The sequence below is a fragment of the Lissotriton vulgaris genome, chromosome 6 (assembly GCF_964263255.1).
Source record: "Lissotriton vulgaris chromosome 6, aLisVul1.2, whole genome shotgun sequence".
Classification (NCBI taxonomy): Eukaryota; Metazoa; Chordata; class Amphibia; order Caudata; family Salamandridae; genus Lissotriton; species Lissotriton vulgaris.
The window spans coordinates 575,848,492-575,920,580 of NC_141694.1; positions in this window are offsets into that span (position 1 = coordinate 575,848,492).

Consider the following 72,089-nt stretch of genomic DNA (forward strand, 5'->3'; position numbering starts at 1 on the left):
TTTTTTAATCTTCTATTATATGTGGGTATACCGTGATACTTGAAAATGTATAATATTACTAGTACAGCATCTTTCCCAAACCATTAGAGCTTTGTGCAGAGGTCTGTGTAAACAGGAAAACACGTTCTGAAATAAAATGTAATTCTGCACAGCCTTGGATTTTCTGGAAGCAAACATGCAGATGTATTTCCTCTCCTCTGTCCTCCACCTGCATGTGCAATGAGAAGGCTCTTTTCCAGTGACTAGACCATTAGAATGCAGCCCTGTCTCTTAACTCTCATTGACTGTTGTCAACAAATCGGTGTGAAAGGGTACATTGAAAGTGTGTCGGTATGACTTAGGGATGAGGAATGAGAAGTAAGGATGATAAATGAGAAGTAGAGATGATAAGTAGGGATGGTGGATGAGAAGTAAGGATGATGGATGGGAAGTAGGGATGATAGATCAGAAGTAGGGATAATGAATGAGGGATCAAAAGTAGGGTAATGGATGAGAAATATATGAATGAAGTATGAGAGGTAAGGAGGATGGAGGTCATCAACGGATGTGTTTACACAAGTCCATCGTTACACCCTTAAGGAAACTGCTGCACTGAAAAAGGGGGCTTTCAGTGAGAAGGGAACAATATTCAAATAGTTCAAGATCTCTCTGAAAGAACTTTACAGCAAAGATGAGACTTTAAAACATTGACAGATCATCTATGAAAGTGAAAGTAAATATATCTTGGGCCACCTCTTGCGTCTTATTTTAATGTAAGAAGGCAAGATAAAATTGATCTACTCCAGGTCTGAAGCCAAATAATTATATCGACTGTATCCCCAACCAGAAGAACCATCACACTTAAAGAGCTGCCCAAACAACCCATCAAATAACCCACCAAAAAAATACTGGCAAACGGCGGGCGTAGATTGAGAAAACTAGAACCCTCCCAAGCAGATACTGAACATGAAAGGAAAGACCTTATCACAAGCTATAGATCATGCAACAGAAGATTCAGAAGACTGAGCAGTGGTTGGAGAAAGGAAGTCTAGCTCGGGGTAGCACTAGAGACTGAAGTCAGAGCAGACACTGTGGGACAGAAATAGCATTTTTCACTTAGCCTGGATACTATTTATTTTTATTTTACAGAGTTTTATATAGCGTGAACTTGACTAGGTATCGGGTATCAGAGTGCTTTACATAGCACCAGTTGCATTACACGAGGACACATTCATTTTTGTTAGGCATGGTCAGATTAAGTGATTTGCCCAGAATCACAGGATGTTCAGCGTCACTGCAAAGACTCAAACCCAGTTCCCCAAATTTGAGATCGACCGCCCTAGCCGCTCTCCCCAAGGCCTGGACAGAAGATCTCTTCAAGGGCACACAACATGGAATTTCTCTAAGAGGTTGCATTATCTCATGACACTGTCGAGCCTGAAGGATGTGTGGTGCACATTTCTCCCAGACAATAGGGACTTTTCCTTCTATTCTCCCATACATAGTTCCAATTCCAGGATCAATTATGTCCTTATGTCCCACTCTCTGTGGCACAGGTTACTAGATACAGTTATCTCCAATATTTTAATATTGGACCACTGGGAGGTACAAAAGATAGAGAGTCAGGCCCTTTATTCTCAATATCTGGGGGCACTGTAGTAAGATTAAAATAATGTCTTCAGATTTGCGACATGACGCCCCTGGATACCACTGAGGGAAGAATTAAAGCAGCCTATCTGCATCACAGAAATCAGGAAAGCACTTGCGGAGATGTATCCCACCAAATCTTGAGGACCAGATGCCCGTTTACTGCTTGCTTTCGCCACGGGGGGGGGGGGCAGACATTAAGCCCCAGCAGCCAACACTGCAGCCAACGCCACTTTCGCAGCGCCAGGAGGTGCATAAAGGCCACTTAGGGCTCCTGCAGTGCGGGAGCATGTTTACTCCTTGCTTTCGCCGTGGGGGCCGGACTTCAAGCCCCAGCCGCCAATGCCACTTTCTCAGCACCAGGAGGAGCATAAAGGCCACTTAGGGCTCCAACAGTGCAGGAGCCGTTTACTGCTTGCTTTCACTGTGGGGGGCCAGACTGCAAGCCCAGCCGCCAATGCTGCCCCCAATGCCACTTCCGCAGTGCCAGGAGGTGCATAAGTGACACTTAGGGCTCCCACTGTGCAGGTGTGCCCAGGCAAAGCTTCCTTCAGAGCCCAGAGGAGGCTGAGCTGGGCCACCCCACTGTCTTCTTGAGCCAGCGTATGGGGACGTTCGTCTGCCGTGTTGCCTGTTGCCGTGGGGGCTGAAATTGCATGTGCCAGCCTGAAGTGGCACACTAAACTCAGCAAAAAGAGGGAGACGATAAAACCAGCTCTGTCCATAAAACTTTTCTTAAATCTCGTTTTTTGACTCAGGGGTTAGAGGCGGCAGACCTGGAGCTTGAGTTCGGCCCGGGACCAGGGTTCAATTCCCCGCCTCGGCGGGTCTTGGGCTCAAAAATTCCACGGACTCGTTAATTCTCGCTCCGGTGCCTTCTCGACTCACGGGTTCACACTCTGCGACTCTGGGCAATAGCTTGCTTAATCTCCACAACGGCCCCTCGCGGTGGGATGCCTGGCTTTCACCTTGTGGATACCCTGCCAGGGTATCTCACAGGGGAATACCAGGACGGGTTCCCTAAGCAAGCGCTGAGATGCCCCAGGGTAAGTCGTGCGCTATATAAGTCTCATTCATTTCATTTTTTTCAACTGCCTCAAACCTACTGTGCAACCCTTTCATCTAGTAAACACTAGCCAATATTAAAGACACTGTAAATGGGCAAACGTAAACTATCACAGCTCCTGGGAAAAAGGATCTCAAAAGTGCCAGTCTCCACTAACTCAATAGCAAACTATCTGACAAATGCCATGGGTATACTGAACAGTCAAATTGCCAATGTGGAAGTATGACTGGCCGCTACAAAGTCTGCCCTGCATAATGCCATGGGTAAGGTGACAGAAATATAGCTTGATGGAGATAGAGAACCCGCTAGCCATAGTAAAATCTGTGACAACATGCATGTTTAATACCTCCCTGACGATTAGTGAGGACCCCGCGCCCGGGGATTTGCTCTCCCCCGGCAAAGAACATTTGGCTGCCGGCAGACACATAACCGAAAGATCTACAAAAGTGGAAGACAACTACAGGAGGTAAAGGAAATAACCCCAAAATTAAGATATCCAGAACTAACACTAAAGATAAATTGACGAAGCCTGCCAAAACAGGAGATTTCTCTCTAAACAAATGTGCATAATAGGCTTACAATCCTTGAGAAATGCGTCAAGAACGAGTTGGATGCCATAACATCTGGGATCTGTTTGCTTGAGGTCACTCTCAAGGAAATATTGGCCCAGCGGCAATCACACACTGGAAAGTTCACTATAAGAGAAGCCGCACAAGGAAACACTATGGTACCCATATCGACACCTTCAGCTCCAGAAAAGACCTCTACGCAAAATCCGGTTGCCCTGTCCACAAAGGATAAATATCAACAACTCCAAAACACCAACCCATTGATAACTTTACAACTTCCGCTCTAATCAACACCATTTGTAATTATTCTAAGAAATGTACCTACTTTAAGGCCCAAGGTAATGGAAAGTTGGCATGAGCTCAAGAATAAGGTGATGTACTGGTTGACATAAAAACTGCCTGGCTAATGAAATCATAATAGTAGGAAGAGTTGGATGGATAGGACCCTCAAGGAAAACTGGTAAAGACTATTGCATTGTGGTGAACTTCCGTACCCCCTTTGTGGTAAGAACTCTTCTCTCTGATCTTGCAAGCAAATCTGATGATAGCAACAATACTAGGAATATTGGAGTCGCACCGCTGGGATATTTTTATAGGCTTAAAATGTTTATCGATAAAACCAACAATTTCACACAAATTGTATCTAAAAAAGCACCTAAAAAACTATTTCAAGATGGACAGAATGATTGTCGATATGACCCGATATTTACATACAAACCCCAAGCTGTAATACCAACAACGAACCGGTTCCTCCCCCTCTCGTACTATGATGACCAGGATTGACAACAAGAGAGGGCTGGAGAAAAGGGCCACAATCATATTGATGTACACGTTGCATCCACGGCAATAGTTATCCCAGAGTTGGGCTCTTAACAAATAACCTCAGAGGTCCATCAGCAAGAATAAGACCATAGGAACTCAGAACTGGGTCTCTCGCCCTGCCCAACGACCGAATTTCCAAACTTGCCTGTTGTTGTACAGGATAAAGTAAGAAACCTACACAGGAAGGACCCAAGTTCTTCAAATTGCCAAAACACGAAAACCATTAAAACCATATTGAAGACCTAGAAAGTTGCTGGAATAAAAAATAAACTATTGAATCCAGAGTGGCTAGAAATGATCAACCAAGCTAACTAGCTTGTCTTAAAGAGACATGGTCACTAGATGAATTCTTTGTGGAGGGCTTCATGTCATTTTGAACCCCAGCAACTCCTTCAGAGGGGGGGTGGGTTAAGGGGTGCCTGGCTGTTTTAATATCAATAACCTCCTCAATTAAAGTTTTGAGGACCTATTTGTCCTCCCCATATTTCCTGTTTATCCTTTTAATCACAGAAGAAAGGGTTAACTTGGTTATAATTAACTTCTAAAATAACGTTTTTGATGCAACTAAAGTGACAAATAATGGATTTAAGCAAAGAAGTTGATTTATTTTTAGACAAAATTAAGGATGATTATGTTTTTTTATGGAAAGGAGATTTTAACATTAGTAAATTTTATAGATAAGGACCTGAAAGTTGTGGATATGTTAAAACAAATGGTGACGGTATGTCACATTTTCTGCATTACCCCTATGGAGACATTTTAAATTAAATGATTTATAAGTATAGTTTGATCCTTAGGGCACAATGCATTGGTGAAGGTGAAATGGTAAATAATAAATGAGCGATTCCTGATAGAGAAAGAAGACCTAAAAGATTGAGACATGTGTACAACAGGGGGACTGGATAGAACATTGTAACACAATTATTAACCTGAGGGTAGCATTTTTAATTTTTCTTTTACACATTTTTATCAAATGGAACCAGAGAACATTCCCAATGTATCTTTAGAAGAGGTCATTAACACCCTAAACAAAGCAGCTATTGGAAAAGCCTCTGGCCCCGATGGGGGTCCCAATAGATATTTTTAAGCACATGTCACTTTATGGGCACCGATGCTGACCCAACTATGTAATTCTACAGTAAAGGGTTTTCTCTCAACCTCGTGGACTGAAAGCACAATAGTCCCTATTTAAAAAAAAGGAAATTGAGGCGACCCTAAATGTTATCGTCCAATACCTCTCCTGGACTCCAGTGCGAAACTAATGGGTAGAATCCTTTTGGGCAGGTTGGAGCAATGGGTGGAGGAAAAACATATACTTCACTGATACACAATATGGATTCATACCGGATTTCGGAACAATAGAATAATGTGTCGAGTTGCACTTATGTTTTGGCGATCTGAGCAGTGCGTTAGATCTGGTAAATCATAACAAACTCTGGGAAACACTTGCAGATCTAAAAGCTCCACGGGGTATCATTAATTACCTATCCCAATGGTGTTCCCAACTTACAGGACAGGTACGATACGACCCAAACGGGGAGTGTACAGACAGCTTTAAGGTTACCTGTGGTATTAGACAGGGTTGTGTCCCCGCCCCACCTGCGCTTCTTACTTTATATAAATGGGGAGGGTGCATGCCTATAAGAAACTAAAGCTGATGTCCCCATGGTTGGCACTCGCCCTTTCCCCATCCTACTATATGCAGACGATGCAATCCTTTTTTCAAGAAGAGCTAATGGTCTGCAGCTGCTGGTAGATACATTCATAAAATTTATGGACAATAAAGATATGAAAGTTAATTTAAAGAAAACTGTCACCATGGTAGCTGGAAAAGGTAGAGCAAAAAAGGGGATACATTACATCAAGGGCGAGAGACTGGGAATTCAGTTCACTGCCTCGAGCTCTTGGAAAAGTCAATTAGAAATATTAAAAATGAAATTTTTAAGGGTGGTCGAATCGATTTTTAGGTTCTCTAGTAAAATAGGCCAAAAACTGATTAGAGAAATGTTGCTGCTGTACAAAAGCAAATCGTTATCAAGTTTGATTATGATGCTCCCTTATTGGGTTATACAAATTGCGCGAAACTGCAGACACTAGAAAATCTTTTCTTAGCATGTCTACTGGCAATACCAAAAGCTAGCTCATTGTACATATCACATAAGCAAATGGCTGCCCCTTTTTAGAAGATGACCTGCATATCAGGCTCCTATGAACCACTTAAAATGCCAGAGGTCTGGCATGGCCTGACATCACCTCTTATTATAGGTCATCACACCTAAAAGTTACAGCTGATTGGACGGACGTGGGAACTAAAAAGAAATGGACATTTATGGACAGGGCAGTGGTAGCTTGATTCCTAAGGGATCTCCCATGGCTACCCAAATGCCATAAACTAAGTCAAGCGTAGAGCCACAAAATGGATTGGCTGGATGGGGAGGGCTACACTCCAGACACCCCTGTGGAAAGGTACTTTGCTCCATCAAGTAGCTTGCTTGGAGGGGTTTGGCTCAATTATGCTTTAGTGCCTGATATTATTGCCATGCTACCCACAGAGTACTGTATAGTTAGATAGGATCACAAGAACAGGCAAGGGGGTGGGATTAAGATTATTTTTAAAGCATAGTATCAGTGAAAAATAAACATTCTCCTTAATCCTGAAGATGAGTCTATCCTGTGCTCCCTGGCTCTAACAATTAAACTCACCCTGTCTGGTGCACTGATATATCACCCTCCAGGGCTGGCTGGTAACTGCTGTGCCCATATCCTAGAAGCTCTCTTCCCTTTTTACGTTGAAGTATGCAATTTCATTGTGTTAGGCGATTTTAACATAAATTACAATAATGCATCTTGTAAAATATTCTCCTCTCTGTTGGAGGATTTTTTGAATATAGACATTCATCTTATAAAAAGTCTCCCTACACATGTCACAGGACATTTGCTTGACCCACTCTTCTCCAATCTGAAGGCCCAATTCCTTTAGTGTGTTCAGACCATCTGGCCGTTCCTTCGCTATCTCAACTCCCACTAAGCCTAGAGCTCAGTCGCAAAGGCCAGACTTCCTCTGTAGGAACTGGTCAAAACGTAATATTTCTACTCTGAACTCTATGCTTATAACAAATCCTCTGGCTTCGAGCTATTCAGTAGAGGATGATTCCATGTTACTCACTATTGATTTCTTCCTCCAGCTCCATGGTTTAATGATGCCCTGCACAAACATAAAAGCAACTGTAAGCATCTAGAAAGAGTTTGGCACAAATCTAATCATGTAAATGATAAAAAAAGATGGTTGCCACCACTTCCTGGGTTGGAGTGCTGGCAGCCAATTAGAATGAAGCTTGTGATCGGGAGGGTTCGCAAACCCTCCTCGACCACAGATATCAAAACTTTCTTTTTCTAATTTCTCAGGAGCTACTGAACGGATCTACACCATTTAAAATAAGGCTATCTTTTTGACAAATTTGGAAACATATTAACAAGAAACAGCGTTAAAAAATACGCTGCTTTAGCAGCAGGAAAATGCTGCTAAAGCGGTAATAATGGCCTTGATAATATGCCCTTGAGAATTCCCACAGTAGCCCATGTTTTGGTATGAACATGGGCTTCTATTGGAATTCTCTACGACATATTATCAAGCCCATTATCGCTGCTTTAGCGGTAGTTTCCTGCCGCTAAAGCGGCGATAATCGTAACTCCATTCTTGATAATTTTCCCCTTGGTGTAATTCCGTTCAGCAGTTCGGGCTGTAGCTTTGTCGAAATTTTCCTATGGAGGACAGATATTTAACCCATTCTTTTTCTAATTTCTCAGGAGCTACTAAATCGATTTACAACATTTAAGAAAAAGGTTGCTCTCTGGACCAAGACTTACCTTTTTGCCAAATTTGGTGTAAATCCGTTCAGCAGTTCAGGCTGTAGCTTTGTCTAAAGTTTCCAATGGAAATTAACATGAGGAAAACACATTTTGGGACCCCCTTTTTCATCGGCCCTCCGCTTCAGAAATCACCCCGAAACTTTCAAGACAGGAGCTGACCGAAGCACCCCACTACTTTTTAAAAATTTCGCAACAATTCGTCAAACTGTGCCAAAGTTCTTTTTTATTTATTTATTTTTGTAAAAGAAAATTCTCATCATCTCACCATATAGCATCTGCAAATATAGGCAAGAAACCAACCTTCGATCTTGGGAGCCCAGGGTCTCTGCTTTTGGCGGTAGGCCTAACCAGGCCAGTTTCTTCGTCCGAAACTTGGTGTAATCATAGGATTTAAAGACCATTAAATCAGTCTCATTTCTTTGCCCCAATCTAGGAGCTGAACCCAGGTGTTACGCCCATCATCATTCAAATGCCCTAAGTCCAAGTGGGCCATAGCCAAAGCGGCCCTTAGCCAGTTCTCGTAAAGCGGGGGTGATGAGTCCTTCCATAGCCTACAGATCTACCTCCAGGCAATAAGGATCAAATACATTATCAATCTTTTTTTTAATTTTTATTTTTTTTAATTATTTTTATTAAGTCAGTAGACATTTACAAAAATAAAAAATAGAATATGGCAAAAATCACAAGCAAATAATAAAAACATATCACATGTACAAACTAACCGAAAAATGAAAAGCACATAAATACCATAACGAAAGAGGCAAAGAATAAAGGGAATGCAAACAAAATATACATACACCTCTATATACCATCCTACACCGATCTACTCCTGCATATGCTATTATAATATACTGTTTTAATCCTCATATATATCAGTCTATTTGACAACCCTTCTGGGGGTAGATGCCCAGCTACACATTATTTACATAATATTTACATCCTAATTTCTTTTTCTACCGGTGACAGATGATCTGTTAAAGCCCCCCAGAGCTTATCGCCCAGTTTGCATTTCCGTGGGCTTATGATAGCATATAAACTAGTCTCGAGCTTGCAAATAGCAAAGAGCCTACCTCTCCACATCTCAAATGTAGGGGCCTCTTTCTGACGTCACACTGAAGCAATACACAATCTTGCTACTGTAACCAAAATATATATTACATTTCTATATACATACATTCCTTGTGTGGGTGTTTCATCCTTTCTAACCTCAACAACATAACTAAAGGAGTTATCTCAACCCGTAGACCTGTCAACTCTGTAAGAAGTCTCTGCATCTTATCAATCAGTGTTTTCAAATGTGAACATGTAGCAAACAGGTGAACTATGTCTGCCTGTTCTCCCCCACAACGAGTGCATTTATCCTTATTTGCACCACCCCATCGTAAAATCTTAGCAGGTGTATAGTATAAATTAAACATAGTTTTATATTGTTGCGTTCTCAAATTTGAGGAAATTAAAGGTTTTTCAGCTAGAAAGATGGACTCTTGTAGGATATTCCCTTCTGCCAATACTCTTGTATTCCATTTAATATACAGTACCTCGACATCATCTTTTTGTAAATCAATAAGTACCTGATATATATAATACCAATTTTTTCCCGAGCCATCACAGTTTTTATAAGCTTACTTTTTTCAGCTAAGCATACGATATCCCTCCTCTTACATAGATTATCCCGTATCTGTAGGTATTTTAAAAAATCCGATTTATGCAGACCATATTTACTCATCAAAGAAGCATAAGGTTTAATACTATTGCTGTCTACCAGCAAGCCCAGAGTTGTAATACCTTTGCTTCTCCATCTATTCATAAAACTATCTAAAAAATAGGGGGGATCAGTGCTGCTGCATCAGTAGGTGTATAATAGTTTATTTTGCCAATATTAAGCTGCCTCTTAATTTGACGCCAGACCTTATGAGCAGACTGTAGCACCTTGAAACGTGTCTTCTTATAATAACTTGGCTCTAGAATTAAAAAAAAGTTCTTTCTGTCCTTGCACCTAATAATAATTGATATATGTGAGCTACCTCACCCGAGGTTTCACAGTTAGTTCCCACCAATAATATTCCTATATGCTGTAATAGGCAAGCCCAATAATAAAATTGGAAGTTTGGTGCTGCCCAACCCCCTTTATCGCGTGGTAGAGTCATACATTTCAGTGCACGCCGAGGCTTCCCCTGTGCCCATAGAAAACTATTGCAGATCGATTGTAGTCTCTGCATTTGTTTTCTAGTAATTTCCAATGGCACTGCCCTAAAAAAATAGAGGACCTTTGGGAGCATATTCATTTTCAAGACATTACATCTTCCCAGCAGTGACAGATGTAAGTTTTCCATCCTATCCAAATCTTTTTAGATCTTTCTAAGCAGAGGTTCCCAATGAATTTTAACCATTTTATCTAGGCATGGATTCAGACGTACTCCCAAATATAGGGCCTCCTTTAACACTCACTGATCTCTAAATTGAGTTTCTTCTGTACATATTACCTGTGTCTTAGCTAATTTCAATTTGTATCCTGCACTCCTCCCAAATAATGCTGCCAGCTGTTCCGTTTGGTCCAACGTAATCGCGGGATCCGGTGATACTAATGCGATATCATCTGCATAAGCAAATATATCAACCCGCTCCAACCTGGGGCCTAATAGTTGTTCATTTAATCTTTGCTCTGAAAGATTTAGGAACGGGTTGATATATATCGCAAATAGCAGGGGAGAGCATGGGCAACCTTGCCTGGTACCTCTTGTTATCCTTAGTGATTTTGATTCCAGCCCTACTGTGCATATTCTTGCCATTGGAGCTCTGTACATTGCCCTGATTACTTGGACAAACCCTGCACCAACACCATGCCCCCTAAGTGTAGTCCATAAAAATTCCCATTAGACACGGTCAAACGCCTTTTCAGCGTCTAATAATATCACCCTACATGGCATCTTACATGTGTTGGCAATATCTAGCAATGTTGTTACTCTGCTTATATGGTTGACCGTGTCTCTACCTTGGATGAACCTGTGCTGGTGAACTGAGACTAGGGCCTTAATAACCTGCGATAAGTGTGTCGCTAACATTTTTGCATACAGTTTATTAACCCCTTCGACGCTCATGACGGAGCGGTTCCGTCATGAGCGTCGGTTGGGCTGTGCTCATGATGGAACCATTCCGTCATGACCACGCCCGCTCTTAAGAACGTTCAGCACAGCGCGAAAATTCGCGCTGCGCTGATGTGGTTAATGATATTGGTCTGAATGATCCTGGGAGAGTAGGGGATTTTTCTTTTTTTTAAAAGACAATAATGCTTGCCTCATCCCAAGATAACGGAGCAGCCCCTTTTTGTGCCTCTCGGCAGACCGCAAGCATGTCTCCCTGAATTTCAGGCAGCAATAGTTTGTATATCTCTAATGGGAGTCTATTGGGCCCTGCAGCTTTTCCCATGGCTAATACACCTACCGCATCTATCAACTCCTGCATTGATGTTGGCTCCTCTAAAGCCCTCCTATCTTCTTCCTCCAAAATTATTCTATAGGGGTCTTTATATAGTTCTTCCTTATCGACTATACTCTGAGCATCCTCCGAATACAACTTTTCATAAAAAACTCTAAACACCTCTAAAATGCCCTCTGGTGTTTCTATTGTGTTTCCTGCCGAGTCTTCCATTGCCACTATAGTGTTCTTTACCTCCTTACATCTAATCTTCTTTGCTAGGCACCTACCGGTTGTTTCCCCAAACTCATAACATTCTTTTCTAAAAAGGTGGTATTTTTTGGCGATATCTTTAGCCCATTCCTCATTGATCTTAGATTGACCCCAGACCACCTCTGTTTGTGCCTGTGCAATGACGGCTTTGTCGGCTTTGTCCCGTACTACCGCCATTAGTCTACGTTCTAAACGGCGTAGCTCCTCATATAATTGCATTTGCTGTTGTCTCAGCTGTTTCTGTATACGTAAAGAGAAGCTGAGTATCTCCCCCCTGAGTCCTGCTTTCATAGCATCCCAAACCATCCCCAACCCTGTGGAGCCATGGTTTACACCTAAAAATTCTACCACCCATTTACGAATATGCACGACAAACTCTTCATTTAGTAGCAGTTTTTTGTCAAAAGAAAATGTACTTCTAGGGCGTATTAAACCAGATATCGCTAATTTCATTATAATTGGATTATGATCCGAAGTTATACGGGGATAAATCAACATTTGTGCGTCCTTTAGAAGTGCTTTGGCTGTGAAAAAATAATCAAATCTGGTGAGCTTTTGATGGGGGCATGAATAGTGAGTGTATCCTCGTTCAGGATGATTTAACCTGGGCCATACATCAATTAAATGTTCAGAGAGGAGTTGTTGTAGGGCTTTATAAACTTTGTTTTTTTTCCAACATATTTATCACCTCTGGGCCCTTTAATGACATCTTCCAGCTGTATATTAAAATCCCAGTCAAAATCAATGGAGTTGCCCAGTTAGCTAATTCCATATTGAGATATGTAATAACTTGTTCCTCATCATGATTAGAGCTGTATACAGAACATATTGTACAAATCTTGTTAGCCGCCATACATTCAATCATGGCCCATCGTCCATATTTATCTGCAGCTGTTTTAATCACTTTTAAAAGACCCTTTTTAGCTAATATAGCGACCCTTCGAGTGGTGGTTGCCTGTGTAGTAGACACCACCAGCTCCAATACCCGGCTCTCTCAGATAGTTGTTTGTTCCACAGGACATGCATCTCTTGGATGCAAACTATATCGGGTGAAATATTCTTTATTTCATAGGCTACTCTTTGACATTTCCCCCTTTCATTGAGCCCCCGCACATTAAATGTACAAACTGTTAGCCCTGCCATCACTTCTTAAATGCCTCTTTCTCTTTTCTTCTCTTTCCATCCCTCCTTCATACCCGCACATGTGTCTACTGACTTTTTCCCCCCAGTTTCCCCCCAAATCCACCCCCTCTGGCATCCTCCCTCCTCCCTGAAACCTGCACACCTCCCCCCTCCCCTGTCCTGTCCCCTCTGCCAGTAGAAGGCCCCCCTTCCCAAATGTGTAGGCAAATAGACCCCGCAGTCTAGGGTGATGGAGAGCCTCGGTGCCACCCCTACCCCCGTGTCCACTTGATACATTCTCCTTTGACTCATCCCTATGAAAATCAAAAAACAACACCCTTTAAGCAGTGAAATAAAAATTACATTTAGACATACAGAATAACCTATTTCATACTTGATACTCTTAGAGAGGCAACACCATCGCCTTTTATCTTATGGTATCTGCATATAATCATCAACACATTGCACATATTCTTGCCCTAATGCTTAATCTCTTTCGCTTTTACTTCATAGGAAAAAAATCTTGTTTTATCTTTATAGATAAATTTTAATTTGGCAGGAGCTAATACAAATGCCTGTGCCCCCTTCTCTTGAAACGGTGCAATTAGCTGTCTAAATTGCCATCGTTTTTCCACAGTAGTGGGACAAAAACCGGGGTGAACAAAAAATTCTACCCCGGCCACTTTCCTCTGCCTGTCAGGCCTAGCTAAATCAAATAGTGTCTGTCTTGCCAAATAATTAGAAAGGCATATCAATATAGCCCTGGGTATTGCATTAGCCTGATTGTGTTTTACTTGAAACGGTAATCTATGGACCCATTGTATCTCAGTATCCGACCATCGAGATAACTCGGGGAAAGCCTCAGTAAAAAGTTTAACAACAAAACTACAGGGATCTGCCCCCGCAACCCCTTCAGGCACACCAAGAATGATTAAATTGTTTCGTCAAAGACGATTTTCCATGTCCTCGATCTTCCAAGATAGGTAATCTCTATGCACTGTTAATGCCTCAGTAGTTGTCCGCTGAGCTACCATCTCGTCTTCTAAAGTAAATATACGGGTCTCTGCCTCCGTTATTCTTTCTCCAATTTCTGAACATGTTTTTGTCATCCGACGAACAGAATTCTGTATTTTCCTACAGGCGCCTTGCGTTTTGAAGCTTTCCGCCCGGCTTTCTTCCCTATGGGCCATTTTTGTCTCATATATAAGAGTTAGAGATATACTTTCTGACTGTTCTACAGCCCTCCCCACAGAGTGCTGACCTGGGATTATTTGGCTGCTGCTTTGACTTGAAGTGTGTGGCATTATTTTCTTACGTATAGTCCCAGTGGCATGTACTCTATCCACTCCACTCTGGGTATCTTCTTCCAAACATATACTACTAGTCTCACTCCTGCTTCTATTTGACAGATTAATAAGCTCTTCAGATACCTGAAGAGACTCATCTCCTGAGGTGCTTGAATGATCTGACAATGAAAAAAGGGCCTACTGCATCTAGGTCTTGTACATTAGTTACCAATAGCGTCTCAGACACTGGCCCGACATTATAATCTCCTCTCGGCTCCTGGGGCAGCCCAACCTCAACTGCTGTCACCACTCCATTTTCTGGAGGGATCCATATTTCCCGGGTCTCCCATTACTGCCAAACCCCCATTATTATGATTGTTCATTTCATCATCGGAGAGACCCACAGATCCCTCCCTCACGGCTATCATTGCTCCTTCTTCCATTATACCAGTCTCAGTAGCAGTCACATTTGGCATTGTACCCCCGCTCACCTCAACTGAGCTCTGATTTTGGGCTCCTCCTCGTTTTGCCGCCCAAAAATATCGCAGGCGTGACTTTCTTTTGGGTTTCTACATTGCCTGTCAAGCTTTCTTTTGTAACCGATCCACCTCGTTGTTTGTTTGGATCATTTTGGTCAGTTTCCTTTCCTTTGCTTCGTGCGGGTGTATTCCCCCCCTGCAGCAGCGGCAGCTCGTGTTTTTTCTGCCCTAGAGTTCTTGGGCGGCATCCTCTCAGATAATCCGGTTGCTGTGCGCCTCCGCAACACCAGAAAGCGCTGTAGGGCACACCAGACACGTCAAGACCGGTACCGCAGCGATCGCGGAAAGCCGGCCACTTCAGGACACTGTAAGGTAAGAAGCACCCAGAGCATTTACCAAGTGTTGGGAAGCCTCGCTCTTCTGTGCAGCCTGGTAACAAACTCCTTCAATGTCTTCTCTGAATAACAGCGGGTCTGCAGTGTGTCTGTATGTCGGTCCGTTTACTGCAAGGATCGGACACGGGCGGCAGGCATCGAGAACTCACACCGCCTAGTGACCAGCCGCCATCTTGCCTAAACAGCACCTTCCACTCTTAATCACCGATTAGCAAACTTTTTTTTGTGTTACTGACAGTACGGTTGGGGAGTTGTTGTCAACACCAAAAATTACCATAGATGAATTCTGGTTAAAATTGACCTTAAAAATAGCACCAAGCGCGCGTTCCACATTTTGCCAAAACTTTTTTAGAGCACCGCATTCAAGTAATATATGTAAATCATCAGCCTGGGTAGATTCGCATCTAGGGCATTTTGTAGAAGAGAGGGGAGCAAATTCAGCAATTTTCTTGGGGGTGTAGTGTAACCTATTAATCACAAAGAAATGGTTCTTCTTTAGCGAGGTGGGTTTAACCACCTTATATAGCATTTGGAGGGAAGGTTCAAACAATTCTACAGCAGTGGTCTCCAAAGCTGACATATTTCAAACTGCATGGGGGTAAAATTGTATCATCAGCTTCCAGCATCTTTCTATACCAAAACCCAACCTCCTTTTTATGAGATGTATATTCTGGCATTGAAGCTCAATTTCCCAATTTCCACCTATGCAGGATTACTCTGCAGTAAACCAGGAGGCCAATTGCAGATATTTGAATCTAGAGAAAGAGTCCCCTATTTTTAGCCTTAACACCTCCCAAGGGTGGATCCCATCCACGGATACAAGGTCGGACCAAATCCGAATACCGGCTTTCTTAATGGGCAGTGCTAGGCTATCCTCTAAACAAGCAGGTAACCCCGGGGAATCTCAAATGGGAGCAAAATCAGAGTAATAGCCTATCCCCCATATTTTCCTGACCCTGTACCACAAATTCAGGGATGCTGTTAAAACTTTCAGGCAAACCTTTTTAAAGAATCTGGGCGCGCCAAACTTATATAAGAAACCCTCTCCGCCTCCCTCGAAAGCAACCATTTCACTTAAAATCTTCCCCCAATTAGATCCCCCTGCCATACAAAGTAATGCACAAATATTTTTTAACTGAAAAGCGAAGGAGTACCAAAGTATATCAGGAAGTGTCAGACCCCCTTTCTGGAGCTTGCATCTTAATTTCTTCCATGAAAGCCAAGCTGTTTGATTGGACCAAATAAAACTTCCTATTATACTTTGTATTTTGCTTATATCTCTATGTGAAAACTCGAGGGGGATGGTGCTAAAAAGGTAGGTCAATTTTGGCAAGATGACCATTTTTACCAAATTTACCCTACAGTATATTGTAAAAGGCAAATTTGCCCATCTTAAAATCAAACGATCAATCTCCTTAGACACCCTCTTTAAATTGATCTTAGGAATGTCATCTAAGTTACTATTGGTATTCCGAAGTATCTAAATTCTCTACTTATTTTACCAGTCAAATTGTCAACATTCCAAATCATTACATCTGTCTTAGAGGGATTTGCAAGATACCCTGAATATGAGTCGAATTCTTCAAGAAGAGCCTCCACTCTTGGGAGAACCTCAGCAGGAATGTCAGTATACAGTAGCAAGTCATCTGCATAAAGGGCAAACTTGCTACTGTAGAAATTGACACTGAATGGAACGATTAATTTGTCCAGTCTGATTGCTTGGGCAAGGGATTCTATGTATAAATCAAAGAGCAAGGGCGAGATGGGACAACCCTGCCTCGTTCCCCTTGCAATACTAAAACTTGATGTCAAACCACTGTTCAGTAAAATTACTGCTGAGGCCCCCTGGTAGCAGTTAATCAATGTCTGTATGAAGACTGGGCCTAAACCCATTGCTCTTTAGACCTCCCACAGAAAGACCCAACAGACACAGTCGAATGCTTTCGCTGCGTCAAATGCTGCCACAGCCAAAGGCATTAACCGCGCCATGGCCAGGCCAATACTACCAATCAGCTGCCGGGTCTGTTCCTGTATAAACCTACCCGGAATGAATCCCTTTTGGTCTGTACTTACCAACTGTGGAACTAACACCAATCTCCCTGCTAAGACGGACATAACATTTTTATAATCAGCGTTGAGCAGGGAGATTGGCCTGTATGAGTCGGCCTTAAGGGAATCTTTTTCTGGCTTTAAAATTAGGACAATTGTAGCCTCCTTCCATGATTTCGGTACTCAACCTTCTACACTATAGACATAGTTGAATAGTTCATATGGTCTTGGAACCAGTCCATCATGTAGGGTTTTATACACTTCCCCTGGTAGGGCGTCAGTCCCAGCGGCCTTATTGCTCTTGATCTTTTTAATATGAGCTATTACCTCACTCTCTGTAATATGGGCATCCAAAGCAGCTTGACTGCCCTCAGTTAAGACTGATAGTTTTTTGAGTCTCAACCAATCTTGAATGCTCTCTGAGCTAGGGGAGATTTCCTCCCTATATAGATCCGAGAACAGAGAAAGAAGACGATTTTGCATGTTGTCATGCTTACTTGAGGGTTCCCCATTTTCATCAATAATTAATTCATTTATATTGCTCTTGGCGCGATCTGCCCGGGCCTTCCAGGCCATATTTCCCCATATTCAAAATGCTGCATGTTATGGGCAGACCACTGGGCTTTGACTTTTGATTCAAGTTTCCCCCTATAATCCTGGCGGAGGCGATCAAGATCTTTATTAATACGGGCCAGTTCTTCAATGGGTGGCTAGGGGATACTAAGCCTCTTTTTCTAATATCCCTATCTCTTTTTCTAGCTTCTGGAATTCCAGTGACTCTTCCCTATTTTTGGAGCAAATCAGACTGTGTAACCGCTCCAGAAGGTTTGCCTTGAAGGCATCCCAGACAAAATCTAGGGAGGTCGAGCCGATGTTATTGGCAAAGAAGTCTGTAGTAGATAATTTAAGTATACTTATTAGATCAGGCTCAGAGAGCATTGCCCTCTTCAGAGTCCATCTAGATCTGGAGTTTTGCCTAACACTCAAATAGGAGAAGAAAATAGGAGCATGGTCAGAGAGAATGCTTGGTAAGATAGAAATATCCCCAACCTTCTCTAACCCCAGTGTGTCTATTACGATGTAATTGGTCCTTGAAAAATGACTGTATTTTCGACTAAAGAAGGTAAAACCTGTTTTTTCTCCCTTCTTGGCCCTCCAAACATCGGCCAGTCCAAGATCGTGGATCATATTGATCAGAGCACACCGGATGTGTGGGGCACCAACATGGTGCTATAATTAGATCTATCCCGTAGGGGGTTAAGGAGAACATTAAAATCCCCTCTGATTATTGGAGTAGTCCTTCCGATTAACTTTGCCTGCATATTACAAATGTATGATGGATCGTTGACATTTGGACCATAAAATGCAACATTTCTTAATTCGACCCCCCCTATTTCAATCTGAGCTATAATCCATCTCCCTGAATAATCTGAGGAGACTGATTTAATGGTGCCTTTTTCCCCTAACCAGATTAAAATTGCCACGACCTGTTCTGAGGAGCAGAAAAGCTCAATCCAATGGTATTTGGGAAAGACAATTTTACACTCAGAATTACTCAGATGTGTCTCCTGAAGAAGGGAGATCTGTGCAGAAGATTGTTCGAAATATTTAAGTACTAATCTTTGCCTACGTGGACACCCGAGCCCATTGATGTTCAAGATATAAATTTAATTTGGCTACTCATTAGGGCTGAAAAAGCAGTCCATTCGATGAGACAACATTCATTATTCTATGGGAGCAGTAATTTCTGGCATAATCTGAGATTGAGGATATTCTTTTTGATTTTCTTCCAATGCTCCCCCACCCATGCTCCCCCTCCCACCCACTACCCATCCCACCCCCTGCGTGACCCCGTTACCCCCCCTGGGAAACCCCCCCTAATCCTCTGGGCATAAGCCCTATGGGCGAGGTCCCCCTTGATGCGGTAAAAAAAACGTGATTGTATTAAGCATAGTCCTAGCCTCTCTGGAATACCTGCGAGATAAATAGAACCTTCAAACCTCCCCATTCCTAGTCTATACCTCGCTGCCACCTCTGATTTTGTCGATGAGAGCATCTACCTCCTCGACCTGTCTCATATTATACATGTGCTTGTCCCACATGATCTGGAGGGATGCCGGGAACCTTAAATGGGCCTTGGCCCCTAGTGATGTCAAAACCATCATTCTTTTACCCAGCTCCCACTGTTTTTTGGCAGTAATATGTGATATGTTGGACTTGATGGAAAATGAAAATGAACTAGAAAAGGAGATACATTTTATCGAACCGACTTTCAAGGCTGAGGATAGGATTTTTTTTTTAGTGAATATGTTAAGAAATTTACCAAAATCTTTCTTGGCTTAGATTTAGCAGGATTCCTTTTATATGGGTCCCGATGGACTCGCTGGATGTCATGTGCCAAATCAGTTTCCTGAGATTCCTTAATAATTGTATCCTTTAAGAGAGAGATCACAAAGTTTTTAATACCTCTCCCCCCTCCATGTCTTCAGGGACATTCAGTATTCTTAGTTTGTTTTTCTGGGCGTGATTTTCGAGACGCTCAATGTCATCCTTCAGCTTCCTGTTCTGGTGGCTAACTTGTCCACTTCCACTGAGGAACAATGCAAGGCTTCCTTAATTTTTGGAATTTCAAGTTCCAAAACAACAGTTCTCCAAGTCACTTCTTTGACTTTTTGAGCGAGTGCTTCACATGAGACCTGAATAACAGCTTGATTAGTTTCGGAGATGGAGAATTTTTTCCCTATATCGTCTCTCAGAGCCATGAGAATATCTGCCAACGATCCGACCCCCGTCATAGGGTACGCATCCCTTTCAGAAGAATCCTATGCACCCGGCATATGTGAAAAGCCTGGTACGGTCTGAGGAGGGGGAGAGATGGAAACTACAGCAGAAGCAGCCACCCCAGCCAAGGATATGTCTTCCGGGGAATCCAACCAGTCGCCTTGATTGCCTTGGCTCTCCAAGACCTTATAGTTGTTGGATATGTTTACTGCAGGATGAATAATGACTGGTTGCTCTACCTGAGTATTTATCACCCCTGATATTCCAAGCTCAGATTACGAAGGCACCAACAGCAAGGGAGGTAAATTACTTTCTTGACACACTGGGGTCTGCAACTGAGCAGTCTGTCCACTCTGATCAGCCATGCTGGATTTTTTGTATGAACCATTGTCAGAGGAGGTGGATATTACCTGATAAAAGGTCTTCAGGGAGTGAGTTACTCTAACTTTTAAAGATAGAATTTTCTTGGCCCTTCCCTTCCCATTATCCCCCGTAGGCGTAGACTCCGTCGCTCTTTTCCCCTTGCGTTGCCTAGATGTAACTCTTACCTCCAAACTGGAGGAGAAATACGTGGAACAGTATCCACGTTTACATCAAAATTAGCCACCCTGTTGCGGAGAGTGTACTTGCACGCAGTTGTTTTAAGGCCGCATTGTAACCTGGAGGGGGCACTACACTGGGGGCTCCTAACATTGTTTTCCATGCAGCTTTGTGTTCCCCCTGCTGGTCAAGCCACACCGTCCCTCTTAGATCACTCACCCTCAACTGGGCGACAGAAGCACAAACACTGCTAGGAGCAACCTTCCAGAAGTCCAACCGTCCTGGCAATCCTGGCAGTCCGAGTTCAATCCAACAGTGCCCCCAGGCACCTCAAAACATATTCAATCCTAGGAAAACAGCGGTCTTCTCCTACCTTACAGCTACTGTCAACCTCTCTCAGCCCCAGCCTTTTGCTGCCCTCTGCCTCCACCTCCGCCCTGTACTCGCAGGTGCTGACTCTGCTGTACAGCGCCTGGAACTAGAGGGAGGGAATCCGCCTTCTCCACTCCTGAGCTGCACCAACAGCCCGCGGTGGAGAGAGCTTCGACGATGAAACGCTGTGCACCATTCGCCTCTCTAGCCCGCAGCGCCGAGCTTGGAAAAACCAGGAAGAAAACATGAGTGATCAGCTTTTACATAGGAGGATGCCGGGGAGAAACAAACAAGAATGAATTACGGGGGTCTTACGGGGCTTATAACATTGAAATCACATGGAAAAAATTCGAAAGATGGTGGAGAGTTAAGAAAAAACAATTCGGGGAGATATACTTCCAATTTTACCTTTCCAAAATCACTCGCAGGGTTCCAACAGAGGTCAAAAAGCACACATCAAAGGTGAGCTCGTCCGCGGCTGTTTAGCTTCCAGCCGCTTTGTTCCCCGCTGCCTCACGATTCCAAAGTTCTCTGGAAAACAAAAAATGCTTTCCCTATGGAAACTAGGTCCTTACTATAATTACCTACCACCAGTAGGTTATATATATATATATATATCTATATATATTACCTACTGGTGGTCGCCAGTAGGTAGTTATAGTTAGGACCTAGTTTCCATAGGAAATTCACAACATTCTATTTGGAATAACTTTGGCACCGGTTGATGAATCTTCACGAATTTCTCAAAAAAGATGGCCCGCTATGCTCCGCTCCTTCCCTAAAAGTTTTGGGGGGATTTGTCAAGTGGGGGCTGTGAAAAAAGGGGCTCCCAAAACATGTTTTCCCCATGTTATTTTCCATAGGACGATTAGACACGGCTACAGCCCGAACTGCTGAACGGAATTACAAGAACTTTGGTAAAATGGTAGAGTCTGATTCGCAGATCACACTTTTGCTTAAATGGTGTAAATCCCTCCAGTAGTTCCTGAGAAAATCAAAAGAAAAAATATATATATATCTATAAGAACGTACCGTACGCGTACAGGTCCGCGTACCGTACGCGTACTTACACGTACGTACGCGTACCTTCCCGAGCACAAGCTGCATGCTGATTGGCTGTCAACTGTCTGTCAACACTCCAAACCAGAAATTGTTGGCAGTCATCTTGTGCCTCGGTAGACTGAGGCACACGAAATCAGAAAAACAAATGTATAGAACTCAAAAAGGAGGCAGGGTAGAAACACCCTGACCCCCTAGGTCTGCCCAGGTGGTCCCACAAGGACCCCAAGGCCCAACATTTTATTTTTAAAAACCAGGTATGTTTTTTTCAAATTACCCCCGGGGGGACCAAATCGCAGGGGCATAGTGATAAAGAAGTGTGGGGGGGCCCCAATCCCCCCACATGTGCCCCGGGGAGCGCCACCTCCGGGGCAAAGCAACACAGCCCCCTGGTGCATACTGGAGACTCCTGGTGGGCTACTTGGCCCCCAGGGACCCCCAGTATGCAAGGGGAATTAGTTCCCCCTGTGCAAACACGCCAGGGGGCTGCGTTGCAGAGAGGTGTAAAAAGGGGCAGAGCCTCATTAAACCTCTCTGCAGTGCTGCCCCCTGGCGCATACTGGAGGTTCCAGGTGGGCTTGTTGGCCCCCAGGGACCCCCAGTATGCAAGGGGAATTAGTTCCCCCTCTGCAAACACGCCCGGGGGCTGCGTTGCAGAGAGGTCTAAAAACGTTTTTTTTTCAATTTATATAAAAAATATGTAATGTAATTTAAAAAATAAATATCTGAAAATAAACAATTTAAAATAATGTAGTAAATCAGTATAAAAATATAACAATTAATACATTTAAAAATTATCATTTACAAAACCATTGAAATTCACTGAAAAAAACCATTGGTTTCAGCCACGTTATAGTTAGGAATTACCATTTAAAAAACCTTTGAAATTCACTGAAAAAACCATAGGTTTCAGCCACTTTATAGTTAGGAATTAGCATTTAAAAAACCTTGCAAATTCACTGAAAAAAAACATAGGTTTCACACACGTTATAGTTAGGAATTAGCATTTAAAAAACCTTTGAAATTCACCGAAAAAAACATAGGTTTCACACCAGTCAAAGTTAGCTGGACATTTTACTCATACAATCACTCGGCGCGGTTACCAGAGGGAGCCCCGGAGACGCAGCAGACAAGGTAAGTGGTGTTTATTCTTTTTAAAAACATTATTTAAGTATTTAGGGAAGGCGGGAGGGAGGCGGGTGGCGGGCAACTTCGCTACGCCTACTTCGCAAATGGCGAAGTAGGCAACACTACGTCCACTCCGTGGGCGTAGCGAAGTACTACGCCCAGGGGTAATTTCAACATTACACACCAGCACACATTGTATTCACTTATAAAGACATCTTACTGACTTATGCAAACAGTGGATCATACTTACATTTACTAACCTACACACTTATACAAACACCACTTCATCTATTCATATAGATAGTAACTTACACTTAGTGTGTTATAAAATCACTATTAGAAATATACAGTTATCCATACAATGACTCATACAATCACTAAGGCTTAGGCTCACTTAATTAGATATAACTGTAAGATACACTGCTTTTTTTCAAGTTTAATGGAGATGTACCATTGAGAGAAATGTTACATCACCACCACACCCATAAACATATACATTCACTGAAACAACTGTTATAAAATGTAGTCCTAACCTCATTTACCTACTGAATGAACTATTCACACATTTTTAGGCAATCACACCCCCCCACCAAACCACATATACATTAATTTCCCCATACAAATACTCAGTTAAGAAACCAATAACAAATATGCAGGTAGATTCATCAAAGACCTGTTTTGCGAGTCTGTAATAGCGATTCATAAGGAATCGCTATTACAGACTCGCAAAACGGGATTCATGTAGGAATCGCAAAATAAATTGCGATTCCCACACATTCCTTATTTGCGATTAGCAAATTGCTAATCGCAAATAAGAAATACTCCCCATTCATTCCTATGGGCCTAAAGGCCTAAAGGCCCATAGGAATGAATGGGGAGTATTCCTTATTTGCGATTAGCAATTTGCTAATCGCAAATAAGATAGCGATTTCAAGGGTGCCAGGGGTGTCCAAAGGACACCCTGTAGCACCCCTGAAATGCAAATTTACACAGGTTTTGCGCACACACATGTCCAAAGGACATATGTGTGTGTAACATGCAACAGAGAAAAATGCACTAAAGTGCATTTTTCTACTTTTTCGCTATTTACCACAAAGTCAGACTTCGTAGTAAATAGCGACCAAATATTGCGAATTTGCAATTTAAAATTAGTTTATGAATTGCATTTAAGGAATCTCTAATAGAGATTCCTTAAATCCAATTCCTCGCAAATATGCGACATCGCAAATAGCGATTTTTGCATTTGGGATGATGAATCCCAAATGCAGAAATCGCACTCGCAAAGGGCCAGATTCTCAGAATCTGGGCCTTTGCGAGCGCTATTTAGCTTCATGAATCGGGCTGTATGTCTTTAACATAGCAATTAAGACAAAGCAATAAAGACTTTCACACAGTTTAGTAACTACACATTATATATAGGGAGACTCTACAAATTAGTCTAGGAAACAATCAATGACACTGTTACTAAATCCACCATGCACACATTTATATTTATATATCCACTCATTCTTCAATGCAAAGTAGTGTATTTATCATACATATTTAAATATCAAAGCAAACCACATTCACTGGAGGATGTCATCAGTTATGTCATTTGAGATGTCATCAGTGATGTCATCAGTGATGTCACTGACCATGAACTGCTCACCCAGCCAGGCTGCTTAATGCCAGTCGCTGTTGCGCATCAATGAGCCTGTGTCACCCCGACCACACTCTCCAATGTGACTTTGGGAGCCTGAACAGAATCTCCTGAACAGATTCTGCCTGAACAGAATCACCGGATTGGCTCTCCAATCCCTCACCACCTAGCTACTACCTGCCCACCGCCTCACCTACCCACAGGCTAGTTACTGCTGGTGCCACCCCGAAGGCTAGCCTGTCTGTACCCATCTGTGCACCGACTGCGCCTAGAACCAGAACCCCTGGAATACCAAACATCCACCGCTACTCCAGCTCTGCTTTCTATGGAATGGACCCAGGATGCTTCAGCACCCTCTGCTGCACCTGCTCACACATTGACACCGAAGGATCCTTTAACTGCCGCCACTGACATTTCACCTGCGATTTCACTGAAACACCAACCTCCCAAATACCACTGACCACCAGCCCAAACTATGATGCATGCAAATCAATGTCAGCTCCCTGACCAAACAAGCAATCAAACTCTGGGACACCATCACCCCCGCCAGCCATGATGTAGTATTCCTCACATAGACCTGGATCAAGGACACCTCAGCCCCCGACATAGCCACTCCAACTGGCTACAAAATTACCCACAGGGACCGGCCAGCCAGACTTGGAGGTTGAATTGTAATCATCCAAAAGGACACCATCAAGCTCACGACCTCTGGCGACCCCCTCACTAGACATGGAACATCTCACATTCCACCTCTAAGCCAATGCACACTCAACCATCAGAGGTACCCTCACCTACAGACCATCGAGACCTCGACCCCCCTTCTGCAAATTATTTCCCCCCTTGCCTTGGAATCCAGATATTACTCCTTCCTCTGCAACTTCAACTTCTACCTCGAAGACCCCTTCGACACCAACTTGGCCCCTGCTAGATTCACAGACAATCTAGACTAAGCATGGGCGAATTTTGCGAATTCGCGATCCGTGAATTTGCGGATTTGCGAATTCGCGATCCGAAAAATTCGCAAATTTGTGCGAATTTGCGGATTTTTGTTTTTTGCGTGTTCGCAGGTTTTTTGCGTGTTCGCGGGGTTTTTTGCGTGTGCACGGTGCTTTTTGCGTCTTCACGAGCCGCTTGCATAGCGAAGTTACCCATGCAGTCGTTTATGGGAGAGGGAGGGAGAGAGAGATAGATAGATAGATAGATAGATAGATAGATAGATAGATAGATAGATAGAAAGAGAGAGAAAGAGAGGGAAAGAGAGAGGGAGAGAGAGAACGAGAGAAAGAAAGAGAGGCCAGATCTCTGAAGGGCCAGATTCCTGAGTTGCCCCTACAGAACATACAGCTTTTTATTTTTAGCAAAATGCATATGAAAATTGTGCTGTAAAGGTCTCTTTTAGTTTAACCCCTCCTGACAACTCAAAATTGGTGTATTTGCCATCCTCTCCCTTCTTCCTGTTTTTTATATCTGTAAGTGCTTCCTGATGAGGTTTAATTCCTTGGACAGGTGCCTCGTTGCCTACTTGTAACTATTCTCTGACCCTGCTTCGAGGGTCAGAGCAGGGTCAGAGAATAGTTGCAAGTAGGCAACGAGGCGCCAGGAAGCAATTAGCAGCAGGTGTCCAAGTTGAAGTTAATTTGTTTGTAACCCTTTTGTAAAAGGTTACAAAGAAATTAGGTTCAACTTTTGCATCTGCTGCTGTAACCCTTGCTTGGCTGAAAGTTCGTCCCCGCTGATTTGCGGATTTTACCGCGATTTCGCGAGATTCGCGGATCACGAAATCGCGGAAAGTCCGCAAATTTTACGCCCACCCTTAATCTAGACCACAAACAGATCATCACCAACCCTATGCACCCTATGCACACCCCTACCCACACCCTCAACCCCATCTTCACATCCACTGACAAAACACGGTTCAGCCTCACAATTAAACTCACCTGGACGGACCACAACTTCATCCATTCCACCATCACTGTGAACTGACAGGACACCGTCACCACGCACCCCCACTGCCTGCCACAGCTGGAACACCATTACCGAACCCCAATGAACTGCCACCCTCCACATATCCGTCAACATCTATCAAGCCCCCACCCACCTAACTGAATGGATCAGCACTTGCACCGACTCTATCGCATCCATCAAAGCCCTCAGCAACAGAAGAATCAAGAAGCATGACAACTAGTTCACTCCAGAACACAAGGCTGAAAAATGCAAATGCAACCTCTAGAGGGATGCTTGCGCACCAACAAAGACACAAATTACTTTACAGCCTTCAAGTTAGCCTCAAATCGTACCATCACACCATCAAAGAAGCAAAGCAAGCCGCACTCACCACTTGCCTCCAGTTCACCAACCGCACCAAAGAATTATGCCACATTGTCAGAGAATTCTCCTCCCCAGACACCATTAAAAACACCATCCAGCTCTCCTAGTCCCTCTGCAACTCATTCGTTGACTGCTTCCACACTGAGATAGCCAGCATCTACAAAAGCTTTGAACCCCAAATACCACAACCGGACCTCCCTGCTCTTACCACCATCCCCCCGCCCTACTTCCTGACCGACTAGACATCTCTCAGTGCTGAAGCCACTACATCCAATATACACTCCACCCATTCCAGAGCTCCAACCAACCCCTGCCCCCACCATGCCTTCAACCTTGGACACAAAGAGATTGGACTACAGCTTACTAGCATCATTTTTTTTTTTAAAAAATTTTTTGAAGACCTTTATTGTGCGTGTTGCAGAAAAACAAATACGGGCCTACAACCATCCGGCCGGCCACAATACTTATGAGCACAGGTGTCAGCATTACGGTTTTCCGATGGCATCAAGTGATACAACACCAATTAATAACAGTTACGCTGGAAAGGACATGCCGCCAGGGAGAAGGATCAGTAAAGGTCAAATTTTAAAGTTTTTGGTGAAATAAAAGTCAATGAAGGATAGGTGTAAAGGAGATCCGAGTCCGTACATTAAGTCCACATGAGTAGGCAACAGGAGAAATAACATCAATTACGTGAAGCTCTTCGTCAAAGCGGCAATACAATAGAAAAACAAAACGGACAACAGGAGCCACGCTCGTGCCACTCCCAGTGCCACCCACTCCCAACCATCCTCTATCACAGACCCAGAAAGGAAAACAGTCTGAGAAAGCGCAGGAAAGTAAGAGAAAAGGCCCATAGAAACTAAATACGGAAATTAAAATCTACCCCCCCACCCTGCACCAACGCGGAGGCTACGGCCTACCCCCCCCCGACAATGTGCCTGTCGCCCCATAAAGAACCCGAAATGTAGTTCAAGCAAAGGAAGAAGAAAGGAAAGAAAGAAAAATAATGAAAATGTTACCATGGAATATAGAGAGTGAGAAAAGGCCATCCTAATCTGCGACCCTCAAAAACTACAAGTGAAGCGGGAGGAGGAGCCAATCAAACCATTCCCAGTACCCCAGTCAGAAACACAATCCCCACACAATTTGCGGTTATTGAGAGCCAGATATTAGTACAAAAGCAGTTAGGGAAAGACATTAAAACTTGTGCGACTTAAGCAAGAGTGTACCACTTCCAATCCCGGTCCCACCAGCCCAGCAACCGACAGTACAAGGAGAACCTAGCCCTGACCCGACCTCGGACAGACCCAAAAATGAAGCGCATGAAGAAGGCCCGCCCCCACCAAGACAAAGAACCAACATGGCTGCACATCGAAGGAAAGTAAACCATTAACACAAAATGGCCATTGAACGTCACCAGTAAATCCTTTCTCCGTCACAATTAAGTTCCATGGGCCATCGGGGAAATATGGGGTTTCCGGAGCGCAGGGTGAAGGCAACAATGGGAAATCCACCGTGGGGGCCAGCTGCTGCAAGACCCGGGCATGAGGCAGTAACACTGTTGCAGGCGGCAGATCGACAAGTCCCGGAGACAAGGGAAACAAAGTATCACAGGCAAAAACACTGGTCGGCCCGTGGCAGGCGTCCGTAGTGGCAGAGACAATCACGACTTCACCGTCAGGAATGAAAGGCACTGCATCCCCCGTCGGTTCGGTTGAAGATAAAGCCAGATTGGGCTGGCCCTCCACATTACGATCTCCACGTAGATCAGACGCCATTGTGTCGAGGCAAGCACCCAGCGCTCTAAAGCCCACACGCATCTCCACTCTAAGGTCAGACAGGGCGGCCAGGATAGTCTTGTAGGAGAGCGGTGGTTGGAGCCTTTCGCGTCCGTGTTCTCGGAAAGGAACGAGCACCCCCCCAGTCTCTGGGGCGATAGACCCCATCCCGATGTGCGAGATACAGAGCAAGCTGCAAGTCGAGTGTAGCGCGAACAGTCAACAGCACAGGGCTCCAAGCCCGTAAAGACGATGAAGGTCGGGCTGTCGAGACTGGGGACTGCAGCGCTACAAGTCGTCGCACCGGGACAGGGTAGCAAGCATCCAACGTTTCACCAACATGGCCGTGCACTCCTTATCTCTCGCCACCCGCCACAAACAAAGACGCGTTGCTTGCGAGGCATCTTGAGGGGCAAGTAGACCACAGGGCTCCGATCGCGGCGTTCCACAGCAGGCAGCCCACCCAAGAGCTCGACTCGGGGGGAGACTGCCACCCTCTCAGAGTCGGCGGATCGCGGTCAAAACGGCCGCCCCTCAGCCTCCCAGACTCGGGGACGGCCAGTGGCGTGGTTCTGGGGCCAGGGCTCAAATCCGTCTATCGCGTATCTCCGGCTGCCGGGTGAGCTGAGAGGCCCGGGAAAGATGAAGGAGGTCAGCTCAGCGTAGCGCACCTTCCGCCATCGGAAAAAACAGGATAGGAGTCAGGATAACGGTGCGGAGGAAAGGTAGCTGATGGAGCCGGGAGCCTACACGTCTTCACCAGTCGCCATCTTGGCTCCTCCCCCCCTTACTAGCATCATTAACTCGTCATTCAGATCCACCACATTCCAGGAAACCTGGCAGCACACCAAAGTCAAACCACTTCTGAAGAAACCCACAGCGGACCCATCGGGCCTCAAGAAGTACCTCCCTTTCTTGGCCAAGGTAGTGGAGAAAACTGTCAACCTCCAACTCACATGCTACCTGGAATTAAACCACCTGATTGACCCTTCCCAATCCAGCTTCTGGTCGAACCACTGCACAGAGCCATCTTTGGCTGTGGAAAGTCAGCAGTCCTGATCCTCATCGACTTGTCAGCAGCCTTCAACACAGTCTTCCACCACCTCCTCATCCAAAGGTTTCACCACATCAGTATCTATGGCAACGCCCTCAAGCTACTATCCTCATTTCCCACCAGATGTTCTCAAAGAATCTGCCGCTCGCCATAGACCTCTGACCCCAAGAACATCACCTGCGGTGTACCCCAGGGCTCCTCACTCGGCCTCACACTGTTCAACATTTACATGGCTCTGCTAGCACCCATCACTTACAGCCATGGTCTCAACATCATCTCCCATGCCAACGACACCCAACTCATTCTCTCCCTCTAAGAAGACACAGACAACACTAGAGCAAACTTCCCGAACACCATGACCAACATTGCTGACTGTTTGAGAGGCAATCTCCTCTTTGGAAGACCCCCCTCACTATAGGATGACTCCTGGTGGCACTCCACCCTCAAACCAGCAACCACCCCACCACCCACACCCGCAACCTCGGTATCATCTTAGACAGCAAGCTCTCCATGAGATGACAGATCAACTTGGTTGCCTCCACCTGCTTTAACACCCTCAGAATGCTCCGCAAATTCTTCAGATGGATCCCAAATGACACCAAGGGAACCATCAGATAAGCCCTCATCACCAGTCGACTAGACTATGGGAACACCTCTACGGCGGAACCACCACCCTCCTTCTCATGAGCCTCCGACAATCCAGAATGCAGCAGCAAGAATCAGGCTAGACTTATCCAGACAATCCCACATCACCTCCTACTTCCGCAGCCTGCACGGGCTCCCTCTCAAGAAGAAATACTAATTCCAGCTGCTCCTACACGCCTACAAAACCCTCCACACCATGGGACCAGAATACCTGAACAGACGCCTCACCTTCCACCATCCCACCAGACACCTGCGGTCCGCCTCCGTGGCCCTCGTCACCATCCGCCACATTTATCGTACCTAAAGTGGAGGATGTTCCTTCTCCCACCTCACCATCAAGGGCTGGAATGACCCCCCCCTCCACTTCCGAACCTCTAACTCCCTCGCCGAATTCAGGAGTCACCTGAAGACCTGACTGTTCTAATAGCCCCGCCCCACACAGCGCCTCTATACTCTTCGAGGCAATTAGCATGCTCAAATATTCTGATTGATTGATTGATTAATTGATTGATTGATTGACTGAATAATTTACCGATTTATAAAGCACATGGCTACCCTAGGGCTTCTCAGTGCTGGAGAAAAAATAGTGGAGCACAAAGAGCGAATGGATTCAAAGGGAAAATTATTGGGGGTAGAGCCAAGCCTTAAGCGTTTTTCTGGAATGAAGTTCATTGTCTAGGCATCTTAACTCTATGGGTAACAAATTCCATAGTTTAGGAATGAGGTGAGAGAAGGACCGTCCACTTCACCTGCTCACGAACCTTCCTCCAAGAGTGTTTACAAAACCAGCCCTCAAGGCCCTGCACTGGCTCCCTGTTCGCCAAAGGGTGGAATTCAAAGCCATGTGTACAGCACACAAACTTATCAACGGATCTGGCCCTGCTATCCTCAGCAGCCTGGTCACCCCCTACAAATCTTCCAGATCCCTCCGCTCAGACAGTGAGCACTTGGCCAACATCCCCATATTCAAAAGGACACGCACCGGAGGCCGACGATTCTCGGTGCAAGCGGCCGTGAGATGGAACTCCCTCCCACGCACCCTCAGACTGGAAGCCAGCTACCTGGTTTTTCGCAAAAAACTGAAAACGCACCTATTCCCGAAATAATCGTTCCTCCTCCCCTCCCTCTCCTTATAGGATAACAATCTTCCTTACAGCGCGGGGATGCCCTTGGGTCACCAGGCGCTATACAAATCGAAAAAAAAAAGAAAAAAAAAAACCTGGATTTGTGAATTCTGGGAAATTTCAGGAGCTGTCCTGTGGTGGACTTTCGAATCCTAGAGGGCATGTAGAGGGTGACAAGCGTCCTGACCATGGTGGGGCCTTTGATGTTGAGCTTTCTATGTGCCAAGCAAAGCTTTTTGAATGTAACCTCTCTTCATTGGGAAGCCAATGTAGTGAGGCTATGGCCTCCTTCATTGAGGAAGATTTAGGGATCTTGTATATAGTCTTTGCTGCAGCATTTTGGATCACCTGTGGCCTGTTTTTGATATATTTTGGGGGACCTATGTAAAGTGAGTTGCCGTAACCCAACCAGGACAAAACCAAGGATTGGACCATAATTCTTCTTGATACACTTGGAATGAGATCTACGATTTTACATCACATTCTGAGAGCACCTGAGCAGTCAGACACAAGCTTTTTTAGCTGTTCATCCATGGAAAGGGATTTATCTACCACTATCCAAGACTTTTTTAGCGGTGGCGGGATGGGAGTATTGCCCAAACATTCAGGCTAATCTACTGCTGGCTGCATGGGTAGTCTGTTCCCAAGGATCATGAGCTCTGTTTTTTCCCCATTAAATTTTAAGCAACAGTTTGTCATCCATTTGGAAACATTTTCCAGGCAGGGAGGCAACTGGTGCAGCATTGACCTCTTCACAGGAGAAAGGGATACAACCAATTGTGTTTCATCAGTGTAAGAGACTATTTATGGTCTGAATTCCTGCACAATATCAGCCAAAGGGCACAAGTACACGTAAAAAAGTGTGGGGCTGAGGGCCTGTGGCACGAACACTTCAGTGGTAGTACATCAGAGGAACAGCAGTTCTCACAGATTTGGAAAGATCTATCCTTCAAAAATGAGCTAATCCAATTAGGCACATCATTCTAAATTCCTGCTTTACCCGGTCTATTAGTAAGTTTCACAATGTCAAACATATTGAACTGTAAACTTATACCTCGTAGGATTATAGCAGCAATTCCTCCCAGATCCATCATCATTTTTAGCCCCTCTGTTACTGCTAGGAGGGCGTTTCCATGCAGTGTTGGGGCAAAATCCCATATGAGTGATGTGAAGGAGCTGATTTCCTTCGAGATAGGCTGAAAGAGTTTGATTGACATATTTTTTCAAGATCTTCCCAATAGCAGGGAGCATAGAAACTGGTCTATAATTCCCTGGACAAGTGGGGTTGAGGTGAGGTTTCTTTAAGCAAGGGCTTACTTACTGCATGTTTCCACTTCAAAGGTACGATTCCAGTGAAAAGAGAGGAATTGAGAAGTTCCAATAAAGTAGGAAGAATTACTTGCATTGGTTGAGACAATATGTGCGAAGGAGTGGGGTCAAGTGGAGAACCTTAATTAACCTTACTGATTAATGCAAGTAGGCACTCCTCAGTGATGGAGGGGAAGGACATAAACACAAAGGCTCTATTCAGAGCTATCCCTTTTCCGAAACACTGGTCATTTTCTTTCTAAATCCTTTTTAAAGATTTTTTATTTGAATCTGCAGATCTGTCGCGGATTCACAAACCAAAACCATACATTCGATACAATGCAGCACATTTAGGATATACTTGTGTGGGTGTGTGAGTACCTTTATGGGTCAGTGAGTATATTTAGCATTGCCTGTCTGTACCTGTGCGCCTCTATGAGTGTCTGAGTGGGTTTCTCAGTAGGTGTGTGAGTAGGTCTGCGAGTGGGAGTATGAGCGTGTGAGTGAGTCTGGGAGTGGGTGTAGTGGGTGTGCCAGTGTATGAATGGGTGTGTGAGTGGGTCTGTGAATCGGTCTGTGTTCGGGTGTGTGGGTGTCTGAATGGGTCTGAGTGGGTGTGTGAGTATCTAAATGAGTGTAAGTGAGTGTGTAAGTGTCTGAGTGGGTCTCTGAGTAGATGTGTGAATGTCTCTAGATCTGTGAGTGTTTTTATAAGTATTCAGTAGGCTGTCGGTGGGTGCATTAGTGTTTGTGTGGGTCTGTGAGTAAGTGTGTGAGTGTCTGAGTGGGTCTGTGACTAGATGCCTCAGTGTCTAAATACATCTGTGAGTAGGTGTGAGAATCTTTGAGTGGGTCTGTGAATGGGTGTGAGAGTGTCTGTGTGGGTGTTTGATTATCTGTGAGTGTCTGAATGGGTCTCTGAGTGGGTGCCAGTGTCTGAGTGGGTCTATGAGTGGGTGTGTGAGTGTCTGAGTGAGTCTCTGAGTAGGTATTTGGGTGTCTTTGTGGGTCGGTGAGTGGATGTTTCAGTGCCTGGATGTATCTGTGAGGGGGTTGAGTAAGTATATGAGTGGGTCTGTGAGTGGGTGTGCAAGTGTCTGAGTGGGTCTGTGAGTGGATGCCTCAGTGTCTGAATAGGTCTGTGAGAAGGTGTGTTAGTGTGAGTGTCAGTTTGGGTCTGTAAGTGGGTATGTGAGTATCTTTGTGGGTCTTTGAGTGTCTGCATGGATCTGTGAGTAGATGTGTGAGTGTCTGATTGGGTCTGTGAGTTTGTGTGTGTGTGAGTATCTGAATGGGTGTGTGGGTAGGTGTGTGAGCATCTGTGTAGGTCTGAGAGTGGGCATGTGAGTGTCTGCATGGGTCTGCGAGTGGGTGTGTAAGCATGTGAGTGAATCTATGAGTGGGTGTGTCAATGTATGAATGGGTATGTGAATGGATCTGTGAGTGGGTCTGTGAAGGGGTGTGAGAATATCTGAATGGGTCTGAGTGGGTGTGTGAGTATCTAAGTTAGTCTGTAGGTGAGTGTGTGAGTGGGTCTGTGAGTGGGTGTGTGATTGTCTGTGTGGGTTGGTGAATCAGTGTGTTAATACATATATGGCTCTGTGAGTATGTGTGTGAGCATTTGAGTGGGTCTGTGACTAGATGCCTCAGTGCCTGAATTGGTGTGTGAGTGGGTGTGAGAGTGTCTGTGTGGTTCTGTGAGTGGGTGTCTTAGTATCTGAATTGGTGTGTGAGTGGGTGTATCACTGAGTGGGTCTATGATTGGGTATCTCAGCGTCTGAATAAGTCTGTGAGTGTGTCAGAGCTTTGTGAGTGGGTCTGTGACTGTGTGTCTCACTGTTTGAATGGGTCTGTGAGTGCTTGTGTGAGTATCTGAGTTGGTGTGTGAGTGTCTGTGTGGATCTGTGAGTATAGGATTAGTTCTGTGAGTGGCTTTGTCAGTGCCTGAGTGGGTCTATGTGTGAGTGTGTGAGTGTCTGATTCGGTCTCTGTGTGGGTATTAGAGTGTCTGTGTAGATAAATAAATAAATACAATTGGTGAGTTGGTTTATCAGTGCCTGAAAGGCTCTGTGAGTGGGTGTGTGAGTGTCTGGGCAGGACTGTGAGTGGATGTGTGAGTTTCAGGGTGTGTCAGTGGATGGGTGTGTCAGTGTCTGAAATCGTGAGTGAGTGGGTGAGTGTCAGTGTCTGAGTGCAAATATTGTTTCCAAATGTTACAGCAAAATTCAAGCACCCACTGCAATTTTACACGGGGCCATGCTGAGCATCACAGCAGATCCACAAATTCATGCAAGTGAAAAAACAACATAATTTTGGGGCAATTTCTTACCAATTATCTGTCTCTCACAGACTCTTATATTGCAACCATATGATCAGGGAACCTCTACACTGACCCATTCAATTACTTTACATGTGTATTTTCATCAGGACAATTCTACAATATCTAAAATGGCAGCAGCAACTTCTACTCAGGTTGCTGCAAGCTAATCATAGCATTGGTAGTGGTGCACAAATCCATGTAGCTACTGCATGGGCTCCACGATGGATCAGTTTCCATAGATTTGTTTTTCCTGTAATATCTCAAAAACTACTGAACATATTTACATCAAATCACAAAAAGCACACTCTATCATCCTGCTATGTTCCCGGAATCTCAAGGGTCTGGTATCTAGAAGATAGCAGGATGATCCTGGAAACGGTGGGAGTACTGTCTCAAAAACAATATCTTCATGTTCAACTGTACTCTTTACCCCCAAACCATGGAGACCACGATGGGATTTTGCTTTGCTCCCAGCTTTGACAAACCGTGTATGGGAAGCTGGGAGAAGGACATTTTCTCTGATCTCAATTTCCAGAATGACCTCATTCATGTATCGATGTGGCTACGCTACATCGATGACCTGTTTATCGTCGGGGTAGTTTCCCGACATGAGGCTCAGTCGTTCATTGACAAACTCAATGTCAATGATCGGAACATCAAGTTGAGTGGCAACATAAGCGACAAGGCAACAGAGTACCTAGATGTCAGATTAGAGATCAAGCACAATCAAGTCCATACATCTCTATATAGGAAATTGACAGCTGGAAATAGTGTGCTCCATGCCCTTAGCAGCCATCCAGAGGCTCTCAAGTGGACCATCCTCTACGGGGAGCTGCTGAGGGCTAAGAGAAATTTCAACACTCAGGAAGCATACCAACTAGAGAGTGACACCATGGTTGAACGCTTTAGGGAGAGGGGTTACCAGAAATGGGTGCTCAAGAAAGCCAAAGAGAGGGCTGACGCTATGGACAGATCTCTGACCATTGTTGACACATCTGATCCTGATACTAAGAGGGATGGGGAAAAAACTAGAATGATCATGACTTTCAGCTCAGACTCGAGAGGCATCAAACGCATTCTGACACAAAACTGGAACATACTGAAAACTGACAATATCATTGGGAGTACTCTTCTGGATAGACCTAATGTCACATACAGGAGAGGCAAAAGTGGGAGGGACCTGCTAGTATCACCATCTATCCTGACAGAAACCTACATGGCCCCAAGGGTTTTTTCCCTCGCGGGCATTGTAAGGCCTGTAGAAACAGCAAATTCTGCAACCACATTGAATACAACGGGGTGAGGAAAGAAATAACACAATTCCTCACATGCAGCTCCACTTTTGTCATTTATGCAATAGAGTGCATGTGCAATCTTTGGTACATCGGATCCACCACACTGATGGCCAAGAAACACATTCTAGAGCATTACAGAGCTATCATTCACTGTGACCAAAAATACCCTGTTGCAGGTCACTTTCAGGACAGACACTGTTCCAATGCATCTAGTCTCTGTTTCCTCATTTTAGAACAGGTGAACAAAGGGTCCCTTGTTGGCAACAGGCTTCTTGCACTAAGACAGATGGAGTCTAAACATATCATTAACCCCTTGCCTGCGGGGCTAACTCCCCCACTGTGCTGGGGGGCGGGGGGCCCGCGCAGCACCCCGATAATCATGATGAGCCTAGCTCGTCATGAGCCACAGTGACCTTGTGCTCATGTCAAGCTGAGCTCGTGACGGCCACACCCGTTTCTTAAGAACGCTCAGCACAGTGGGGGTATTAGCCCCGCATGCGAGCGTTGCGGCCGTTATGACAGCTGAGCACACGGCCACCGTGACTCATGATGAGCTGAGCTCGTCATGAGCATGGGACGGGTTAACTTCCAAACAAAGAACCCTGGTGTCTTAATCAGCACAAGGAACTAGCTATACAGCTGAAAGAGTAGGGTTTCCTCACATGGAATATGAGGAGAATAATTCCACCTTCTTCATCCCTGGAGGAAATTTTTTACTTTTTCCTTTCTCTTCTCTCTGTTCTAGTATGCTTATGTGCTCCTTGCCAGATCCTCGCACATAAGTAGCCGATGGGCAATGCATCCTTATGCTCCCTTGTAATGTCTATAGTGTATACATTTGTTGTTCTGTTCCTCTTTAATGTCCTCCTTTACTGCTGTAGAACAGTAACATTGATTTTATTTGTTTTATGTACCCGGAATATCCTTTGTTTTTTTCGAGGTTGACACTGAATCCACACTTTTTTAATTCTGTATTTGTCTGTTCTTGTCTCACACAGGAGGAAGAAAGGGGCCCACTCACCTGTAATCACCTGCACGGGCCGCCTACCCTTTTTACCCCCCATTTCCATTTGGGCACTTCAGCACTTAAGAAAGAATGTATCCTGCATGTGTGACCTGGATCGATTGGTGACAGGGCCCTGTATCCATTACTGAGCACAGCAGGACCATGATATTGTATGGACTGTTTGAACTGTTTGGACATTTTCCACACAAAGACTTTTGCCACAATAGTCTGAGTGCACTTGCCCGTCATTTTTTAGTTTAGTACTGGTCTCCATACAAGGCACTTGCCCAACGGACTCTCTGTTTTAACCGGAGACCGTTCTCCCAGAGGAATCACTGGCCCATACATTATTGCACCTCCTGTTAGGCACCGCCATGCACGGAGTTGTGTTAGGGACTTGCACATCAGCAGTCTACAAGCAGCAATACACGCCACAGGACGTCACTGTCCACTTGGACAAGATCCTCTCCAGTTACGCAGTTTATTCCACTGTAATCTGATCTGCCTGGTGTCAAGTACTTTAGACACTGTTAAAGTTTAGTTGCAGCATGGGTATGATCTGTCTTATGTCAAGAACTATAGACACTAATAAAGTTGTGTTGCGGCAAGGGCATGCACAGTAACAGCAAGTGCCAGGCTTGGGCACGCACATGGTCCATCCAGTGCAGAACGAAAGTGCTCCATGCCTACATGCTTATTTTCCTTCCTATGTGGAGTGACACTTTTGTGACTTATGGGCATAATTGTGTATTTTAGGCGTATGTGACTAGTATATTACCACTACAACATGTCTGCCATGGATATCGCATTGGTCCCTTTTCTCTTTCCACACTACAAGCTATTAGAGTCTTTCTGGTTTGATGTACTTTTCACCTGATCAAGATTCTTCAGAATCAAAACGAGTTGTGAAATAAACGGTTGATTTTCAGTTCAGTTCGATTAGTCTTTATTTGATTATAAACAATCATAAAAAACACATACACAAAACACCATTAAAACAAATGTGTCTTAATAAAACATATAAAAACATCAAATGAAACTCATTAAGGCCCATTGTTATAAGCATTTAGTAACTTGAATAAGTTGGAGACAACACTAAAGCTCAAAGACACCTATTATAAGATTGCAAAAAGTATCAAAATACATAAATGGTTACATAATGCCCTGTATCCTAATTCTTCTAATGGCCCAAGTCCAGTTCCAGAATTTTGCCATAGCAACGACTATGACTTCTCTGGTATCAGACTTCAAGATGCGCAAAGCCATTTGGGAGGATCTTGTTCCCATTTGTGCACAAGCTGGCTTGAGCCATTTTCTACGAGGTGCCTTATAAGCAGGGCAAACAAAAAGGATGTGCAGCAAGGTCTCTTCCACACAAGGGCAAGTATGGCAATATAAATCTAAATCAGTCCCCCAGTTTTCGGTGAACGATTTTATAGGGAGGCTTCCCACTCTAAATTGGTGGTGAAGCTTCCTGTCCCCAAAACTGGTGATGGTGTCCCAATAAGCCTCCAATCTATATTCCATTTTGTGTTCCATAAAGATACCTGTTAGGGAGTCTCCATTCACCTTGGAAAACATCTTCTGCCATACCAACTCCCTGTATAGAGCTTTAAACTCAATTTTTGAGGGGAAATAATTCCCTTCAGGGTCCAGCCATGGATGGTTAAGGCCCATGTCTGATAGAGTTACCTTAATCTTATGTAACCGTAGAATTTTATTGGATTTATCTGCATCTTTGATATACTTAAGTGCCTGCGCATAAGGAGCCAACTCAGGGGTAGTCCAAAGCTGTCACCAATAGGCAAGAGGTCTAAAACCTGCTGTCTCTTCAAAAGACGTACACCCCAGATCCATCAGTAATGGGCTCAGTGGGGTGGACTGCGGGAGACCAGTCAGGGCCCTTAGAAACTTATTCTGTGCTTGGACTAGATGTGATAAGTTTTCAAATCCCCAAAGTTCAGCTCCGTAAATTATTGAGGCTTTGACCTTCCCTTGATAAGTAGCCATAACCGGAGCGACTGGTTTAGTGAATGATAGACGATGTTCTTTTAGGAACTGACTCGCCTGTACAGATCTATCTAGCTACCTGGTTTCTACTCACCCCATCATCGCCCGGCACCGGAACAGTGTATTCTGGGACATGCTGTTCATTACTACACAGCGGACATCAGTACGGGATTTGCTATCCACTTGTAGGGGGAGTGATTGGGTTTCAACCAGCCAGCACAGAGCGGGACGTATTTCTTCAGGGTCTGGGCAAGACTCCTGCAATTCTTACCTGGCACTCAAGAAGGCAGCATAACCCCAACATTTACCTACAAAAGCTGTTTTCCACAAAGCTCCTACCGCTGTAAATACTACAGCTTCAGAAGGAGCAGGGACTGCACTGAAAAATACTCATGCATATTGGTTTGTCAAAACAGTAGACATCTAAGGAGTTTTACTGCTGCCATCAGCGTCTGCAAAAGTGGGGTTTCAGGCCTGCTAAAGTAAGGGACGTTTCTAGCCTTCACAACAAATTAACATTTTGCAAGGGGGACAAGAGCTTTCAGTCAGCCACCGAGTCGGACGAAGATGAAGCTCAAGAAGTCCCTGACAGCCGCTGTTAACTAGAAATTGACTGACCTCGAACGCCAACAATGCCAGTCACTGGGCTGCAAACAGTAAGCTGTGTGTTACAGTGTGGTGCTTCCAATCCGAAATAGGAATGCTTTACTGTCAGGGTCGGCAGGCCGACTAACTGGAATTCAAGAGGATTCATGCCCAGTCCTGCCTCCAAAAGGAGGGCCGCCTTTTTTTTTATGCAGCTCGAACCGCAGTTATAGGGGTGCTTTACAAGAGCACAAGTTACATTACATTTCGACACAGGGGAGGCGGGGGACACCAAGTGATTTGCCCAGAACCACAAGATGTAAAGCCAATGCTAAGACTCAAATCTGGTTCCCCTACTTTAAAGTCCGCAGCTGTGGCCGTAACTCCGCATCCTCTTTTTAGATGCACAAATCTCTCTCGAATTATTTACAGCCCAGCTGAACTAAAAATAACTTTTTTTAAAAATGTTTTAAATTCTTTTCTGCTACCTCGTTTTAACATCACGTGCAATGTAAAGATTACTTCATTCAATGGTACTCAACTAACTGACCTCGGTAGTGAGGCACAGCAGGCTACCACAACATGCAGACTCGGGTTCCTCGCCGTAGTGCAGGGGGCTCTTTGGGCTTCTGGGTTCACGTCAGTACGGGCGGCAAGAAGTGAAAGTCCCTGGTGGCCCCGCCCGGGCGTGAGCGTGTGCACCACCCAAAACGGCACCATTTAAATAATGAAGAGGCCGTGGCGTGGCGTGTGCAGTGCACACCATTTAATTTATGGGGAAGGCGGGAGGCAGCCACCGTGCGCACCGTTTAATTCATGATGAACTTCAATCATGAATTAAATGGTGGCGTGGGTGCACAGACTTGAGGCATGCTTGATGGCTTATGAGACTGAGTGAGGGGGCCCCTGGAGCATGGCAGGGCCCCCCTCACCACGGGGGCTGCAGGGGCCTGTGTTACGCCCCTGATATCACCCATAGGTAGCCCAAGTATAGCCCAATGACAGAATGTCCCAGAGTGTTCTAAAGAACAACTAGAGCGCTAACAGTCTTACTTATGAAAACAGTATGGCACACCTGAAGCCATCTTGATTGGAATAAAGTGGTAACACTTAAAACATTTAATTTGCAAAGGAACAAAATGAAGGGGTTCATTTTGCAATGGAAATTAGGATTAGTGCTGCAGAAAGAAAAATTAGGGCACATTTTGACTTCTCAAATCCTCTTCTATTTCATTAGGAAATTCTGACATGCATACTGAAACATGCACTTTGAATACCAGCAGCAGATTTCCCTGGTGAGCAGTAGTAGGTAGTAGGTCATACAGCAGTGTGATTACACGCTTTCTGAGTTTGGTTGGTCCTGAAGAGAGTCCCTAGGATTTGTGGGATTCGAAACGCGTAGACCATTTGGTCTGCCTGGTTGCCAAGTTGCTCATTTAATATCTGCAATACTTGTGAAAATTATACACCTAACTTTTGATATAAAGAATTTAAGTACTTTGTTTATTAGTGTAGAAGGTGTATGTACAACCAACAAGAGTAATTTCTATATTACGGCAGACCAAGTGCTCCGTCATCCGGTGTATTAATTCCCCGTTTGTTCGAGCACTGTACAGGATGAATGTGTGAGGTGTGTTTGTGACATGATTGAAGTAGTGTGTATGAAAGTATACCTGTGAATTCTCTGCACCTTTTTCTGTGTCTATTTTTGATTTATATATTTATGTACAATATTTTGTATGTTTTAATGTTTTGGAATTCTTAAGAAATCAAAAATAAGATTTTTTCAAATAAAAAAGCTATTTAATAGCATTAGATACATTGTACGGTGGTCTATGTATCTTGGTTGGACTTAGTCATTGATCAGTGTATCAGTACTGGCATTTTCCCTTGTTATTACCTTTTAATACCAGCAGCAGACTTCTGTGGTGAGCAGTAGCTTTACTACAGCGATCTAAGGAGCAATTAGAGTGCTAACATTCAGAATTTATGGCAAATGTGTGTCATATCTGAATACCTTCTTGATGGAATCAAAGTAAAAAACTGAAAGCATTTCCTACTGAGGAGACTGCAGTAAACGAAGAAATTAGGATACTTCATAACAAATAAATCTCCCAAGATGGCCACCAGAGACAAAAGAGCCCAGATGTAGCACCAATATCATCCAGATGTAGCCCACATGTAGCCCAATGACAGAAGTGTGCAAAACACTTTTTATTTTCTGTATTTTTGCAGTTTTATATAGTGCAGACTTGTCAGATGTTGAAGTGGTTTATATGAGCATTGGTTGCATTACACAAGAACAAATTCTTTTTGATTTTAGACATGGGGAGATTAAGAGATTTGACCAGAATCACAGAATGTCGAGCTGAAGCAGTTCCCCAGTTGCAAATTCTGCAGCTCGGGAAGTAACACCACATCCTCTCCTCTCCCCTAAGTGCAACATTTAATCAAGTGGTCAATTGGATAAAAAAACAAAGATAACAAATAATTTAAAAGTGCTTTGTCACTATTTGAAAACTCAGAAAATATGTCCTCATTTTAGTTTTTTAAAGCACTAACCATAATGTTAATGCAAAAAATACCCTCTCATATATGCAATTTCTATAGGAAATGCTCTAGATATTACAGTTTGATTACATCAAGATGACGTCAGGCGTTCCACGCTTTTGTAATATATATAGAATGTTAGCAATCTAGTTGTTCATCAGGATACTGTTGAGAGGCAGAGGTCAGGGGCACATACTCCAAAAATTGAAGGCAGGTAGGAGGGTGCAGAGGCAACAATTTGACCACACTGGGCAGGCAGAAAGAGCAGTGGCAGCACAACAGACTATGGAGGGCAGTGGAAAGGAGGGAAGGGGCAACAAACCAACAATACAGGACTGGCAAGAGAGGTTGTGGCAATATAATAGACCATAGTGGGCAGAAGGAAGAGGCAGTGGTAGTACAACCATACATGCCAACAGACCTGATTTAGCAAGGAAACGTCCAATGTTTTGAAGGCCAAATGGGATTTTTTGATCTGTCTCCTGTCTACAATTTCCTCTTTTTCAATGTAAGTCAAACGGGAAAATCAATACCCCAGTTTTTTTCAAAATCTCCCTCTTACCAAGTTCAAAATGTTAGCAAGAAAGGTACATTGGATCATGGAAGGCAGGTGGAATTGGGGTAGGGACATGGACTTGGATAACAGAGGACAGGAGGGACATGGGAGAGGTGCACCAAACTGACCCTACAGGGCAGGCATCAGTGTTTGCAGAAGCACAATGCACCACACAGGGCAAGCGGGATGGGAGAGCAGCACAACAATCCATAGAAAGCAATAGGGAGGGGACAGGACCCTGCACATGGACAACAGAGAACAGAGGGGAAGGAGCCAATGGTAGCTAGCTGAGAATAATGGACAGATAGGAGAGAAAGCTGCAGTATAACGGACCATAAAGGGCAGAGGCATTACAATGGAACAGACAAGCCAGGAGGGAGGGAATAGGGGTTTGTACATGGAAACAGAGGACTGGGGGCAAGGGAGCAGGGCAGGAGCAGCACGATGACCATGGAGGTCAGGCAGGATGGGCACTAGAAGCAAGACATACCATGAAGAGCAACCGTGAGACTCTAATGGCATACACACAGACCCTCAAGGGGAGGTGGGAGGGGGTCAGGGGCAGCTTGCTTACCACACAGGGAAGGTGGGAGGGGCTGTGGCAGCACAGAAGACCATGCATGGCAAGCAGGAGGGTTAGTGGCAGCACAATGGCTGTGATTGGAAAGAAGGAGCGTGAAGGGGCATGCACAAAGGACCATGGAGGATAGAAGGGAGGGTCAGGACCTGGGCACAGACAATTTAATTTAAAATTTGAATTTAAAAACATTTGTTGAGCGCGCTTATACCAAGCGGTTTCATGGCGCTTTGAGGATTACGACCAGCAGACAGCAGCAGGAAAGGGCATACTAAGTGGAAAAGGCGCTAGAAAAGAGAAAAGTTTTCAGATTTTTCTGGAACTCTAAATAGGAGGATGAAGTACGAAGCACCAAGGGGAGGGAGTTCCAGAACACTAGTGCGAGGGTCGCAAATTTCGCCCCGCCGGCTTTCTTTTTCTTGAAGCGGGGTGTGGTCAGGAGTGCCATGTGGGTTGAGCGGAGTTCTCTGCCCGGTAAGTAGGGACTGATGGCTGAACTGATGAACTCGGGGCAGTGCCCATCCTGGCCTGGAAAATAAGGCAGCCTAGTTTGAATAAGGATCGCTCTCTCACGGGCAGCCAGTGCAGTGCCTTTAGCAATGGAGTGGCTCGATGGTATTTGGGCAATCCATGAATCAGGCTGGCAGCCTGATTCTGCACTAGCTGCAAGCGATGTATGGCGTAAGCCGGCGCGCCGTTATAGATTATGTTTCCATAATCAAGGCGCGAAAGCACCTTAGCCATTACGATGACCTTCAACGCCTGGATGGAGAAAAAGCGAGAGATTTTCCTAATTGTCCTGAGAGAAAAGAAGCAGGAGGATACCACCGAACTAACTTGGGAGTGCACAGAGAGTTGTGAGTTGAGCAAAATCCCAAGGGTCTTGACTTTGGGGACCGGGAGTGGGGGAGCACCAAGTGAAGGGGAGAGACAGACAAGAGAGTTCAGGAGAAGGGGCCTCACAACAGACCATGTGGTTCAGGCAGGAGGAGCAGTTGCAGCACAACAGACAAAGGAGGGCAGAAGGGTGTGGCAGTAAAATGAACCATGGAGGACAAAATGAAGGGGATGGGGGCATGGAATGTGGACAGGCAGGGTGGAGTTGGCAGGGACAGGTTACAGTCATCTGACAATGCTAGGCAGGTGGGAGGGGAGTGGCAGCTCAACAGAACACTCAGGGGCAGATTTATGTTGGGAATGCGCCACGTTTGCGTCACGCAACTGCGGCGTAAACGTGGCGCATCCCTACGACCCATTTACAACGTGACGCATCTCGGCAGATGTGTCATGTTGTAAAGCCCTGCGCCACGTGTGGGCGTTCCGGTGCAGGGTGGGCGTTCCGGGGCAGGTGCGCCTCGCAAAAGTGGCTGAGTGAAATCTATAAGATTGCACTCAGTCACTTTCAGGCCAATGCTGCGTCAAAACCCTGCGCCTGCTTGAAGCAGGCGTAGGTCTTGAAGCAGCATTGTAAAGATGGGGCACCCCCGAGCCTTGCTGGAGCTGCATCGCGCTTGCGACGCAACTCCAGCAATGCGTCACTTTTACGGCACAGATGCGTCACGCATCTGTGCCATTTTTGCCCCATGGTGCGCCGCATTGTAAATGCGCGCACCATGGGTGGCGGAGCAGCGGCGCAAAATAACTGGCGCATCCCTGGGGATGCACCAGTTATCATAAATCTGCCCCTCAGAGTAGATTGGAGTGGCAGGTCCATGGAACATGATGGGCAAAAAGGATAGAGCAGGGGCATGCACACAGAAATCAGGGGGCAGGGGAAGGAGAATAGGGGCTGCAAGCTAAGCACAGAGGTTAAGCAGGAGGTCAATGATGGGGCATAGAATTCGGCAATGGAGGGCAGGAGGAGTGGATTGGTACATCATGCTAAATGGAGGGCCGTGGCATCACATCAGACCATGCATGGCAGTAGGGAGGAGCCTAGTCCATGGATTCAGACAACAGAGGATTGGGAGGAGGTGGATGGGACAGCAAGCTAACTGTTCAGAGAAGGCCGGAAGGCCAGTATCAGAACAACGCCACACAGGGCTGTAATAAGGGAGCAGGGTCATGGACTTGGACAATGGATGGCTAGTAGGAGGGAAGGCAGGAGCAGCATGCTTGGGTGGGGGAAGCACGATGCCAGGCCCTTCTTCCAACCCCCCACCATCCATTGTGATATGCATCTTACTTAACGTTAAAAATAAAACTAGAAATTTGTTGAAAAAAACAAATATTACAGGAACGGTATAGTTAGACTCAGATTTCACTCATACACAACCGGTGAAATTCAGCAGTTATAGTTACCTGAGCTAACTATACCTTACGCCCCCCTAATGTACTGCTAATGACCTCAGACATTACATCATTCATGACATGGTCAGTTACATCACTCATGACATCACTCATGGCATCTCAAATGATCTCTGAATTGAATGGAACTATAATCGCTAGAACTTTATTTAGGGATAGTGGGGCATATTACCAAGCAATAGCGATAATTATCGCTATTGCTTGGTTAGAGACAAAAAATTACCGCTGAGCTGCGGCGATTTTTATCGCAGATAAACCTTGGTATTACCAAGGTTTATCGCAAATGCGATAAAAATCTGCCGCAATGCATGAATATCGCTGAAAAGTCAGCGATATTCATGCATTACCGAGCTAATGCTCTTAGCCATGTTATCCACCTCCCATTGGATAACATGGCTAAGAACTGCTCAGGGCAGGTGTTAGCTTTTGGAGATATTCGCGCTTAGCGCGAATATCTCCAAAAGTTGGTAATAGGAGATAGCGATGTTAGCGACTGTTTCCAGCCGCTAACATCTTGGCACGCCCACTTTGCATGTCATTAGTGATAAATATCACTGACATGCAAAGTGGGGCCCAAGATAGTCGCTATCTCCTACTAGCTGTCGCTAACTGGTGTTAGCGACAGCTAGGTAATAGGGAGATAATTTTATCTCTGCTTTCTTGGCTTTTAAAGCCAAAAAAGCGAAGATAAACCCCCTTGATAATATGCCCCAGTGTGTGTATATGAACTCCCCTTTTTTCTTTTCTTTCATGTAAGAACCATTATATTACGCAACGTGCCCAGATTAATATGGCTGATAGCCTTTCACATCAAAGTAATGTGGAGCCCATTGTTTATGTTGATATTTGCAATCCTAAGTATGTTTATCATGAATAATTCACGTTGATGAACATACAGGTATGGCAGTCACGGGGCAAGATAAGCTGAAATGACATTGTGTGCATATTAACACTTGTTTTCTTTTCTTTATTGTATCAATTCCTGAATTTTCACATTGTGACCAGGCCAATATGGCCACCAGCCTTTTGGATTAAATTAATATGTAGTCCTTTGTTACTGTTGGCAACTTTAGGCATTTGTACATTTAAATGAGGATGCTACAATGACGTCTTGTATCCTTATCAAGGTTCGGAAGTGCCGAAACGCTTGGATCACGTCCTTTGCAGATTAAATACTACCAAACTACAACCTGAGTGCTGATTCCTACCTTGTAAGAGTGAGAGGAGATTAAATACAAATATATATAATATTCACTGAAAAAACACAAGTTTCAGGGACATTATAGTTAGAAATTAGCATTTAAAAAACATCAGAAATTCACAGAAAAAACCACAGGTTTCATGGACATCATAGTTAGTTGGACATTTCACTCGTACAAAACAGGAGAAATTTGGCCGTTATAGTTAGTTGTGCTAACTATAACTCGGGCCCCCGCAATGCACTGCTGATGACGTCACATATTACATCACTCATGACATGGTCAGTGACATCACTGATGACATCATCTACGTGATCATCTGATGCACCTCCTCACACCCTAAAATACAGACTACCATTCTCGAAACCATAGACACACCAATACTAGTACAGCTACAATATTCTGTGCACTATTCATTCAGACCTCTAACCAGCTACATACTATTGATATGCTCTTCTAAATGCCCAGTTAGTACCTATGCAGTGTAGGAAACCTCCTGTCTGCCCCATGTATTTCTCCAATGACCCATCCATCAGTATCTACTTATCCTATTACTCCACCAGTACCTAAGCACTTATAAATTCACTATACACTCTATTTGTAATACTGTAATTATTCTAGTTACTAGTCATAAATTTATGGAATGGCCTAGCTACTAACACAAGTACAGCTATAATATTTTGTGCACTATCCAAGCAGACCTCTAACTAGCTACATACTATTGATACACTCTTCTAAATACCCAGTTAGTACTCATGTAGTATAGGAATCGTCCAGTCAGTCCCATGCACTTCTTTAATCACTTATCTACCACTATCTACTTATCCTATCACTCCACCAATACGTGAGCACATATAAATTAGGTGTTCACTCTGTTTGAAGTGACAAGGAGAAGGTTTTTGGAACAGTAAAAGGGTGCACTGCCTGTTCATGCGCATACAGTACAAAATGGTACAAATTTTCAGGTGCTATTCGGCGAGTGGACAAACCTAAACCACTCATGTGAGTAAAGAACTACTACTAACAAGTAAAAGGTTTGCCGAAGCACTCTGGTAAGTAATTACGATTGTACAATGACAATATAACAACACATTCAAGAACACCAAATTGACAGAAGTAACCAAAGTTCCACAAGATGAGTAAATCTTGGATTCTTTAATGAAGATTACAGCCAGCCGACACGTGTTTCATCGCCTTCGCGATTCCTCAGGGCTGAAACAAACAAATAAGTAGCATCTAGCATATTCTTTGAACAGTTAGATTTTCATGCCAGACCATGCTGTCTGACCAAAGTAAATATACAGTAGATGCTGCCTCCAGCTGTGGACATACAGTGAATTGTTCAAACTCATTTCACTAGTGCCACCACAACACATCCGTGTCGAATAGGGTGTCTATGATCGATATTATAAACAGACGTGAGTATATGTGATAGTGATTGTGATGGGTTTCTGTGAGAGGAACAGGTAACTCAGTTAAAGTGCTCGGCGATCTCCCATGACACAACTTGACAATACCCTGCGGCACCAACACAAGTACACAGACAATATTATGTGCATAATCCCTACAAATCTCTAAGCAGATACATACTATTGGTCCACTCCATTAAATACTGAAGTAGTACCCATGCAACGTAGGATACATCCTGTCAGTTTCATGCAATTCATCAATCACCCATCCAGCACTATGTTCTTATTGTATTAGTCCGCCAATACCTAAGCACTTATGGGACATATTTATAAGCACCCTGCACCACCAGTACATCACTTTTTGTAACGTAGTGATGGCGACAGGCACTCCTTCATATTTACAAGGAGAGGAAAAGCCACCCTGCATGGTTTTTCTTCTCCTAGTAAATACGACCCCTTCAAACACAGAACTTTGCGTTTAAGGGGCTTTCCATAGGTAATGCTGTCGGTGTTCCCACTCAACACCCATAGAACCAGACACATCTCCAGATTTATGAGAAATCGTAAATCTGGAGATGTGTGTGAATGCTGCCTATCCTAGAGTTGGTGTAGCAAGGTGCAACGAGGAGAATTGTTTTTATTTCTCCTCATTTTTTCCTCTTTCAATGCATGCTGCATTCCACAGCATACATTGAAAGAGGAAAAACCACCGAAATTCCACTGTTATAGTTAGTTCAGCAAACTATAACTCATGCCCCCGCAATGCACTGGCCATGAAGTCATATATTACATCATTCATGGCATGGTCAGTGACATCACTGATGACATCTCAAATGACAACACTGATGACATCATCCACGTGAAATTCTGATGCACTTCCTCCCAGTCTAATATAACCTTTGATACACCCACTGTAAAATACAGACTACAATTTTTGAAACCCTCAAGATACCAATAAAATTACTACATATGCCCTCACTGATTCCTAGGTCTACACACACATCCACTCATTCCCCCATACAATCACTTATACATTTAGTTACTCAGCAATACAACACTATCATATGCACTCATACACCTATTCAGGCACTCACACACCGCCACGCATCCATGGAGTTACTCACACACCTAGTAAGCCATGTCAAGAATCAATAACACTCCCATTTACTCACTTATACAGTTATACACACACCACCTCACTAATTCATACAGATAGTAACACAAACTTACTCTCTTATATAATCACTGATTCAAGTACATACTCAGCTACTCTCACAATCACTCACTCTCACATATAGTTATTTATATACACCATCACTCACATATACTGTTTTTTAAAATGTAGTTACTCGCATGTACCACTGAGACATCCATTCACTCACCAAAACACCCACTTATAGCGCTGTTTCCACATGCACTCTTGAACCCATGCACCCAGTGAATCAACTATTCACACATCTATGCACAGAGTCACACACCTCCAACCCACCCACACACACACTCAGGCCCCCATACAAATACTCAGGCAAACAATCCATAACCCATATAGACACTCATGTAGCTACTAACCAACCCAAGTACCAGCTTACACAACAGACAGACTGATATAGACATTCACACAGTTTAGTCACTAACCCATGCATTCAGTAAGACACGTTTAATCAGTCACACACCTCCTAAATCCTCCATCCAGACACTTATACACCCACTCATTCTTCAATACATCTTGGCATATATATAAAACATACTTAAACTTTAGAGAAATACACAGTCACTGGATGATGTCATTTGAGATGTCATCAGTGGGATGTATGATGTTACAACGCATGCTTTTACAACGCATGCCTTTACAACGCGGTTTTTACAACACATGCCTTTGCAACGCATAGTGCTTTGGGGCGCTGGATAGTGAATAGTTTAATTTACTATTCCAACTCCAGTCCCCGTGGATAGTAGGGAAGGTGTTGGATAGTACATTAAACCTATTCCCTATCCTAGAGCGCCCCCCAGCGCAATGCATTGTAATAGTTTGCGTTGTCAAAGTTGCGTCGTAATGGTAGTGCGTTGTAAAAGTTTTGTTGTAAAGGTTGTTTACCATCATCAGTGATGTCACTGGCCATGCCATGAATGATGTAATATGTGACGTCATGACCAGTGCATTGCGGGGGGCGAGGTATAGTTAGCTGAACTAACTATAACTGTGGAATTTCTATGTATATATATGCTCAACCCCTGCTCCCAAAGATAAAGAGCATGCACATGAGGACTGCAGGATTAAGGCTTGCTTCTTTAATATAGTGGGCCTCCCTCGACCCAGCAACCAAGAGAGACACATTTAGGCTGTAACAACAGCCTTTGTCAATCTGGTGAGCGCCATTTTTCTCATCATATTTATAGTGACACTTTCATAGATATAGTAAAAATACCTAATGTAAAATCAAATAAATAATACACAATACCTAGTGAATAAAAGTACATTGCAATATGGGTGCATACAACAATTCATGTGGTAGCAATGTATGGCCTCTCAGACCTGAATCATAATAATAAAGGTACAATATGCTGAGCATGGAATGCGCTTACAAAAGCAGGCCCAAGGCATCCATGTCCTCGGCCTGCTGAGTGAAGCTATAGTGTGTATGGAGTGCCCGACCTCCTGTCATTCTGGAGGTCATCGGGTGAGTCACAACTTGGGTTAAAAGGTGGTAGACTGAGGCACAAGCATGGACCTTGTGCCAGTTTCCAGAGACAGGAGGGGCTAAGGACAACTAGAACGCCTGTCATTGCAGACAGGGAATTTTTGACTTTGGGACCAACACCTATCAGAAACAAGCGTGGCCAAACGAGTCCACGGACCCGCACGGGAACCACCAACTCGGAATTTCGCTACATAACTAAACGGAAGCCAGAAGGCTTCCCAGTGCTGTGCATACGTACAGACGAAAGCTAACCGATCTACCTCAAGATAAACCAACTACCTCAGCCATAGAGAAACCGCCGACCGTGGGCAGAGCGAATTGTGATGCAGCAGGAACAATTACATATCCTTTTGAATTATGAACTATGCTCACCGGTGTTGAGGCCATGCGGGGACACAGGTGTCAAGGGGAAAGTTTTAACCCTCATAACATGCTCTATTGATTGACACCTTGTGTGAAAGCCCTATCTTAACTCATTCGAAGAACTCGGGGGAGGGAACGTTGCTGTCACACACTCATACTGCAATTTTTGGGGGGAGGGTGGAGGAATGAGAGGGGGGCCAGGGGGGTTGGGGGGGTCTCCACGCACAATCTTCCTTGTTTTCCATGCTTTTCATCTTTCCTTTTTCTTTCTCCTGCGCTATCTTCTCCTTCCCTTTCACGGACAGAGGCAAGCGGCTACTAAGCCATCCTACACAAACAAACAAGCATGACAGGGAGGCACCGACAGAGGGTAACATAGAGTCACATGCAAGGCAGGTAGACACGCTCAGGTCCTTCTTACTAAAGAGCGATACGCACTTTAAGAAATGATACAAACGGCACATAACCATCTACTTTCAAGCATCAAAGTAGTCTCATTCAATGTTAAAGGGCTCAACCACCCGGTCAAGAGAAGGAAAGTGATAGAATACCTAAGCAAACTAAAGAGCGATGTGTGCGTGCTCCAAGAAACCAAATTGTCAGCAGACGATGCTCAGCGACTCAGGGCGAACTGGGCAAGCATTGTGCTCGCCTGCAGTGCATAAAAAGAGAGGAGTAGTCAGTCACACTGATAAACAAGAGAGCCAGACTAGCAGTACATGAGAGCTACGCCGATATAACGAGCCTCAAACACGGGGAGGAGACGATCCACGTTGCCAACATATATGGGCCCAACACAGAGGACACTGAGTTCTGGGGAGAAGTTGAGAACAGACTGAGCAAGCTTCGCCAAGAGGACCTCCTGATCGTAGCTGGAGACCTCAACCAGGTATTAGACCATGCCTTAGACAGACACCCGCAAAGAAGCAGCCACTGCACTCATGGGCAGAATACCCTGAAGAACCTATGCGCCAAGTTCCAATTTAGGGACCCCTGGAGACTCCAACACCCAGACACCAGCGACTACACCTTCTACTCACATCCGCACAACTCATACAGCAGGATCGACTACATCCTCATTTCAGCCTCACATAAACATCTCATTGAACACACAGAAATTTCCCCAAGAACAATATCAGACTACTCACACATTAGTCTAACACTCAGCTGTCGACATAACGAACACGCAAGCCGCAGGTGGAGATTCAACAGCGACATCCTTTAAAAACCCGGCCAATGTAACCAAAATAGAGGGAACCATAAAAGAGTATCTAGAGTTCAATGACAATCAAGACACAGATAGAAACACCCTTTGGGACGCCATGAAAGCCACAGTCGGGGTAAAATACTTAGCATTAAATCTAGAATGAACAAAGAAAGAAACAAAAAAGTATTAGAGCTAGAACAGCAGATTAAAGACCTGGAAATAAGCCATATTTCCAACCTAACAGACAAGAACACCCTCACAGACCTTACCAGGAAGACATTCGAGCTCAACAAGATGCTAAGTGAAAGGGCGGGCACGTGGATAAATAAATACAAAGCAATATACCTATGCAAAGCGAACAGAGCAGGGAAAGCACTAGCCGCATACCTTAAGAGCAAGCAGAGGCAGCACACAATTGCAGCAATAACAGACACTAATAAGAAGTCGCAAACATCAAACAAGGGAATCCTCAAGGTCTTCAAAGACTTCTATGAGTGCCTTTACAGGGAAGACAAAAACCACAAAACGGACGGAGAAGCCAGCCTCCTAAGCAAACTAAACCTACCCAAGCTGTGCGATACACAAAGGTCGTCCCTAGAACAAGATATAACGGGGGCAGAGATAGAAATTGCCACAAGCTGCCTCAACTTGCCTGGGGGTGCCGAGCTGCCAGAACTCTCGCCTTGACTTGGTTTCCCTCCCGCCGCCGCTCGAGTCCTTCTCGCGGCCGCCGAGCGGAGGGAAACTACATCTCCCAGACTGCCCAGCGACCCGGAACAGCATCTCAGGGGTCACCGCGCCCGAAGGCGCTAGAAAATCCCGCCGTCCTCGGTGGAGCGGGTGTCTTGCCACAAGCTGCCTCAACTTGCCTGGGGGTGCCGAGCTGCCAGAACTCTCGCCTTGACTTGGTTTCCCTCCCACCGCCGCTCGAGTCCTTCTCGCGGCCGCCGAGCGGAGGGAAACTACATCTCCCAGACTGCCCAGCGACCCGGAACACCATCTCAGGGGTCACCGCGCCCGGAGGCGCTAGAAAATCTCGCCGTCCTCGTTGGAGCGGGTGTCTTGCCACAAGCTGCCTCAACTTGCCTGGGGGTGCCGAGCTGCCAGAACTCTCGCCTTGACTTGGTTTCCCTCCCGCCGCCGCTCGAGTCCTTTTCGCGGCCGCCGAGCGGAGGGAAACTACATCTCCCAGACTGCCCAGCGACCCGGAACACCATCTCAGGGGTCACCGCGCCCGGAGGCGCTAGAAAATCCCGCCGTCCTCGGTGGAGCGGGTGTCTTGCCACAAGCTGCCTCAACTTGTCTGGGGGTGCCGAGCTGCCAGAACTCTCGCCTTGACTTGGTTTCCCTCCCGCCGCCGCTCGAGTCCTTCTCGCGGCCGCCGAGCGGAGGGAAACTACATCTCCCAGACTGCCCAGCGACCCGGAACACCATCTCAGGGGTCACCGCGCCCGGAGGCGCTAGAAAATCCCGCCGTCCTCGGTGGAGCGGGTGTCTTGCCACAAGCTGCCTCAACTTGCCTGGGGGTGCCGAGCTGCCAGAACTCTCGCCTTGACTTGGTTTCCCTCCCGCCGCCGCTCGAGTCCTTCTCGCGGCCGCCGAGCGGAGGGAAACTACATCTCCCAGACTGCCCAGCGACCCGGAACACCATCTCAGGGGTCACCGCGCCCGGAGGCGCTAGAAAATCCCGCCGTCCACGGTGGAGCGGGTGTCTTGCCACAAGCTGCCTCAACTTGCCTGGGGGTGCCGAGCTGCCAGAACTCTCGCCTTGACTTGGTTTCCCTCCCGCCGCCGCTCGAGTCCTTCTCGCGGCCGCCGAGTGGAGGGAAACTACATCTCCCAGACTGCCCAGCGACCCGGAACACCATCTCAGGGGTCACCGCGCCCGGAGGCGCTAGAAAATCCCGCCGTCCTCGGTGGAGCGGGTGTCTTGCCACAAGCTGCCTCAACTTGCCTGGGGGTGCCGAGCTGCCAGAACTCTCGCCTTGACTTGGTTTCCCTCCCGCCGCCGCTCGAGTCCTTCTCGCGGCCACCGAGCGGAGGGAAACTACATCTCCCAGACTGCCCAGCGACCCGGAACACCATCTCAGGGGTCACCGCGCCCGGAGGCGCTAGAAAATCCCGCCGTCCTCCGCGTCGCGGGACGCGAGCGGGACGCCCGGACGAAGCCCGGACAAAGGGCGGACAGTCTAAGACAGTCCAAGACTGGCCACGACTGGACTGGACCAGGACACTAACATCACCAGCACCGTGAGTCATCTGCCCCAGTGCTTTATTACTATTGACTGTTTACACATGCAAGGGTTAACTTCTTGCTAGTAGCACCTTACCATCTTGTCTAACCATGTCGAAACAGAAAACACCTAATACCCCTGCTAATACTATGGACAATTATTTAGTACACAGGGTGGCAAAAATAAATAGCGACCGGAGGTCTTCCTTGGGGCTTGATGACTCCCCTCCCTGCACCCAAAGAGAAGCCACATGTTTAATTGAACTGGAAACAGAAGCAATGAATCTAATTGATTCTCAAATTGTAGAAAATGATGATTGCCCAGTATTAAATGCTTCTATAAATGTCTTACAACCTGTCATAAATGTTAAACTACTAACGGGGGATGACCCTCACATGCCCTGTAATGACTTAGAGCTAGTTGATGGGAGCATCACACCGCCAACGCCAGTCCCTGCTCCAAGAGCGGCTAAAAGGTCCACTAAGGTCCCCCCCAAAAGACCAGGACTACGGTCCAGTAGCAAAAAACCAGCAACTCCCCCTAACATTAAACACAAAAATGTAATTGATGATATAAGGGAGGAAGGGGGTGGCACTATAGATTGGGATGACCTGCTATTGAACAAGTTTATGGGCATGTTAGAATCCAGGATCTCACGAATAATTAAACCGCTCATATCTAAAATAGACCATTTGTCCGATAAAGTACATAAACTGGAGACCCTTTTAAAAACAACAAATGATAACATGGGGGAAATTCCAAACTCGATCATGAACAAAATAGATGAGATGCAGGTGAATATGACTGGGAATCTAAAAGTTACATCTGACCCAATTCAGACTGGTGTAACTATTGCCAGAAATGATCTTAACAACCCCACAGTTGTAGTCCCTCCGACAACTCAAGGGAATGTTTTAACACCTGATCTCCACTCAGAACTAAATCCTGTAGAGTTGATAGTGGAAGCCTCACCCCTAGTTTTAGTACTTGCTAACGCCCCACCGCTGAAAAAAGATCAGATTGAGACTCCTGATTCCCTTTTAAATAAATCCTTGCAGTGGTTAGGTAACAATATCCAAATATCTCCATGGGGTAAAGAAAAGCTGTCCGAAGATCTCCTAACAGCAAGAAGAGTAAAGTGGATATGGACCAAACCCAAGAAATTTGCCGGGGACTGTGTGGTACTAAACCTTAAGGGCCCAGATGTATTACCAGACATCCTGCATAACATTTTTCCACCCCAACGTAGAACGGCAGAAATAGTTCCGTTAACGTTAGACTTTTTTTATAGCAGAAGAGGCCTATTGGCAAAACCAAGTATCCTAAGGACTAAGTGGTCAGTAGTTGGAACCAGAAGGGCTAGGGGTGGTCCAAGCTGTGATTGGGGGCTAAATTTGGAAAACTGCTTCTCGGCTTTATCCGATTTAAACGAATGTGACTGACTCACAAGCCCTGATTCGGTTTCTCCTAATAGGCCGATGCTGCAAAAGTATGTAAGTGGAGGAAATATGATACGCATTCATTCGGCCAATCAGAACATAGAGAAACAGAAATTAACTCACATGGTATGTAAAAATCCTGCTCCTAAAGAGTCAAAGATAGCAGCTGATGTTACTGTATGTGTTACAGATGCGAAAGGGACCAAGGTTATCTCAAGGGAGGGAAAAATAGCATTACCAGAAATGAAAGTAAATGCAAGCGAACATGATAATGATCAGCTATTACATCAACAAAAACTTAATTTACTATCCCTTGTATCATGGAACATTGCAGGCATAGCAAGTAAGATAAGCACATTGGAATGGGCTGAATATATCGACCAACATGACATCATTATGCTGCAAGAAACCTGGTCTCTCACTCCAACCTTTAGAGAGGGATGTTTAAATTTTTATATTCCAGCAACCAGAAATCGCCTTGGACGTCCTTCTGGAGGCCTGTTAATATGGATACGCCAATCTTTGAATTGTACCATAAAACAACTATCAATACCATCTAATGATATTATGGCTCTTATTGTTAGATGGGATACCGGCCAAGAGTTTATCCTGTTTAATGTCTACGCCAGGGGAGTGGCTAGTGGTAAATCTTCGAATACCATAGCAGTCTTAGAACAGAACATTGAAACGCTATCACCACAAAGCCAAATAATAGTAGGTGGTGACTTCAACGTAACTTTTGAGCCCCTGGGTGAGGAGGACAGGATCTTGTCTGAGGAAGAGGACGCCAAGTGGGGAATTCCACAGTTGGAGTTGCTAGCCATTAAAAAATGGAGTAGTGTGGCAATCCAGCTAAAAAGTCTCTGCCTAGCTAGAGGGTTGAGAGCGGCAAATGGGCGCTCGCCATCCGACCTAATAGGTAACAACACGTTTGATAATGGGCGATCAACTAGCAGAATTGATTCTATATTATTAGACGTAAGGTTTTGGAGTAAAATGCTAGATATGGTTGTAGAAGCTAGACTAGAAAGCGACCATAACCCCTTGCGATTGACCTTCTATTCCTATTATGAGCCTATACTGCATTCTAATAACATTGGAATGGTGACGCAGGATGTAGTATGTTCAAATAACCTACGCCACCTCAAATGGAGAATGCTAATAGAGGACAAAGCAAAATTAGAGGCACTTAAAAAACTAGTAGTAAATGAAGTAAATAACATCAAGTCTCATCAAGGGATGCCTAGTTTCCAAGATTACATGATGGAGGCTCACGAAAACCTCTTTTGCAAATTACAAAGTTTTTTTACTAAAAGAGTAGATCCCTGTAAAGAGGGAAAAACTCAACCAAGGCAAGGTTGGTATGATAAGAGTTGCAGGGTGGCACGACTTAACCTGAGTTTAGAATTAAAATCAGGCAATGCAATAGCAATTAGGAGAGCAAGAGATGCATACAGACAAACCCAAAAACGGGCCAAGAAACGCGGGGACGAAGAAGGGTGGCTGGACTTGAAGGAAGCTTGCGCAGCAAAGGATTCTAAGCGCTTCTGGGCTATAGTAAAATGGGAGAGGGGAGGAATAGCTGCCCAGCCACAAAACAATCTTGCAATAAACAAATGGACTGAGTTTTTTAAACCACAGTATGCCCGCAACCCTGCCCACGCTTCTGTTCAACCTCCCCCATCTATTTTTTTCAAAAACCAAATATTATAGCGGGGGGAAAAGCGCCAGGCATGGATGGCATCCCGGCCGACGTATTTTTATCGGACCGGAATGCCTGGTGTTCTTATTTCAAAATGCTGGCAAATGCTGTGGCAATGGGAGGGGAAGTGCCCCATTCATGGAAGGGAGCAGAAATCATCCCCATATTTAAAAAAGGAGACAAAACATTAGCCCAAAACTATAGACCCATTAGTCTTATAGACACAGCGCAAAAACTGATGGGCCGCTTAGTCCAGAACAAGCTACAACAATGGATTGATGAAAAGAATATACTGTCCCCATACCAGGCAGGGTTTCGTCCACTGACTAGTAGTGTTGACCAAGTTCTATTGGAGAAATGTCACACTTAAAAAGGGCTCGTTGTACGCTGTCTTTGTGGACTTAAAAGCAGCCTTCGACCTAGTCCCCAGAGAAAAATTGTGGCAGACCCTGGCTGATGTAGGACTAAGCCAGGAACTCATCACCCTCCTTGTCCGCCTTCACGACAATAACAAAATTAGATGGGGCAAGCAAGGAGAAGTCACAGATCCCTTCCCAGTAGAACGAGGAGTTAGGCAAGGGTGCGTCCTAGCCCCAACACTATTTTCAATTTACATAAACGGAATCGTTGACCATTTAATGAAATCCCCAAGTGACGCCCCGATTATAGCCGGCTCCCACGTCCCTGTCCTAATGTTCGCGGACGATACGCTTTTACTTTCACGCACTCCGAGCGGTCTCCAAAAAGTGGTTGACGCCTTTGGTGAATTTTGTGATAGTAGAGGGCTTGAATTGAATACCACCAAAACTAAATTCATGTGCCTAAACTATCAGTCCTCTTTCAAAGGCGTAATCAAATATAAAGGTACCCCTTTAGAGAAAGTGGATGCCTTTACCTACCTAGGCATCACCCTTCAGGGAAATATGAAGTGGAAATCGCATATTGACAATACACTATTGAAGTTTAACCAGCTTGCTGGTGCAGTTGCCCTGAAACATCGCAAATCGCTAACAAAGCCGGTTAAATGTGCACTCGAAATATACAATATGAAAGTATTAGGCGCCTGCTTATATGGTTCTGAACTGTGGGGTTTTTTCAAATCTGAGAGAGTTGGGACGTGCAGAAAACCGATTTTTACGAGGGCTTGTTATGGTCCCACAAAGCACACCCGCACTTCCTCTGAAATTGGACCTTGGCAATAAAAATATCGAGGATATAGCTAGACTACGGCCACTCCTATATTGGAGACGCTTGATGGTGACCCCAGAGCTGAGCCATTATGCTGTAGCTCTGGAGGATGTCGTTGAGTTCGACCGTTTTCATTGTGTTGAATGGCTAAAGGAACTTCGGGGGCTTCTTGTATTGTTAAAGTTGGAACACCTTTGGGGCAACCATGATGTGGCTAGCTTTTCTTCGAAAGCAAAATTGAAAGAACTGTATTGGGAAATGGTGTACGTAGCAATGTTCCGTAAAGGTTCCCAATCAATATTGACAACTCGTTTTTGGGATATTAAAATGTATCCATCTTGCGAAACATATTGGGACATAATAGAACGCCCACATGATAGGAAACTGTACTTTCAATTTCGTATAGGAACCTTACCAGTAAATGCATTCAAAAAACACTGGTCTCCCATGTGGGATGATCATTGCTATTTTTGTAAGGATCAAATAGAGCACATTTCCCATTTGTTGTTTTGCTGCCCATTATATGTTAGCCCTATACGTAAATGGCTGAAGCCAGTGTGCCTAAACATCGGCACCCGTAGTCAATCGACAGCCCTGAGAATACTTGAAACGGATTGTTCCACACCATTTGTAGTTGCTGTAGCTAAATTCCTTGCCTGGGCATGGTCAATTCGTACACGCACTTTAAAGTCAAATGTAAATATATCATGAAATAGTGTTGCTTAATCCAATCATTCTATTGCATTGTATGAATTGTTTTTAAAAAGAAACTATTTATAGAAACAAACTGAAATTTTTTTATTGTACTTCTCATGTATAATATTCGACTGTCAAAATGTTTAATATGTGTTTTAGAATTATTTTTAATCGTAGTATTTATTGTATTAGGGTTAGGAAGAATGCTTTTATGACATTTGTCGAATAAAGCTTTGAAATTGAATTGATAGAAATAGCGGTAGCAGTACTCAAGGACAACAAAGCCCCTCAGCCAGCCGGTTACACAGCAGCGTTCTATAAACACTTCCTCCGCCTAATCAAACCCACAATGGAAGAGGTCTTCACACACTATATCCAAAATGGTAAGATGACCAGCTCAATGGCAGAGGCCAACATAATAGTCATCCCAAAAGATGGCAAGGACCCACAACACCCACAAAACTACCGTCCCATCTCACTAATTAAGGTAGACTGCAAGATCTATGCAAAGATCCTTGCGGCAAGACTAAACGCGCTGCTCCCAAATCTAATCCACAACTTGCAGGTGGAATTCCTCAAGAACAGGATGTCCCAAGACAATACTAGACTCCTCTGTCACTTAAATAACCACGCCTCCTCCAACGACGTGCCAGCAGTAATGATCGCACTCGATGCAGAGAAAGCATTTGACAGGGTATCTTGGCCCTTCCTTGAGCAATGCATACAAAAGTTTGGGCTAGGAGAAAACTATAGAAGAATGGTGATGCTATATAATGAACCGAAAGCACGAGTGGTAGTCAACGGGGGCACCTCTGAGCTGTTGACCCTGGGCAGAGGGACTAGACAAGGCTGCCCACTCTCTCCAGCACTCTTCCTACTCTCCCTGGAACCGCTTCTGTCCATGATCAGAGATAATAGTGAAATAAAAGGAATCCCAATCAAGGGGAAGACGATCAAACTAGCTGCATACGCAGATGACATACTCATTACAACTGAGAACCCTGGCCCCTCGATAGCATCTCTAATGTCTACCATCAAGGAATACGCACAAGTGTCAGGCTATGAACTCAATAGGGACAAGTCTGAATGCAAACCTTTAAAAGTCCATACAACTAGGGCAGTATTGGGTGTCTCTGGGCTGGCTTGACAGAAAAACTTCCTGAAGTATCTGGGTCTTTATTTCGGTAGGGATCTCAAGACAACCCTCGACTACAATGAAAAATTAATACTAAACAAACTGAAAGAGAAATTAGAGGCATGGTCACCAAAATTTATCAGCTGGTGGGGAAGGTTGGAAACAATAAAAATGATGCTAACACCCATGGTTAACTACCTGCTCAGCATGCTCCCACTATTAACCACAGAGGATTTCCACACAAAACTAGATACCCTGACCAATAAATTCCCCTGGAGAGACAAGAAACCCAGGATTAGCCTGCAGAAGATAAGATTAAGCAAAACACTAGGAGGACTAAACCTTACCAACTTCAAAAAATTCCAGACAGCATGCCTAGCCAAAATAGGGATATACTGGCTCTCATCCGAGCAGGCGCACACACCAGTATGGCTGGAGCTAGAGAGAGCAACCCTAAATGGTCTCGACCCCTTAGCCCTACTTACTGCTAACAAACATCCTGAGGCCAACAACACCATACTCAAAAACACTAAGAACGCCCTCCTCAAAGTCGACAAAAAGATGGAGAGGAGCATTAAAAACACAAGTTGGGAATCTATTTGGTATAATACCAAAATAAAATACAATGACAAGATACTAAACTTTAACACATGGTACGAACGGCGCATCTCCGCGGCCAACAAGTTAGAAAAGCGCAATACCCCGCTCACTTTCGCCACACTAAAACACTTGCACAACCTACCAGATATTGAATTCTATAGCTTCCTAAAAATAAAGGCGGCAATTACACGAGCAGGCTTTAGCAAGGAGGTCCCATCGATTCTGCTATACATGGTGAACCAAAACAAAATTGGCCACCAAACGTCACACCTATACAAACTCCTCTGCCCGATAACAACAAGATTAAACGCCAAAACATTAGAATATTGGGAAACCCAACACACTAGACAGTTCAATGAGAAGGAAAAGATCAGCCTCTGGACCTCAGCATCCAAAAATAAGGTGACTCCAACCTTAGCCCAAACCAAATACTGGCTCCCCCGCAAAGCATAATGGACCCCAGCCCGACTGGCAGCGGTCGGGCTATGCGATAGCGACCTATGCTGGTACTGCCATAAACAAAAAGGAGACCTAGCACACCTCATCTTTTACTGCACCAAAGTCAAGACATTTTGGGGTAAAATAATAGACTTCATAAACAGCATAACAGGCCACTCACTACAGACAGATTTTCTAGGGCTAGTACCCGCCTTCGTGGCCCCAGAAATCCAGTCTAAACATTATAGTGAACTAATCGAACTCCTTCTCACAGCAGCAGTCAAAACTATCCTGGCGAACTGGAAAGACACAGGGAAGACAACCATTAAAAGCTGGCTAAAATGTATCACATTTCTAAGAGGGGCGGACAACATAACATCTAAATACTCATCCCACTCCACCACAAAGGGCGGGATGTGGCACTCCTTGGACAACTACCTGAGCTCACACAAACCACCCTAGGTAGGACGCCCCCAGCCTCCCTGCAGTATATACCCTGTAGCTTGGCGGACAACGACCGCACTACCCACCCTGTCCTCTCTTTCTTCCTTTCTTTTCCCTCCTTTCCCCTTTTCTTTTTTCCTTCTTATGAGGGTAACACATAAGACCGCCATGGTCAGCGCACGCCTAGAACACGATTGCCCAACTATTGTACATACGGCCAATCATGTCAACGATATGCCTACTGTAACCCCAACGGCGTAGAACCATACCAGTATTGCCTTCACTATATATGTACTGTATATATAAAATTTCTCTAATAAAACCTCTTGAAATCAAAAGAAAGAAATGTATTGATCGACGAACCTGCAAGGTGTGGACGCTATGAGCTAATGCATGTCACACGTGTTGTATCTAGTCATTTAAATTGTATCATATGTTTGAAATATGCAGCAAATGGAGTAAATCGGACATGGGACAAATGAAGAATGGTTTTCCCATATAATTTTTGACAGTCACATATCTGAAATGAAATGAGAAAGAAAAAACAATATTATCACATTGCTTGGGTTGAAAGTGCAAGACATTTTTCAGCGTTTGTCTGCTGGTAGTGCAGAATGTAGTGATTTAGATGCATTTGAATAGATTAGCTGCACATTTATTTTCAGATTAACAAGGTTTTCAAAATGTTTTGTGAAGATGTGCCACTCTACGTTGCGGGCTCCTAGTAATGGGTACTCTGAATCATATTTTTTTAGTGAGTTTGATAATTTGACCTCATCAATGTTTACATTTGAAATAATTATTGTGCCCTAACATTGTTTTATATTTTCTGTTTTAACCCTGCTAGTGTTTCCACAATTTTAAAAGTGTAAATTGATCATTTTTTCATCACAAGTTTGTAGTATGATCCAGCGGCCCTACAGAAAATCTGTCTCAACAACACTACCCAACACCATGATACTCACCATTAATCATAAACTCTTCACAAGGCCCATAATTAACTGAGACAAATATAGGCCAACTGAATCATGTGACCTAATTAATCGGAACTATTCACAAACTATTTCCACTTTATATACAACTGCAGTTTTGTCATTATCATATTTTAAAAAATGAAAACATTTAATTAAGTCTTCTAGGTAATGGATCAACTGATGGCAACTAGACTCAGAATAAACAAGACCAGCTTGTCATTTCAAAATCTATTTTATTAATTTTATTTTCAAATAAAGAGCATTTTAGCAAAGTAAATCTTTTCATTAGCAAATTGAAAGCATCTTTTAATTAAGCAAAGGCATATTAGTCTGTCATTTCAAAACAGATCAGCATGAGAAATATTAAAGCTGAAAAGGTCTCATTCCCTAAATTCTATTTCCCTGTCTAGACTTATTAGAAACCTAAAAGATAAGCCATTAGTTCTGCTTTCCTTACGTGAGTCAAAAGTCCGTCAGCATCTCACGCCCTTCAGGATTCAGGAACGAGCCAGCAGCCCTCCTCCCAAGGGGCCAAGTTTTATACCTTTTCTCTATCTAAAACTAACTAAAAGAATACTTTTTCTTTGACATTCAGCATTTTGATTGGTTGACAGCCGTCAGTCTATGTGAGCTCAATGCCTTTTCATTCCAAAATTGTGCCTTTCTAAAACGTCTTTGTCCACAAGTGACATTAGCTTCAGAGGATTTTGCAACATCTTATTAACCCCTTCGATGCTCATGACGAGCTCAGCTCGTCATGAGGCACGGTTGAGCTGTGCTGATGACGGGCTGAGCTCGTCATGAATAGGGGCATCTCTGCAATTCCAGCACTGGGGGGGGAACACCTAGCAGCCAAGGTGTTAAAATAAACAACACAGAGCACATCTTGCACACTTCCTCTTATTTGTTTACTGATAGACAAACTTTTCCATTCTTTGGCTGTGCTCGGCTCATCCAGACAGGATTCCAAAACACCCATTTAAAAAGCTGGGCCTCAAGCCTCTTTTTCGAGAACTAGTATGCAAAGAAACACAAAATATTAATTAATTTGAGTAATGAAAGTCATTCTGTTACCCACCCCCTTTACTAATGTTAACCCATTAGTTTATGTTATCTAGCTTTAAGCACATTTAAGCAGCGTTATAAAAACCTTCTTCACATGGGCCTCAGGATTCTCCACGAGCCTTTGCCACATAAAAGACACGACATTGACAATAGCACATTGACAATAAGCACATGCTATTATTTAAACAGCCGCAATTAATGTTGACAAGACAAATAGACAAAGTTAGTTTATTATTTTTCAACATACTTGCAATTGCAACAAAGAGCATATAATGTTAAACCCTCATGTTCGTGAATGCATTTTAAACTAGATTGATTAGTACAAAATCGTGCAAAAACTCATTAATATTATTAATTCATTATGGAAGTTTACCTTCGCGAGTCAAAACGTATTTAATTTCTAAAACTCGCTTCATCAACTCGCTCTTCTGGTGATTTTAAAATCACCAAACAATACCCAATAATTTTACCAACATTTTAACTTTTGAAGACATCATGTTTTGAACACTCTTTGTGTTAGTATTTCTAAACTCCTGTCTGTCTGCAACTCTCATATTGTGCTCTACGGAATTCTTCCATTTCTATCTCCTTCTACGGTTTCTTTCTGAGTTTGTAAATTCTTCTCTTTAACCTCACATGCTTCTTCCTTTTGTGAATCATGCAACTAATTTCTAACAAAAGAGTCACTATAACTATGATTATTACAGGATAAAGTATTTTGCCAATGATTGAACTGCCAATCTCTCGAAACCAATTTCCAATTGCCGCAAATCTTTTACTCAAACATTCTGAGAAATTGTCTTCTTCCAGGGGTTCTATTTCTGAGTGAAATTCAGTGATGTTTTTGATAAGCATCTCTGTATTCTGGCTCTTATCTGGGATATATGTACAGCAATGCTGGACATGCAAAATCCCACAAACTCCTCCTTCTTTTGCTAGCAGAATGTCTAATGCAAGACGGTTGTGCATAATCATGCTTCTTGTGGCAACAAGTTCTGTGTTAACTAATTGGAAACCACTTGCGGTGTCTGTGGACAACCTATCTACAATTGTGGAAACCTTTCTGATTTTGATTGCATTCAAGGTTATTCCCACCATAGGAATTATTGCACCAAATATGTCACCCATGATTTCTGAAAAACTTTCCCTCCTGTATCTGTTCAGGTGTTTACCAATTTCGAATGAACCTTCTGCATTTCTGTCCACATGAACATTTTTGGGAAAAACTAAACTAAGATAGCATGTCCAATACCAATGGGCTGGGAGGCTAAAGTAAGCTTTGTTCCCACAGACAAAATAAATTCCAGGGAAAATTGGGTCTTTGCCACCTTTAAATCTCCATACCCCTATGATACGATAAGTATCCTCGCATTGACTAGCACCGACAAAATAATTGTCATATAATGTGTTGTCTCTCCTAATACAGAATTTTCCACTAACAGGATCATCTATGGGAATAGCAGCGCATCTATTTCCACCATTGAGCTTCTCATCCTCGAGTTGCCAAAATTTGGATTTAGTTTGTTTTAGCATCTCATTTCTCTTGTAAATCGGCCTTCTCTCCTCAACCAATTTCAGAAATGATTTTTCTTCATCTCTCATTTTGCATGTTAAATTGTTTTTAGAAGCATATTCATAAATTCATTAGTCACCAAAAAGAATTCCCTCATCTGTTTGGCAGGTCTAACCTTGTTCAAGCTATTTACAACTTTCAGATAAGCAAAAATGTCATCATAATCCGAGTAATAGTACTCCAGACGACCTGTTTCATAGAACAAGCTAGCTATAACACTGCATGTAATGCCATAAGTAAGGGAAAGCATGTTATACTTAACCCCCTCTGAAACAGAAGCAGGAAGCTTCACACAGACATAACAATCCTTCACATCCATGACTTTTACATATTCTGACAAGAGTCTTGAGAAAGAATTAGTAGAAAAATCACCAACAGATCTATCTTGGTGGATCTCTGGTTTGTGCTCAATGATTCTATTAGTTTTGCCTGCTACCTCATGAACAGCTTGTTTAGTTTGAGCTTTACTTGTCATGTTAGCTTTGTAATCTTCTTTGTCTATGCCAAAAGGAAAGATGACTGCCAAAATTAACCAAACCAAGATTATTAGGATCACACAAATAGAAGACATTTTACAGCATCTTCTAAAAATAGCACACCTTGAATTGTCAGTGTTAGGCATCTTTTTTTTTTACAAGAGTTTTTTATTTAAATCAAAAACAAAAATTTAAAGTAGTACTTATATACTTATATACACCTCCCCTTTTAAATTTGTTTTTTTTAGTAACCCTCTAACAGCTTTTCTTCGACCTTGCGTCTTACATCAATGTGTTTTCCCAGCTAACACAATTTCTTCGACCTTGTGTCACCTAACACAATTTCTTCAGCCTTATGCCAAAAATAAATCTCAACCTAAAAAGAAAATGACCCTAATCAATGTCACTGGTTTCTTCCAAATCCTCCTGACTACTACTACTGATTTCCACTACTGGTGGTATTATAATATAGGTCCATTCAGGGGACTTGTACTTTTGGTTTGGCTTTAATGGTCTTTTTCCCAAACTGCTAATCACTTCAATTTTCTTTCCTGTTTGATTTTTCTTATCAAAGTCACCTTTTTGACTTGATATTTCATTAACTTGCTCTTTTGACTTGTTCACCAATTTGAATTTTAGATTTTCTTTTGGCCAATTATCTCCTTTTCATATGAATTTCTTATTTGGCTCAGATTCGTTACATTCAGCTTTCCAAGCTCTTTTTCTGAATTTTCTTATTTCAGATTCTTCATCACTCTCATCCAAATCAGTCTCAGGGATCTCAAACTTATATTTAGGATCTTCTTTACTCGGCAGCTTCACTCCGTTAGGAACATCATCCTTGTAGCTGGTTCTCGGTAATTCATCTTCTTCTTCTTCTTCTTCTTCTGGAATTACTTCTAACGTCCTAGTTTCAGAATTCTTGTTCCTGCTTTCAGAGCTTTCAGTCTGCTTTTCAATACTCTCCTAATCTTGATTCTCTTCCGACTCAGATTCTTTTTCTGCTTCTTTTTCTAGAACATTTTCATCATTTTCTGAATCTAGAATCACAATCTCTGGATCTTTTTCATTTGATGTCTGTTCTGCATCTGAATCTTCCAGCTGTTGACCTTCTTGTCGATCTTCAGAATCTGGATTCCCTTCAGGTTCTTCTTCAGAGTCTGAATCTGTTGTTGTGTCACTATCCTCATCAGGATTATCAGGAGGTGGTACACGAATGGTGTGACTCGCATGCACCCACCTTTTCAAACCTTTGCATTTACCTGCATTTGTTGTGACTAAAATCACCTGTCTTGCTTTTTGCCACCTGGGTACTAAACAGTTTCTTCTCCGATGTACTTTTGTTCTCACCCAGTCTCCTGGTAACAGATCATGAGCTTGCTCCTTTTCTTTTGAAATCACATCAGTTCCCACCTGATGAAATACAGAAGTTACCACATCAGACAAGTTCTTGCAGTACTCCATAATTGCACTTTCATTTATGCAAATAACTTTTCCGACTGGTATAAATGCTTGTCTCATTACTCTCCCCATAAGAATGTCATGAGGACTTAACCCTGTCTTTTTATCTGGTGTGCTTCTCAAAGACATTAAGACAAGTGGAAGTGTATCTGTCCACTTCATTCCTGTAGCTAGACACATTTTTGCGATTCCATTTTTAATTGTCTCGTTAATTTGTTCTACAACACCTGATGCTTCTAGTCTGTATGCACAGTGTAGCTTTTGTTTTATATTCAGGGCTTCCCAAATCAATTGTAACAATCTGTTTTCAAAATGTGTGCCACGATCACTTTCAACTGTAACTGTAAATCCATACCTAGGTATGATTTCTCTCAAAAGTAATTTTGCCACAGTAACTGAGTCATTGTGACGTGTAGGGAACGCTTCCACCCATCTTGAAAACAGACAGACAATCACTAGGACATATCTCAGTTTATTGTGAGGTGGCATGTCAATGAAATCCATTTGCAATCTGGTAAAAGGACCACCCTCCCGTCCTATGGTTCCCATGCTCACAACTGTTTTTCTGTTTGGATTGATTTGTTGGCAGATCAAGCATCTCTGGCAAAGCGACTCTGCAATAATCCTACATTTTAGATTAAACCATGTCTGTCTGAACAACCTAATCATAGAGTCTCTTCCTAAATGTCCTGGACCATGGTACATCCGTGCCATGTCAGCAATCATGCAATTTGGCATTACAGGTCTGTCATCTATGTAAACCCAAACCTCATCTTCTTCCCTCTGTCTGCAACCTGCTTTTAGCCATGTGTCTTTTTCCTCATCATCTGCCTCATCTTGTAGATCTTTTACTCCTTGCCATGTCTCTACTACAGATATTAGCATGAGAGAGTTCAAAACATGGTCATTGTCTTTTTCACGATTAATTGAAAAATTGTTTTTCGCACAGTAACGTGCAATCTCATCAGCAAAGGAATTACCTTTAGTAATATAGTCTTCGCCCTTTTTATGTGCTGCGCATTTTACAACAGCAAATTTTTCTGGTAACTGAATGCCATCAATCAATCTTTTGATCAATTTTGCATTCCTGATCGGTGTTCCTGCAGAAATCAAATAACCTCTTTGAGACCAAAGCTGGCCATAGTCATGGACTACGCCATATCCATACTGACTATCAGTCACTATGGCAACCTTTTTCCCTTTTGCTCTTTCACATGCACGAATGAAAGCAATTCATTCTGCCACTTGAGCTGAACGAATTCCTTCAAGAAAAGAACCCTCAACTACTCCTGCAACTGTGCAGACTGAATATGCTGATCTCAGAATGCACTTGTCTGTTCTTAGGCAAGAGCCATCAACAAAGTAAACAAAATCTGATTCTGGTAGAGGTACATCTTTTATGTCTTTCCTAGGTTTAGTGCAGTAATCTAAAACATCCAAGCACTCGTGATCAACATCAATCTCGTTTTTGATTTCAGTAATAGCACCATCAGGCAACAATGTGGAAGGATTTAGATTCACACATCTTGCAATCGAGACATTATCTGATCCCAGAATAACTTTTTCATATTTGGTCAATCTGTTACTCGATAAGTGTTGTGTCTTGCTTCTGGTAAGAAGAGTTTCAACTGAATGAGGTACATACACTTTTACAGGAAACCCCATTATGATTCCTTCACTCTGCTCAAGGCTTACACTTGTTTCAGCCACTGCTTTTAAGCAACCTGGCAATGCTTTTGCAACAGGATCAAGAACAGCTAAGAAGTAAGCTATTGGCTTTCTCAGTTTTCCATGTCTCTGAATCAGAACTGATAATGCACAACCTTCCCTTTCACTACAGTACAGCTCAAATTCTTTGTCGTAGTCTGGCATCCCCAATGCTGGAGCTTCACACAGACTTTTCTTTAGCTGTTCAAAAGCCTCTAACTCAGTTTTCGTTAGGGTAATCGGGTCTTTTATGTCTGCTTTTGTCAGTCTCTGCAGTGGTTTTGCAACTACTGAAAATCCACTAATCCTTGGCGACAATAACCTACCATTCCCAGAAACATTCTGACTTGTCTCTGTGTTGTTGGAGGTTGTATTGCTCAAATCATTTTTATTCTCTCAACTGTCACTTGTCTGATTCCCTTTGCAATTCTGTGACCAAGATATTTTACTTCTTGTTTGCAAAACTGTAATTTTGCAGGTGACACTTTATGTCCCTCATCTGCCAAGCGATTCAAAAGCGTAATGGTGTCTGTTACACAATTTTCTCGTGTTTTTGCAGCCACTAGAAGATCATCAATGTACTGGACCAATGTTGATTTTCCAGACAAATCTAGATCTACCAAAGATTTCTTTAACAACTTATTAAAGATAGATGGACTCTCAGAATACCCTTGAGGTATATGACACCATGCTAAGATACAATCTTGGAATCTGAACGCAAAAATTTGTTGGCTCTCTGGATGCAGTGGAACTGTAAAGAAGGCATTACACAGGTCTATGACCGTGTACCATTCTGCATTGTGCGGAATCTGATATAGAATTACCGCTGGGTTTGGTACAACTGGGCAACAAGGAACAACTATTTGATTAATTTTTCTCAGATCCTGAACTATTCTGTAAGTTCCGTTTGGCTTTTGATTCCCATAATCGGTGAATTACATGGGCTGCTCTAAATTTCTTGTAAAACACCTTGTTTTATGAATTTTTCAATCACAGGAATGACACCTTCAATAGTTTCAGCTTTCATTTTATACTGAGGAATGTTTGGGAAATCTATTCCTTGCTTTTCAGTAATTTGCACTGGGTCTACATGTTTCATCTAACCCATTTCATCTCCAGTTAAATCCCAAATTTTTGGATTAACTGTCTCTTTCAATTCTTCAGGTAAATTGTTTTTATCAAAAGCAGGAAACAGTTTATTTTCTTCTTCAACCATTAGCATTGTTAATTTGTACAGACCATCTTCATCTAAAGTTTGGAGCTCAATACCATCCAGTGAGCAATATATTTTGCAATTCATCTTGCACAAAATCTCCCTCCCTAACAGGTTTACAGGACTGCTGTTACAGACTACAAATCTGTGCTCATCTTTGTAATTTCCAATTTCAATTTTAACTGGTTCTGTTAAATCTGTTTTAATCTGTTGATTTGCTACACCAACTACTTGGACTGACTCACCAGAGAGAGGAAGGTTTTCAATTTCCACTGATTTAACAGTAGAACGGGTCGCACCAGTGTCCACAAGAAAAGTGATTTCTACATCATTCACTTTACCATTTACAAAAGGACCTGACTTATCTCCCTCAAGAGTGGCTCCAAGCACACACTCTTCTTCATCTCTCAGGCACCGTCATGAGTAATCCTCCGAATCACTCCCTTCATTTTCTTTCAACCAAAATTGCTGAGAAACATTTGACGCATTCACTCTTGGCGATCTATTTACCTGTTCACCTCCACAGAATCCTGTTTCAGGACTGAAGCTTTGCGCATTCATACAGTTAGGAAGTGGCGGTTGTGGAATTTGGCTCTGCTGGTTCAATTGGCTCTGCTGATTCACTAACTGTTGCTGTAGCTGTTGCTGCTGACTTATTTCATTTAGCTGTAGCTGTTGCTGCTGATTTATCTCACTCTGCATCTGTGGATTTAATGAAGAATTTTAAAAATTTCTGGGCGGATTCTTACATTCACGCTTCCAGTGCCCAATTTCGCCGCAATTAAAACATGGAAGCTTTTGCTTGAGCGCTTCAATATTTACATTAAATTTTGGTTTGTTAAAGTTCCCTTTAAATTTGCCTTGATTCTGCTGAACATTTTTATTTTCTAAGGTCGCTATTTGCTGTTCAGCTACCTTCACCTGTGCCCAC